The following is a 72089-nucleotide window of genomic DNA, read 5'->3' as shown; positions in this document are numbered from 1 at the left end:
GAGTAACTTCCAAAGTACATTAAAGTATAAAACAATTTTAGAGGAGCAAAATAAAATATGTTGGCTCTACAAGCACATATTCAGAGGCAAATGCTGATTGATTGATTCCATCAACATGTGCAGTGTGGTTTGTCTTGATTTTTATTAGTCAATCCTAAACACCAAAAATAGGCAGTAAAAACACAATGGAAGTGAATTTAATTAAGGTGCTCTCACACTCATTTTCAGCTTGGCTACATTTTGTTGACACCTATCTGCTGGTCATGTAAACAAATAGAAATTTTAGAAAATAGTGATGACAACTCAATTTAATAAAAGTTAAAACTCTCATATCTTTAAAAACCATTACTCAAGGAACCAATGCACTGGAAAAGGTACACTGATTTTGGAATAGGATTTGAGAAAAACATTGCAGTCCTTCATATTCATCAGAAAATATCTTGAATTGCCTGAAAATATAAACTGTTTTCTGCATTCATCAGTTCCACACAATAATACATAAATATATTTATGTATATGTTGTTAAGTATATGTGTTTGAAATTATAAATTTTTTTTCACTGTAAATCTTATACAGTATGTTACATAGTGAGTGTCTTTCAGTTGTAAATATACCCTACATAAAACACGTTTGCTCGAATTAAAAACTGCAGCAGACCTTTTTAAAATATAATAAATTCAACCAGATTAAAGCACTAAAATAAACAATCTCTCCTGCATGATTACGTCAATAAAGGAAATTAAGTTATTAGAAAAGTAGTATGCCTTCTTCTGGCACATCATCTCCAGTCTGTTGGAAACCTACCAGCTATCTATTTTCAAAGAGAAAAAAGACCAGCAATCACACTGGCAGTCTTCCAGAGAAAGGGCTTTGCAGAGGAGTGAAGTAATGACTAACTTTAGCGTGTAGGGGGTGGCAGCGGTGACATGAAGATTTTTGCTGACACTAAGCAGGGATTTACACCGCCTGCCTCTCATTAGACTGAATGAGATCTAAATATGACACTGGGGTTAGAAGTCTAAATCAGTACATCTTCAAACCCTTTAAACCAGCTCTGCCACTTAGCCGAAATATATGGATTGCTGGAGAAATGCACTATAACCGTTAGTCTATGAAACTATGAAAGGGAATGTATGAAAAAAACAGAAGAAATTTTGACTTCATTATGTGAGAGGAATTTAAAACAGGAAAATTATAATCCTTAAAATTCATATATCCACACACACACACACACACACACACACACACACACTTTCTGAATTCATATATAACCAACTATAATTAGCAGCATGTTGGGCATTAGCTGTCGGAAATGTAATTGTCTATGTTTCATTACGTTTTTTTTTAATGATTGTAGTTTATCTTTTCCTAGTCTACAAGTAACATGGTGTAAGACTCTGCAATAAAACGTGTTCTTAAATAAAGCTTCATAAGTACAGGAACTGGAGTCACTGTGCTAAGTTAGAGTCTTTCCTCGTTTGTAATTATAAAATTTATTATCTAAATAAATTGTTTGAAATATATGCTGTAACTTGTATAAATTAGTTGGAAATTATAAATGGGTTGATTCTTTTTGTCATTACTTTATATACCGGATGTGGTACTGATCTAAATGCACATTATTGATAGGGAATTTTCATTTATTTGGAGTTTTTTACTTGAATAAAAAAAGAATAAAAGTTTCTTTAAGCGTTCTAAGACGTGCTTTACATTTTACATTTATGCTTTCACATTGTGGTTTAGTATTTCAAACTCCCTGACTAGCTTTTCATTATTACTTGTATGTATTTCTTAAATGGCATACAGCTGACATTTAGTGTACCTTACATGTCATCATGTTAAATTTCAAAACTGATAAAAACTGCATTCATTTTTCATCTCCTCTCTTGATGAAATAAGCACGTTGTGCAATAAGACAAAAGGTATATGATTTCATATGTTGTTTCCACAGACTTTTGACTCAAACAGTGTGAACTCAGCAAACTGCAGAGACTAACATACCTTCAAAATTGATTATTAAATCACAAATAATGTGAGCCAGAAGGCAACAGAATAAGATTCAAAACTGGAAACTTCAGGCAACTGAAGATAATGTTCAATAAATTACCTTCAGTAAGAACAACATCATTTCAGAAAATAAAAAAGAAAAGCAACAGAAACATTATAATGTCATCTCTGAGACAGATGTAAAACTGCTATATATAATTGCAATACTTTGGTCATAGCTGTGTTTCTACAATATTCTTTGATATGGGGCATGCCTTTGCCAACTTGTATCCTCCCCTTAAGCAGGTGGTAGGTGATGCTCTGCTGTTTTCCAGCCATGCTTGGTATTTTACTAATAACTTTCTGCTAATATTATTATCATGCATTAACTGACTGACTTAAAGCATATTTAACATGCAATCACCTCGTATCATACGCTTCTCTTTTGAAAATATAGTTTTTGCTAAATGGATGTCTGACTGCTGAATTTTGTACCTTACATTTATTTATTTAGGAGGCACTTTTTTCCAAAGCAACTTCCAATGAAATCAATGTAGTGTTATCAGCCCACACACCTTATTCACCAAGGTGACTTATACTGCTAGATACACAACTTACAATGGGTCATTCATCCATACATCAGTGGAGCACTCTCCACTGTCTCTCTGTCACTCACACACTATGGGTGAATGTGGGAGGAAACCAGCACAACCAGAGGAAACCCATGCAGACACAGGGAGAACATGCAAACTCTACCCAGACTGAGCCAGGATCAAACCCATGTCCTCTCACACCATCCAGGTGTTGTGAGACAGCCACACTACTCACTGTGCTACTGTGCCACCTGTGGGACACCTGCATGATATACAGTATACCCATTTACAGAGTGGATGCAGTCATAAAAAAATTCTGAAGAAATGGTTCAAATTTCACATTACATTCTTAGAACACCTGCACATTTAATTGTTTATGCATGAAATTGTTAATATAATTGAGTCTTTTAAGAAAATATATAGCTGTGTGGATAATATGGGATTAAGAATGAGTGCTACTTTATTTGGTTCAAATCTCTCCTTTAACAGAGACCTGTTTTCCCTTTCACTTACTCTAACAATAGTTTGAAATAAAATGAACTTTGCAAGTTGTCATAAAACATCAGGCCAGCCTTATTGGAAACTGACAGGTGCTGGCTGTCTGCTATAAATGTCCATTATGAAGATGTCCCTGTATATGGTTGATTGGACTGAGAACTGGTGACTAGTCAGGCAACTGCTATAAATTACATACACTGTCATGTTCTTGGAATTATACCTGGGCAGTCGTATCCTTTCATGTCTTTGTTAAAACGGACGTTTATCCTGCAGAGAAAAAAAAACTAGCAGAGGGAAACACATTTGATATGGCTGGCAACAATACTTTTATTCAACAGAGTGGAACTCTTTTTTATTTCCATGTTCTATGTTTTATTTCTGTGTTATTTCTTTTGATATTATACCCCACGTGTGAGAAGTTCTTTTCTGAAATGAATCATACGGCACAGCTGTTACACTCATCTGTTTGTCAGCTGACCGTAGCCGTGTCAGATTCTGCCAGCCTCCATCATCCTCTGTCTTCAACAACTTTCTGCCTCTCTGATATTATAATCTTTCTCTGTGTTGGTTCATTTCTGAATGGCATAGGACACAGCATCAGGTGGTAGTAAATGAAATTTAAATAAACCTTAACACTCAATGAAGTTTTTTTTTTATTTTTCAAAGATATGATATGATGTTCTTATAATTATGCTTTTTTAATGATTGTACGAATAATTCTATGTTTTAAAACAGTGAGCTGTAAATTTATACCGCAAATATTAATGTATGCTTGTCACAGCATCCTCCGGGAACGGGAGCGCCGGACCCAGGTGCGGAGCACAAGAAGGTTTCATAAAGGGCAATCCAGAAGACGTGTCGAGTGAACAGGCAAATGCTCACCGATGTGCGAACGAAATCCGAAGGGTGAATCCGAGAATCGTAATCCAGAACACAGGCGAAAGGCCATGGTAATCCAGGAAGTTGTGGATGAGGAGCAGGTACTAGGAATCAGGGAGGTCAGGAGAGCTAACACAAGCAGCGCGAGCGAGTAATGAGGCTGAACAAGGTTCCGCATTTGTGTGCGTTCCGCGCTTCACTTTTATACACTCGTCCCCTGATTAGTTGCAGGTGTCCGTCATTGCGCTGAGGTGGAGGGCGTGACAATGCTACAATACAATGCTTATAATACCTTCCTTATTTCAGTGTCGTTGTATAGTAAATGTAATATTTTACAACTCAGAGAAGTGTTCATGAACTACAAATAATCAGAAGAATAACAATTTCGTGAATTATTTGTCCGAAGAGGGTATTGCCCTAGGGGGGTTTTCTCCTACATTCAGTCTCTCCATCAGTCTCAAGCTGATTCTGACTACAGGACTTTTTAAGGTTGTGAACCATTTTCTACAAAACTGGAACAATGCAGTGTTAAAACCATTTCCAGAGTCCCAAAAATAGTATGCTATGTCCAAAATCACTTCAGTTGTTTTTTTCCTATTCTTCCTCTGAATAACTCAAGTGCAGAATCCATAGAAACCTGAGAATCTGTTTTACATAGAAGAACCTGGAAACAAAATGCTGGCACTGACAGAGCTGTCTATTTTAGCGAAAGTATAAGTGTACGTGACAAAATGGCAGATTGCTGTGAGGATGGAATCTTCAGTCTGGCAAGCAATTTTATTGCTACTGCCAGGTTTAGTTTTTCTTGAAATTACTTTGTGATGTGATATGGAACTAAATTTGAGTTTTGCCACCAATCACAGCACTGTGAACTTTGTTTCAGCATATTTATTGTTCTAATTAGGCTTCTGATGTTTGTTTATCACTTCAGGTTAATGTTTATGCTGGTTTTTACATTTATTCATACTTATTCTCAAAAATATTAGTTTCCCTTTTGTTCATAGTGCGTTTAGACAACCATGCGGCAGAAATCGAACCATTGAAATCTCACTAATTAAAAATATACATCCTAGGCTGTATTCGTAACATTTATATTTCACTATGGAAATATTTGTATTCACTTAGGAACACACTGATGATGCAATATTGCCAAAAAACCCTTTCTTTGATTTAGAAGTACTGGGGACATGTTTTAACATACAGTACTGAAAAGCTTTTAGTATGACTTGAGACATCTTTGTGGAATTCTGAGGAACAAACAATTCTTAAAATTCACACCTCAGTTGTAATTGTTCATACAGGGATGATGCACAGCTCGTATGATTGCTACCTCTGGCCTTTAAATTAATTTTTTTTTCTTTTTCTGTTTGTCCATTTACTGACAGTGTGGTAGAAGTAAATTATATTCATTATTTGCATTAGTCTGGATAAATAGTAAATCGTATGGATAACATTCTCCCCAACAAAACTAACATAAATAACAAAATAATAACAGATTTGAATGTGTAACTGTTTAATTGCATTCTTTTTGTTTAGTTCTCACATTACTGTTATCTCTCTCTTTCTTCCATGCACACACACACACACACACACACACACACAAAGTGCTATTCAATATCTTCTTCCACATCATGTAAAATTACTAACTTTACAGCACAGCTGAGTGAAGTATCTTTTCACAGGTGAATGGTTTAGACTGCTTCTTCGTCATTATAATTTGTGGTGCAAGTAATCCATACTTTTCGATCAGAATTTCAGGGTGCTTTCAGAACAGATGGATAGCAATTAAGGACTCAGTGTCCCATATCTTAATGTACCAGACAGGCAGTCTACCTTTGTCAATTTTCTTTGATGAAAATCTTGGTGTTATATAAGCTTAACTTGGAGGGCTCCTTTTATCTTGTAGAATTTAAATTTTTTCTCAGGTCTTAGTCAACATAGCCTCCAGAGATTTAATAAGAAGAGTGATTAGAAAAAAGCAGATGGAAGTGTTCAATTTTGACATAACAGCATGTCTTTTTCTTTTGAAACCCTGGGTGTCATGGGAAAAGAAAGCAAGTGGATATCGCTGCTGCCTCATGGTTCCTTAGCAATTCAGATGTAAGTCTTTATATCCAGGTTAGTCTGTGTGGAATTTATATGTTCTCCTTGTATTTGTGAGTTTCCTCAGTGTGCTCTGGTTTCCCCCCACAGTCCAAAGACATGCAGTTCAGGTGAACTAGTGGTGCTAAATAGCCCATAGTGTCCAAATATGTATGTAACTATCCTGTGAGAACTGGTGTCCCATTCCGTGTGAACCCCCTCACTTTATGTGAATCCCAGAGAGGCACCAGATTGCCACAACCCTAACAAGGACAAGCAGGTAATGAAAGTGAGTAAGTAGTCAGCAAGTTGTGCTCATTAAGTGTAGGAACAGTACTTGTTGCATTGGTATTACATGTTTTTGTTCAGAGCTGTTATTCACATTCTATGGAAAAGAATGCTGAAGGATGGATGGATAGGAAAGCAGCAAAATGCAGCAAAAATGTTTACATAACATCAGCTCTAAATTTTTACAAACATTAAAAGAATGTACTGTGGCATCATAATATTTTGAAAAACAGTATTGACATGAACCTACACTTTGATATAATTCCTATAAGTCATATAATTCTCTGCATCTCTGCTGGTATGACACGTGCAAGAATTCAGCTCCTACTCATTCTTGCCTTCTGCAACTGGAATAGGAATCTGGTCCTCCAGCAGTACAATGGAATTTCACATCCCTCAGCTGTCCTATGTCAGTACCAGCAGCTTTCCGTGCACCTTGGAGGTTTGACACGACAGACAGTGTTACTTGTGCAGCAATAAACTCAGCTGGTCTTGGTTATCACACCAAGCCAACTCAAGTAGAGACATGGATGGAAAGTTAAATACTTAAAAAATAAAGAGACATTTGGCATGAAATTAACAACTAACGTAGTGGTGAAAGGACAAAAAACATTGACATGACGCTTAACATCTGACACTGCAGCCTAAGAATAGTGAGAGTCAATTTAAGGACTTAGAAGACCAAGCAACACGAGTTCCAACAAAGTGCAATAAAGTAGGTAGCTGGAGATGCTAAAAAGTCCATGACAACAATTAAACTTGAATATTGGCATTCTAAACTCATATGAAACATGTATAGCTGAAAGTAACAGGTGCTGATAAAGAAGAATGGAAAATGCATGGCAGAGCCAGAGCATTTTCACAACATATTCTGTGCTCATATTCTCAGTCCTTATTACCAATTCTGTTTGAAGTCTGTGAACCACAGCGATGACCATCTTAAAAATGTATAACCAGTCAGTAGAATGCCACAATGGTTTCACTCTACTTCCTTTTCAAATATGAGTACCTCTACCTGTGTTTGAACCCAAAGGTAGTCATTATGTGTAGTGATCTGTGGTCTATAAAAGTTATTTTGATAAAAGCACAATAACGTCACAATATGCGACCAGCAGCCAGAGATTAACATGCTTAAAAATAAACTGAAGTCCTTAGGAAAAAAAAAAGTATAACAAAGAAAGTATAACAAGGTACTGCACTCAAAGCAAAGTCAGCGAGAAATTGATTTTGTACAGCCAATGCACATATGCACTCCATGATCTACAAACCTTTGGGCCCTTCCTATATTCCTTTTGAGAATCAATCCATCTCATTTTCTTATATTCTGTGAGTTCATAGTTATGCAAATTTACCAGGGAGAAGAAACTAAGCGTGGCATGCAGTGCTGCTGGTGCTGGCCAGGGTCTTCTTTTCAAAGAGAATGTTAGAAAGTTTCTACTTTGGTTTGCTGCCCATACCTCTGTGACTTAATGCAATACATTGTTAGAATAACAATGCTGAAAACCATCCTTCATTCCATTTTCGTTTTCTAAGAGAAGTACCTTCTCTGACCGTGATTTTATTAGTATAACTGACACAAGAAGTAAAGACACCACATTATGCATATTTTTAAATCCTTAAGCATTTGTCTGTTAAAGAGGGTGAAAATCCTTACTATTCATTTAATGTAGTAACTAGATGTATCTAAACTACTGAATATTGCAAAACACTGTGATCCTGGGAGGTATTAATTGGTTTAGGAATAAATAAATAAATAGAATAAACAGTTCTATTTATTTACGGATTTACAACTTCTGACCAATGTATAAAGATAGGTGATGTATATAAATGATATGTTGAATTCACTGTAGATTCTCCATAAACATGTTCCTCCCAGGTTTTCTCAGGTGCACATAAGTTTTATCCAAGTATGCTGGTCTCATATTCCTCAGAACTAAAGCGCCAAATCACCTTAGTTCCTTACTGTGTGTCAACAAGGGTATGCATCAGTGCCCAGGTTCGCACTGTTGAACACATCTAGGATGTTTTCTGCATTATGCCATACATGACTGGAGTCTACACCATAGCAACCATTATTCCATCCAGTTCCTGAAAATGAGTTTCACTTGTAAACATCATTCTGTGCTTGATTGCATGGATGTAGCAGCCTCTGAAACTCATGAGACACCCGTGAAACTGGCTGAATTTTGTTTGCAGGTCATTTGATTTCCTTGCTAAGTAGAATTGATAATTGCAACCTGCAGTAATACTTGGTTCACACGGGAAAGAAAGAGGAAACTTCATAGCCACCGTCAGCTGGAAGTTTTCTCAGGCTGGCACTGGGTGCCAGGCTTCTCCTAGTTTCATTACATAGGCCAAGAATGTCCTGAATACAGGGTAACTGGATGGAATGAAAATCTTGCTGTGAGTTGTGATCTGAAAAAACACAGCTCCATGGTTCAAGACTAGAGAGTGTGGCCAAATTGTAAGAAGTTTATAAATGGTTATAAACTCTTATAAGCCACATATTCTAAGCCACATAAGACACAAGAGCCTATGATTACAGCCAGTCGAGCCAGAAAGTCTTAATGTGAATGAAGTCCTTAATCGGCAGCAGCCTGGCTTCCCTTCCAAGAGTGCAACCTTTCCTTTTCCCCATAGACCCTGGAATTAGCACTGGATCATTGGGAGCCTAATAGGATAATAAGTTATTTGGAAAGACTGATATAAGCAACTTATAAACAAATGAGCAATGAAATACCAGTTTAGTGCTTTCTGATTTTTACTTCGTGGTAAGAAACAAAACCAGTATGTGTAGTTTTTTTTTTTTCTTGAACGTTAACAGTGAAAAGTACAATGGAAAAATATTAAATTGTATTAAGCCTCTAGTAATACTATACATTACTTTCTTACAGCATGGCCATAACAAGAACAGATTTGTATAATCCATGTTAAATACAGATGTGTATTTAAGGAATAAAATGTTTATGCGACACATGACGCAGAAGGCAGCCAGTATGTGCTCATGCTCCTTTTATTTAATTGTGTCACAGACAATGTAATAGGTCATGGGGGAATGAGGGGAGCAAAGAGGGGGACAGGGAACAGGTACAGTGAAAGGCATGTGGGGTCTGTGCGTGGTCATAGGGGTTCGTTGTGCGCAGTGTGTGCGTTGTGCATCCTTCAGCTCTGTCTCTGGTTCAGTTTCCAGCTCTGTCTCAGTCCTTTGCTGTTGGGCACAGGGATTAAAATAGTGGTGGTTATTAGCCCCAGGTGTGGCGAGTCCTTCCCTCTCTCCTTCCCCCTCTCCGGGTGTGCCACAGTTTATTATTTATAATGTTTACATTATTTTCCAGCCATAAATCCCTTTTTTTACTTTCAAGATGTTATTTTTCTTCCCCTCTATCTTGGCAGGTCACTAAACCAAACCTGTTACACTAACAAACAATGCGTTGGCTATCACTGGCATTTAAACAGGACTCACAATGTGCTTCAGGGCAAAAACAATACATTACTGCTCAAGGGGTTTGCCAAGGAGAGATTACAAGGTCATATTGGTTTTGAGATTGTAAGACAAATATAAATTTTCTATTTTTAAAAGCTTTTAGAAGTATCTGAGTGGTTTATGACAGAGGCTATTGACTCCTTTAAATTTGATCTCTAATTTGAGATACTGTTGGGATGCTATAATGGGAATTAATATATTTGTTATATAATTAATAACAAGTGATTACAAGCATATTAAACACACATGAGCTGCTTGGTGTGGGGTGCGAGTTCTGTTCAGGGTTTGTGGACTTTACATGTTTCTTCCATTTTTTAATTTTTTAATTTTATTTTTTTGCCTCTCTGATGTGCACAAAATAAAGTCCTTGGCACACCATTTCCATTTGTCCCTTGCTTTGCAAATCAGAAAAGTGGTTGCTATGAGTTGGGGTCGACTCAATGGCAACATCTATCTGTTCACACACACACACACACACACACACACACACACACGCACACGCACACGCACGCACATGCACATGCGCATGCACACACAGTCTGCACCGCTTATCCCATACGGGGTTGCAGGGAGCCAGAGCCTAACCCGGCAACACAGGGCGTAAGGGCGGAGAAGGAGGGGACACACCCAGGATGGGATGCCAGTCCGTTGCAAGGCACCCCAAGCGGGACTCAAACCCCAGACCCACCGGAGAGCAGGAACAGTCCAGCCCACTGTGCCACCACACCCCTTCTGTGCATATATATTTAATATTTTGATGCAACACAAAAAGAAGATTCAGTTTAAGATTCTGCTACAAACTTGTTCTGTACAATGGTCTACTTATACAGAATGCATACAGTCCAGTCCTCAGTCAAAGCTGTTACAGTGCACAAACACACACCATCTGAAACCGCTGGTCCAATACAGGGTCGCAGGAACCTAACCTGGCAACACAGGGCAAAAGGCTGGAGGGGGAGGGTACACACCCAGGATGGGACACCAGTCCATTGCAAGACATCCCAAGGAGGACTTGAACCCCAGGCACACCAGAGAGCAGGACCCAGTCCAACCCACTGCACCACCACATGGCTGTTACAGGGTTCTGTCTCAGTTATTAGTGACTCACAGCCCCAGTCAAAGACTCATCAACTAAGATTCTGCAGTCTTGAATTTCTGCATTGTGTGACATTGTCCATTTTGCAAGTGTTTGTATGCTTGCTTTTTATGATTCATTTATTTTGCTCCATTAGGGTATGTTTGTCTATGCTTTTTGTTTTGTCATATTAAGCTCCAAAGATCCAGACTAACACAATCCAAATACCTCCATGAAAAAAATAAACAAGAGAACCTTTACCCTGCCTGGAATAGGGTCACCGGGACCTACCCCTGGAGCCAGGCCTGGGGGTAGTGTTCCTAGGCGAGCATCTGGTGGCCGGGCAGCTCACGTAGTCCAGCCAGGCTCAGCCCGAAAAGGCATCGTGGGGGGGCCATGTGGGCCCACCACCTGCAAGGTCCAGCATGGGGGTCCGGTGCCATGTATACCTGGCGGCGGGAGGGGACGGGGTGGCGCATGGTGTCACGGCCCCTCGTGACGAAAACTGGCTCTTGGTACGTGGAATGTCATCTCACTTGGGGGAGGGAGCCGGAACTGGTGCGGGAGGTTGAGAAATACCAACTAGATATAGTTGGGCTCACCTCCACTCAGTGTTGGCTCTGGAACCAAACTCCTCGATAAGAGGTGGTCCCTCTCCTACTCAGGAGTTGCACGAGGTGAGAGGCGCCGGGCGGGTGTGGGAATACTCACAAGTCCCCCGGCTGGCTGCCATACAGTTGGAGTTTGCCCCGGTGGACGAGAGGGTTGCCTCAATGCGACTTAGGGTTGCAGAGAGGAAAACTTTGACTGTTGTGTGTGTGCTTATGCACCAAACAGCAGTTCAGAGTATTTGGCCTTCTTGGGGAAGGTGGGAGGGGTTCTGGACAGGGCCCCACCTACAGACTCCATAGTCCTGCTGGGGGACTTCAACGTTCACGTCGGCATTGACCGGAAAATCTGGGGGGGTGATTAGGAAGAACGGCCTGCCTGATCTGAACCCGAATGGGGAAATGTTATTGGACTTCTGTGCTAGTCATGGTTTGTCCATAACAAACACCATGTTCGAACACAAGGATGCTCATAAGTGTACTTGGTACCAGAGCTCCTTGGGCCAAAGGCCAATGATCGACTTTGCAGTCCTTTCTTCTGACTTGAGGCCACATGTTCTGGACACTCGGGTGAAGAGAGGTGCTGAGTTGTCAACTGATCACCATCTGGTGGTGAGTTGGATCAGATGGCGGGGAAAACTGATAGACAGACCCGGTAGGCCCAGACGTTTAATGAGGGTGTGCTGGGAACAACTGTCGGAGGACCTTGTCTGGAATGATTTTAACTCACACCTCCGGGAGAGCTTTTCCCATGTCCCGGAGGAGGTAGGGGACATGGAGTCTGAATGGACCCTGTTCAAAACCTCCATTGTGGAAGCAGCCAGGCACAGCTGTGGCCAAAAGCTTTTTGGTGCCAGCCAGGGCAGCAACCTGAGAACCCGCTGGCGGACACCGGTGGTGAGGGAAGCCATCAAGCTGAAGAAGGAGGCCTTTAGGGCCTGGTTGGCTCTGGGGACTCCTGACTCAGCAGACAGGTACTGGCAGGCGAGAAAGGCAGCAGCGGCTGCGGTTGCAGAAGCAAAATCCCGGGCATGGGAGAAGTTTGGATAGGCTATGGAAAACGACTATCGGTCGGCTTCAAAGAGGTTCTGGGGAACCATCCGGCAGCTCAGAAGGGGTCGGAGGAGTTTCGCTCAGGCTGTGTTTAGCAGGAGTGGAGAAACTCTGACCTCTGATGAGGACATTGTCGGGATGTGGAAGGAGCACTTTGAAGATCTCTTAAACCCTTACAGGAGTCAGGGCCAGATTCTTTCGGGCTGTCAGAGTCCATCTCCCTGGTGGAAGTCACTGAGGTAGTTGGTAAGCTCCACAGTGGCAAAGCACCGGGGGTGGATGAGATCTGCCTGGAAATGCTTAAGGCCCTGGATGTTGCAGGGCTGTCATGGTTGACACGCCTCTGCAATGTTGCATGGACCTCGGGGACAATGCCCTTGGGTTGGCAAACTGGGGTGGTGGTCCCTATGTTTAAGAAAGGGGACCGGAGAGTGTGTGCTAACTATCGGGGCATCACACTTCTCAGCCTCCCTGGGAAAGTCTATGCCGGGGTGCTGGAGAGGAGGCTCTGGCCAATAGTTGAACCTTGGATTGAAGAGGAACAATGTGGATTCCGCCCTGGCTGTGGAACAGTGAACCAACTTTTTACCCTCTCACAGATCATTGAAGGGGCATGGGAATTTGCTAATCCAGTCTACAGGTGTTTTGTGGACTTGGAAAAGGCCTATGACCGTGTTCCCTGGGAAATTCTGTGGGAGGTGCTTCGGGAGTATGGGGTACCGGGGCCACTACTGCGGGCCATTTGGTCCTTGTACATATGGAGCGAAAGTTGTGTCCGCATACTCGGCATTAAATCAGGCCTGTTTAGTGTGGGTGTTGGACTCCGCCAAGGTTGTGCCTTGTCTCCACTCATGTTTGCGGTTTTCATCGACAGGATATCAAGGCGCAGTCGAGGTCAGGGACAGGGGTGGCTGGGCCTCTCTGCTATCCCTGCTGCTGCCATGACCCTTTTAGGACAAGCGGGACAGAAGATGGATGGATGGATATTAAGCTCTGTGCCTCTTGGCCTGGTCATCTGTGAAAATACTGGAACGCTATACTCCACACCATTGACCATTTAGTATAACTTTCGAGATTTTGCTTTCATAAATGTTCACACATATAGATTGAAGCATGTAAAAGACTGATCCAAAAAAAACAACAAACTTCAGAGAAGTGATTAGTTCAGAAAGAATTAAATTGCCACAACCTATCAAATTTTGATGAGAACACATGCTGAATAGTTATGGTATATCGACTAATGGTGTTTTAAAATATCAGAATTCTATCCTCAAGTGCAGTGTAAGTTGGCAGAAGCATGGAGCTGTGACTTTCTTTTCAATCTTATGTAAAATTAGCCACAATAATGAGTTGTTGTATTTTGGTGACTATTATAGACTTCATTTGAACTAAGGAGAGGCAGAGAAAAAGTGCCTCATCCTGGAAATTTTTTTCATTATTTTTACTCGTTTTCAGTTTCACATTGATATAAAGGGTTCATTTTTAAATCTTATTAACTCACTCACGCACTCATTATCAATAACCACTAAGCCTATTGCGGGGTTGGGATAATCAAGAACTTATTCAAGAAGGACAGGGCACTAGGTGGGCTGGTATATCTTAGATCAAATACAGCTCCATTGCAGGGTAGCTACACACAGACATAGACAGGCACACACACACGTACACAGTAATGGCAACACTGCAAAGCAAAATTTTGAACTGTAGTTTTTAGCCTGGGGTTGCGGTGGTGCAGTGGATTGGACCGGGTCCTGCTCTCCGGTGGGTCTGGGGTTTGAGTTCTGCTTGGGATGCCTTGCAACAAACAGGTGCCCTGTCCTGGGTGTGTTCCCTCCCCCTCCAGCCCTATGCCCTGTGTTGCTGGGTTAGGTTCTGGCTCCTCACACCCCCAAATGGGGCAAGTGGTTCAGACTGTGTGTGTGTGTGTGTGTGTGTGTGTGTGTGTGTTTTTAGCCTACTCAGTGTAGTGGGTTGTCTACTTACAAACGTGATCGGGACCAAGATGTGATTTTTTTAGTTTGCTACTGTCTCTCTCTCTTCCACTGAGAAAGACCAGGCTGAAAAATACCTGGGTATTTATAACCCGAAGCAAAGATGAAAGCACAGTAAACAACCCTAATCAGACATACACCATGGTTACCCAAACTTAAAGCACCTACTATGCATAATTGCTATCTGCAGGCATGTGGGGTGAATCTTTGGCAGATGATTTGAATTGTCAGCTAGCTCTGTTTATGACAAAATACATACTAAGTACTTATCAGAAGTCTGAAATGGTGGAAAATCTGTAAATGTCTGCAAGTTGAGGGTTCACTGTATATGTGTTCACAGTTTGTATAGGTAAGGTTTGTATTAGTCACATTCAGTGTGACTCATCTTCAAAATACAGCCTGAAAGAACAGCTGCACAAATGCATTTTTACCGTCAAAACTAGACTGTTAGTGTTTCAGAAGGGACCTTTGAAAATTCATTTTGGTACTCCCCAGAAGTTCTGTTTCAGTTTTTGGTTTTTGTTTTCGTTATTTGGTCCGAAAACAAATCAGCTAAAATTTGTCACAGTAATGTTCAGCAAACTCCACCTGTTGATGCAGACAGATAAGCTTGAGTACATCTAGCTTAGCAGAAGTTTGTCACTTTTAGCTGTCACTTTATTTTCGGGTGGGTGAGATAATGGGGGGAAATATTTAGAGCTGTAGGCGGAGAGCCGTACTCTTGAACTGAAATACCTTGTTCTTCTCACCTCCTCAACCCAAGAGTAGCATCTAAAGGTCCTCTCACTACAGGCATAAGGGGCTTAAATACATTACACTTATTTATTTAGCAGGCGCTTTTCTCCAAAGCGACTTCCGATGGATACTATGTAGTGTTGTCAGCCCACACACCTCATTCACCAAGGTAACTTACACTGCTAGATACACTACTTACAATGGGTCACTCATCCATACATCACACACACACACTATGGGTGAATCTGAAAAGCATGTGTTTGGACTCGGGGAGGAAACCCACACAGACACGGGGAGAACACACAAACTCCACACAGACTGAGCTGGGAACCCACATCTTCTCACACCACCTAGGTGCCGTGAAACAGCTTGCTACTCGTTGTGCTACTGTGAGTGGAGTAGAGGAGTCATGCCACTGTTAAACAGTCATAACCAGTGGAACTTGGACCCCCAGAGTTTTTTCTTCCGTGCCTTTCAGTTGCAAGTGTTTTTGTTCCTTTCCTCTGTGTCCGGTTGGCTTACTTACAGCTTTAATAATTACATTGTTCTTGTAGTAATTTAATGTATAGCCAGCCTTTTATTTTTATTACACCTCTGATCCTCTGTTCAGCGCTCTGTGTCACCGTGGTAAGCTGAAGATGTTACTTTGGTGACACTGACTTTGTGTTCTAGTCTTCTCAGAAGGACTAGTCTGATGACCTGTTTCCAGTACTGTAAATATCAAACATTGACCCACTGGGAACTGGCTCTGTCTTGGGGAAAATAGTGTTACACTGGCAGTGATTGGTTCTTTTTTCATACGTTAATCGGCTGTTACCTAAAACAACAGTACATGTTCTGTTCAACTGAACTGGAGATAAATCTATAATTCAGGTGCTCAAGAGTTTAAAATCTTAACCAGTATAAATAATACGTTGCACTATTGTATTTAATTCCATGTGATATTTCCCATTTTTACATTCATAGATGGTTTAAACACACGTATCTTACAAAAATTAAATTTTAAGATAAATTAAATAATGGTCAAAATTCACAACAGATCAATCATCCATCCATCCATCCATCCATCCATCCATCCATCACCAACAACTGCTTGTTTTAAGTGGGGTCACGGCAAGCCAGAGCTTAGCCTGGCAACACAGGGAACAAGGCAGAAGGAGGAGGGGACACACCCAGGACAGGATGCCAGTCCATTGCAAGGCACCCCAAACAGGAATCAAACCTCAGACCCTCAACACAGCAGACACCAGCTGAACCCCCACCACACCACACCACACCACACCACACCCCTTATCGATCACCCAGTCAAGTCTAATTAAAAATGCAGGTGTAATAAAGAACAGTTTGATCTGGCTCCAAGAACTGTAGAACAGGTATCTCCTTATTTGTAAGCCACCTTCACTCTTTCTGCTGTGCCTCACGGTTTCCCTTGGCTCTGCTCAGTGCCTCTCCAGCTCTAATGATGTACTCTCCTGTAATCACATTTTCCTATTTCTTAGCTTCTTTATCCAGTGATTCAGGGCTTCATCCATGCTGAACTAGGGGTTGCCTTTGACTGTTTCCAGTCTGGCGTGTCTTCAAAGAAAGATCTGAGCCATCAGTTCCATCCCTTGCAAGCCATAGCTGTAAAAGAAGGTCAGATTTTAATGTCCCTTTAGGTAAAGTAACAAACTCTCAATAAAAGTCCAAAGAAAAATTAAAAAAATTTATTTTCACAGACTTCCTTCTGAACATAACCATTGCCATGTTAACAAATTCTGTGTGAACATATAGTACATAAAAATATAAATGAACCTCATATATGCAGTGCTGCTTGTGAACACTTTATGGACGGCCATTATTCTTGTATAAAATATTAAAATAAACTTATAAATAAAATAAAATGAAATAAAATAAAATAAAGACATTTTAAGGTATAGCAAAGGGCAGCTCACTTGGCCAAGTCTTTCATTTTCACTTCTTCATGAAGCATCAAGTGAGAATTGAACTTTGTTTAAATGGTAACTTTACCAGGGACTTGAACAAATGTAATGGTTAAGAGAAACATGTCTGAACATGGGGGCGCAGTGGTGCAGTGGGTTGGACCACAGTCCTGCTCTCCGGTGGGTCTGGGGTTCGAGTCCCGCTTAGGGTGCCTTGCGACGGACTGGCGTCCCGTCCTGGGTGTGTCCCCTTCCCCCTCCGGCCTTACGCCCTGTGTTGCCGGGTAGGCTCCGGTTCCCCCGTGACCCCGTATGGGACTGGCGGTTCTGAAAATGTGTGTGTGTGTGTGTGTGTGTGTGTGTGTGTGTGTGTGTGTGTGTGTGTGTGTGTGTGTGTGTGTGTCTGAACATCAAAATTTTACCTAAAATTTTTTTGACATTTTTATCAATGATCATAGTCTTAATAAGATTTTAATTTGAGTTACAGTAAAACAGTTCTTAAAAATCTTTACACAATTGAGTATTAATATTTTAAACCTAGATCTATTACAGCAATCAGATTTTTAACTGAAAAATTCACACGCACTTTCCGAACCGCTTGTCCCATATGGGGTCATGGGGAACCGGAGCCTAGCCAGCAACACAGGGCGCAAGGCCGGAGGGGGAGGGGACACACCCAGGACGGAATGCCAGTGCGCCACAAGGCACCCCAAGCGGGACTTGAACCCCAGACCCACCAGAGAGTAGGACCCGGTCCAACCAACTGCACCACCGCGCCCCCCGATTGAAAAATTTGTTATTTATATTTTAAAATATTTTCTTATCTCGAAAAATATGAAAGGTCATAATATAAATATTTTGTTTTACCCTGTTTCACACACAGATGAGACTGCTGTATAACTCTGAACAGCAAAACAATGTCACATTTTATTTATTTATCTGACACTTTTTCCAAAGCAAGTTATAATATTTAGGTGTTTACCTATTCACACAGCTGGGTAATTTTTATTTTAACTGCAGCAATTTCAGCGTGAGTACATTGCTCAAAGGTGCTAGAGCCAAAAGTGGGGATCAAAGCTGTAACCTTTGGGTCCAAAGTCAGAAGCTGTAAGCATTATGCTATCAGCTGTCATGTGATGCAAAAAAGATGGTGTGTTAATATAGTTGATTCAGAGAAGACTAAACAGGTAGCAATTTATCCTGTGTTGAGGATACCAAAAAATATTCACAGTAGTGGTTCAAATTAAAAGAAATTTTCTTGGGAAAAATTTGGCTTGCACAAACATTGGTGGAGGCATGTAACCCTGCAGCCAAATATTGTTACACATATGGACATTAGTACTAGGTTATTAATGCTGTCTGTTACGTATAATATTCACACATTCACAATATTTAGATAAACACATAGACACACATTGTCAGAAACCACTTGTCCCAAGCGGGGTCGCAGCGAGCCGGGGCTTAGGGCTGGGGGGGGCACGCCACAGACAGGATGTCAGTCCGTCAGTCTGCCAGTCCTCCGCAGAACACCCCAAGCTGAACTCGAGCCCCAGACCTACCCAAGTCCGCTGCGCCACCGTGCCACCGTCTCCCCCACCTCCTCACATTAAAACATTGCAAACATAATGGTAATTACTACAAACTGAAAAAGCGGAAGCCATAACATATATTATTTAAACTTTGTATTATAGGGTCAGAGTAGTAAATCAGCTCTTCAATTCTGTATTACCCAGGGTGTACCCTAACTAACCTTGTGCTCTGGGACATGACTGTGTCTTGAACAAAGGGTTAAATATAATGATGTTTATGATGATGATGGTGAGTGAGTGAATGAGTGGTAAATCATAAATTACAATTTACTGTTTCTGCAAGACACAACCCAAATCCTTGGCGCAGGGTGCGAGAACACTGGCCATGCACGGAGGTGAAGATGTAATGAAGCATGGATCCTCTAACTTATTTCAAATAAAAAAACTGACAGCGCACTATTTACAGATTTAAATGAACTAAACCACAATTTATTTATAGTACTGCTTCACACGACTTTAACTCGTTCAACAGTCTTAACAACAATCCTCTTAGTCTTGTCTGCTCTTTCCTTCACCTGAACAGAGAGGCCAGTTACACATAGAAGACCCTATACTCTACCATTCAATTCAACAATAAATTTACAATTATCCTCTCAAATTCATTAGAATAATCAAAATAAATAAATATTTTACAACGCCATCAGTTGACCTTTTCTGTTTCATTCAGATAAGAACCATAGGTTTCTAACCTTGTGCCCAGTAATTTTGGGATAGACTTCAGGCTGTCTGGACCCTAACCAGGACAATTAGTTTGTGAAAGTGAGTGGATGAGTGTTTACATTATTATTAACCATTATACAGCTTATCCTTTTTGCCAAGGTTACTTACAACATAAGACTTGTATAAAAAACACACACACACACACACACACACACGACAGGACACTAGTCCATCACAAGGCACCCCAAGCAGGACTCAAACCTCAGACTCACCAGAGAGCAGGACTGTGGTCCAACCCACTGCACCACTGCATGTCTGCTTGTATAATAAGGTATTTAAAATGATTAACCTATTTTCTTAGTGTCTTAAGTTACTACAGTTATTATTGTAGGTTCAAGGGGGCGCAGTGGCGCAGTGGGTCGGACTGGGTCCTGCTCTCCGGTGAGTCTGGGGTTTGAGTCCCGCTTGGGGTGCCTTGCGATGGACTGGTGTCCTGTCCTGGGTGTGTCCCCAGCCTTACGCCCTATGTTACCGGGTTGGCTTTGGTTCCCCACGACCCTGTATGGGACAAGCGGCTCAGAAAGTGTGTTTGTGTTGTAGGTTCTGGATTCTTTTGTACAAGTTGAGTAAAAAGGGCGATAGTCTTTCATTTAGAACTACTTTTAATTAACCTTTCATAGAAATTTTTCTGTAATTTAAATTTATCTTTCATGGTGAGGTCAAATTATAACCACGTCATCACTTCTTAAAGTGCAGACATCACCTTCATAAACCATGATTTCTCATGACTGTGGAGTGTCTTTTACACATTCATGGTTCAGTATATTTGGACCTTTCCTGCCTTCATAGCAATGAAATTTGCAATAACATTAGTTATTCTCATTAGAGGGGGCGTGGTGGTGCAGTGGGTTGGACCGGGTCCTGCTCTCTAGTGGGGCTGGGGGTCGAGGCATGCAAATTTCATTTGATCATATGTTTCCTTTATCTTGGCAAATACCTGTGTTTGTTGTTTTATATTTTAAGCTCAGAACCAGCTTTCCTAAAGTAGTTAATAACAATTATTACTGCAGACATTCCACTTTATTAATATGTTAAACACATGCTCCTTCACTGAGGTTGAGGAACAAGAATTTACTTTCAAATGCAATAAACAATCTGCATTTGTGATTTTTTAAAAGTCAGTTTTCTATAATAGCTTTTAGTATCTGTACATAACATGTTGGAAATTCCATATGTCCATTTTTGCAAATCCCATCAACATTCGTACTCCAGTACCAGGTGTCTTTATAATATCCACTTTTACATTTAAATGTATGTATGTATGTCCTGGGCCCTCCCCCTCCAGCCCCATGCCCTGAGTTGCTGGGTTGGGCTGCAGTTCCCTGCAACCCCGTATGGGACAAGCGGTTTAGAAAATGTGTGTGTGAAATGTACTCTCATTAGCATGCCTATGTGCAAATATTTATGCAATAGCATTGAAATTTATGATTGATAGACATTATCTGTCATGTGTACAAAAATGGTGGTTCCATCGGCACCTTTCCCCATTTGTAGTACTTCAGAATAGGGAAAATCCTGTGTAAGTTGATTTATGTTTGCCTGTGCAATGACAGAAATTAATTTCAGGATAGCCAGGCTACATTCCAAGTACTAAGCTGTCTGAGAGGATCAGATAAATCCCTGCATTCAGGAAAACCAAATCTCCTTTTCAGGATGCCGTCATTCTCAACTGGAGCATTTTGCATTTTTGATGTGCCAGTTCTCATGGCAACTATATAGCTCCAGATACAAATTATACATTTAGAAAAAAATTAAATATATAAAACTTACTTTAGAAAAGTACTAAACAATTTATGAGCATGCTGCTTTTAAAGTGTTGCATTTAAAAATGTCTGTTCTATTTAAATTTAATTGTTAATCAGTATTTTGAATCCTATATATAAAACAAAAAAAAACTCTTCCACATGTGTCTACATTAGCGAATACATTTTATTTACATTGAACTGTTTAATCCCTAGGGGGTGCGGTGGTGCAGTGGGTTGGACCGCAGTCCTGCTCTCCGGTGGGTCTGGGGTTCAAGTCCCGCTTGGGGTGCCTTGCGATGGACTGGCGTCCTGTCCTGGGTGTGTCCCCTTCCCCCTCTGGCCTTACGCCCTGTGTTGCTGGGTAGGCTCCGGTTCCCTGTGACCCCGTAAGGGACAAGCGGTTCTGAAAGTGTGTGTGTGTGTGTGTGTGTGTGTGTGTGTGTGTGTGTGTGTGTTTAATCCCCAGAGGGTGTGGTGGAGGAGTGGGTTGGACTGGGTCCTACTCTCTGGTGGGTCTGGGGTTCAAGTCCTGCTTGGGGTGCCTTGTGATGGACTGGTGTCCTGTGTGAGGTGTGTCCTTATGCCCTGTGTTGCTGGGTTAGGCTCTGGCTCCCTGTGTGTGTAATCCCTTTAGGGGGACAGGGTGGCGCAGCAGGTTTTGCAGGGGCTGGATGTGTGGTGGCTCCAGTGTTTAAGCCTTGCAGGGGGTACCTTGTGATGGACTGGTGTCCTGCCCAGGGTGTTTCCAGAATAGGCTCCGCCTCACCACAGCCCTGCTCAGGACAAGTGATTGTTGACATTGGTTGATTATTTAATGTCTTACTATCCAACTCTAAAAGTTTGAAAGTATTTTGTTATAGACACCATTTAAAGTAAAGGATTTTTCACACATTGTCTGAACCGCTTGTCCCATACGGGGTCACGGGGAACCGGAGCCTACCCAGAAACACAGGGCATAAGGCCGGAGGGGGAGGGGACACACCCAGGACGGGACGCCAGTCCGTCGTAAGGCACCCGAAGCAGGACTCAAACCCCAGACCCACCATAGAGCAGGACCCGGTCCAACCCACTGCGCCACCGCACCCCCCCGCTAAAGGATTTTTTTTTTCTGTAAAATCAATTCATTATCATGTTTCTATTAGTAAGTGGGGGTGCGGTGGCGCAGTGGGTTGGACCACAGTCCTGCTCTCCGGTGGGTCTGGGGTTCGAGTCCTGCTTGGGGTGCCTTGCGGCGGACTGGCGTCCTGTCCTAGGTGTGTCCCCTCCCCCTCTGGCCTTATGCCCTGAGTTGCCGGGTAGGCTCCGGTTCCCCGCGACCCTGTATGGGATAAGCGGTTCTGAAAATGTGTGTGTGTGTGTGTGTTTCTATTAGTATGAAAACAAATGGGTTTGAGTAATTTGAACTCCTCAAAAAGACAATGAGGCAAGCATCTTATCTTATTTATATAGAAAAAGCCACCAAGAATATAAACTCTTTTCTCAAGGTGGAAATGAATATACCTTTGAAGGATACTGTATTTGCTATTAAAGAGAAGACAACGTTCCACTTATATAGCAGTGAATGTACTTTTCACTTCTTTTATGTCAATACTAGTAAATGTTTTTTCACATACATTTTTAAGTGTTAAAAAAACTGAAAATGCTTTTATATGATGACTGAATGATCAAATCTTTATTTGACAACCATCTTCCATGTTTACAAGTGTATTTTAACAGGCTTTTTGAATAATTTCCTGTACAAAGTTTAATAAATCTTTATTTAAAATTCTTCAATCTAAATTCTTTTTTTTATTTAGTTTTTTCTTTACCATGATAAGAATGAAATTAATATATCTTTATATATCTTTATATTGCACAGCTTTTTATAAGTACAATACTACTTGTAATGTTTTCCTTTCCAAAGGTATAACATAAACTAAATAAAAATTCCAAAGCAAAAAAATACATAAAATCAGTCCATGCTGCTGTTAGTCCATCTATAATTTTTTACAACATATCTACTTTTATCCTAAACATACAGAGAGCCTTTGCTTTCCCTATTTTGTTAACAGGCTGAGAGCTGAAAGGATTTTTTTCTTTTGCGCCAGGTTGCACAAGCTTCCTGAATTTCATCCTTTAAAAAAAAGTCTTGACAAATAATGAGAAACGTCAATGACCCTGCTGCCAATCCCCCCTTTGACTCATCTAAAAGGTTTTGAATCGGGTCCATCAGACAAAGCTTGCTCTGTTTCTCAGGTAGGAAGTTGTTGCTTGTTACACTTTTACTCCAGGAAAAAAGTGAAATTTGCTTTTTAAAAAATACCTTAGACCGAATAGTATGCAAGAGTGCAGTACGTGTATTTTTAAATATGTATTTTCATTCAATACCATTAACTATTTGTTAAAATCAAGGTCGCTGGAGTGGGGAGCTTATCCTTTACGGATAGGGTGCAAGGCTGAGTAGGATACATCCTAGAACTTTATTTTTACTTAAAGATGTTGTCTTGGGGAATGAAAATTAGATTCCCGTCAAAATAGTTGTTTCTGTACATATGAAAGAAAATCTCTTTGACTTCTCCATGATACTTGTCTGGAGTTGCTGTGTCACTGGTTCATATGTGAATAGAGCAACATTTGACTGAAGGCCTGGGCACAACCAGATTGCCTATACAGGCTTTTCTAACATTTTGTAAAGGATCTTGAGACTTTATATGCAAAGAAAGCTCTGAAATACTCTGAATGTCTTATTTTAACTTGTGTTCTGCCATAATATGCTTTTTTACTTAAATATATTGATTAAGGGACAAGCGGTTCAGAAAATGTGTGTGTGTGTGTGTGTGTGTGTGTGTGTGTATGTATATTGATTAAAGAGTGTGAATATGAAGAGAAATGTCCTGTGGATTACGTGATATGGATTTAAAGCACACACTGTCCAAAGCAGGGTCGCAGCGAGCCTAACCCAGCAACACAGGGTGCAAGGCTGGAGGGGGAGGGGACACACCCAGGGTGGGACACCAGTCCATCACAAGGCATCCCAAGCGGGACATGAACCCCAGACCGACCAGCGAGCAGGCCCTGGTGAAACTCACTGCACCACCATGAACCCCTCGGCTTTAAAGCACTGAGTCAGTATTTTATTAACATATCTTGAAGGACAGTGCCTGACACACCAGCACTAACCTGTAATACAAAGTTCAGCAAAATTCAAGGTGGTGCAAACTGACTGACACAAATAAAGTTTAGATTTATTCAATGATTGCTTGCAATTAAAGAGTCGGATTTTGTCTGCAGACATAAATGTGGTGATAGATTGTAACGTGTGGACGTAAAATAAACACGGATATGTTTTACTGTACCGCCCGGACATTGACATAAAATGAAATGAGCCCAACTTGCAGAGTGTAAATACAAGTGCACCAGTGCTGATCAGGAATTAAAATGCATGGGTGATACGATAGACAACAACAAAAAAAAAAGTCACACAGGATGTTACACATCAAGTGAAATAGGGTTGGGTGAACGAAACTGATAAAAAGATGCGTGGCAAAGACAGGATGGTACTTCTAGGATACGTTCTGTTAACACAGTGACTCTGTATATGATGGCTGGTTGCTGAAAATGGAACATGCAAATATGTCAAACTGGAATCCTGAAATAAAATGAGTGAAAAACCTGGACATCTTAAATTTCAAGCGGTTTATTATAAAGTGCAATTTTTCTTCATCTGAAATTTCACAAAAGCAAATGAAAATTTAGAATTGGCAGCAAGTATCATGGTGGACGAATACACATCCACACAGAGTTGAAACCTGGAGGTTGTTCCTCAAGAACATACTGCTTTAGAATTGCAACTAAGTCGCCATGGAAACTGATCCTGGGGTAATTCTTAACAGCACGACCATTTCAGAATTAAGAGGGCACACCACAAGTACCTATATCCAAATACACCAAAAGCTGTTTGATCATGTGTTCTGCGGTAACCTATATCATACCAATATAATATGTTAGTGCAATATTACACACACACATATGACTGTGTGTGTGTGTAGTATGATATATATATATCATCATTCTTGGAACAGATGTAGAAGATGAAGTCCAGAGTGGTCCCAGTGGTACAAGGAGCACTGGGGGTTGTGACGGCCAAACTGGAGAGTGGCTCCAGCAGATTCTAGGAACAACAACTGAAGTCTCTGTCTAGAAGAGTTGTCACCCGGAACACAAGGAGCCGGGACGGCTGAACCCAAGTGCAGCGTTGTTCGGCAGAAGTTGAGGGAAGACGCAAGTTCTCAAAACCAGGGACAGGCGAAGGGTCGGTCGAGCGGCGAACAGGACAGGAACGAGGATCCGTGGACGAGGTGGGAGAACGAAGCAAAGAGTCAAAAAACCGGACATCGTGAACAGAGCAAGAGTGTGCGTAGTAACACGAGGAAGGGCGGTTGTCCCAAACGAGATTCCGCAACGGTACGGGAGCTGAAGTGGGTCTTCATAGGGTGAGCGATTACTCATGAGCTAGTGCGGAGTCAGGCGTTGTCACTTGTACTGTGGGCGTGGACGTGGCAAATGCACTCCGAGGAACAGCTATACTGCACAGAACTCTTAAACTCTAAGGCCTCTGTAGAGGACCCCAAGCTTGAGGAAGTTACACACACCACCCCATGTGGGAGGTGAGAAGGAGATTTTTTTTTCCTCACACCCACACACACGTATGTATGTGAGTGTAAATTATTATTATGCACATGTACATATAGAGAATATAATACGGGATATGATACGTAATATAATCGGCATTTTGCAGCGTTTCTTCCCAGCCCACCCCCACCCCAACGAGCCCCCGCCCCAACTTGGCCCTCTCTTTGATCCCTATATGCGCGCGAAGCGTCAGTAAGCCGCGTGCTGCGTGTCTAGGCCGTGCATACAGCCAGATCAAAGGTTGCCTTGGTTTTGAGCTCTCCTATTAGTAACAATGTCTGCCAACTGGACGAAAAAGCGTCACCTTGCATGGTTTACCCAGGTAAATGTGCTATTTGTATTTCTTCGCTGTAATTTTGCTTTGTGTCCCGGTACAGTGAGGTACGACTCCGTTGCCAAAGGCGGGCTGCGGCGCGGAGCAGCTGACGGTCAGTCAGTGTGTTGCTGTGCCCGGCAGCTAATAACGGGAACAGTTAGAAAGAACAACGGCGCGGTCGGTCAGAATGGATGGGCCGGCGGGGTGTCCGCGTCTCAATAAGTCGGAGAGCAGTGCAAACACTTTTCCCCGGTGTTTTAGTGTAACGTTTCTGTATTTTTCTACAAGCTGCGCTCTATTGCCATGTTACCATGTTTGCGTTTGTCCGGACTCGAATAGTTCGCTGCTGCTGGTTGCGGTTGGAAACAGTGAGTCTCGCCTCGACGCGGGTCTCCGCTACTAACTCGGGGGCTGCAGTTCAGAAGCTGCCACATCACACTCTCACTCTGCTTTTTTCTCTTTCTTTGTCCTCCTCTGACATCTTTTAGCCCGAGTATTTTCATTTTTCCTCAGAACAACCGTGAAACTGCATTTTAACCAGCAAAAATATATATTTTTTTCTGTTCGCCGAACTCGAGCTTAACACCTCCTCGTCAGTCGTTCTTTTTCAGAGTGAAAAAGTTGGAAGTGTAAAAACCCAACAAGAAAAGAAACGGCGAAGCTCAACTTTATTAACATTTAACTTCCAGTAGCTCAGTCTGCAGCTGCATTTGTGCTGTAGTGGAGTGTTTCACTTCTCTTTATTATATATATATATATATATATGTGCAACCATACTGTTCCTACGTGCTTTTAGGACACCTCGAGACGCTTTTATGTACACACACACACAAAATGTACTGCATATTATATATATATTTACAGGAGATTAAAGTGCCACACTTTTTCAGAAGTATCAATGGGGCTTTGTCCTTAGCGTCTTCTCCCAGAAGCAACATGATCTTACAACAGAACAGCAACTGCAGCATGTGACCAGTATGACTTCTGCAAAGGGTGGGGCTCTAACAGTGAAACCCAACAGCTACATTGTCTTGTGACTATCAAAAATGTGATTAATAGTAGACATCTTACAGTCAATCCATGTAAAAGAGCATAATAATAATACATATACACACACACACACACACAGAAATTGCTTGTCCCGAGTGGGGTCATGGCAAGCTGGAGCCTAACCCAGCAAAACAGGGCATAAGGCTGGAGGGGGAGGGGACACACCCAGGACGGGACGCCAGTCCGCCGCAAGGCACCCCAAGCGGGACTCGAACCCCAGACCCGCTGGAGAGCAGGACCCGGTCCAACCCTGGAGCAATTCCAGTTTTTACTTATTCTGCACAAATGTCATGTCCTAAGGTCGCGGGACTCTGCTGTGGGCTGTCTGGTCCAGGATGCAACAAATAATAATAATAATGAATATTTTTATTTTACAGTTAGCAAGAATGGTAGAAAGTTAATTTGAAATACATGGGGAATTATTTTTTACAGTTAAAATGGACATTTGGAGGCCAGATCATATGCTCTTGGGGTTTAAATTATGTTAAAACAGCTCATTCAGCTGAGTTTCAGTTTTGGAGGAAGGGAGTGCAAGATTTGAATATTTAACATGCTCCTTTTACATGCTTCTACAACTTGGGTGATCAGAATTAGTTTTGTGCACCTGCTCGAGTGATGAGCATCTGTGCATGAAGTGGAAAGAAGCAAACTAGATTTACTTATGAATCACATGTCTGCGACTATGTCTCTCTTTTTTGTAATATAATGTACAAATTGTATTTTCTCTCAGATGTACGTCACTTTGGAGAAAAGCATCCGCTAAATGAATAAATGTTAATGTAAATGTAGGCACAATCTCAAAAACTCACATGAATCCAGTTCCGAAATCCCTCCTGAGTTCACATAGTGCTGTCTGATGTTTCAACATTAAAAAAGTTAAATTCTCATTTAAATAAGGGTAACTCAAGAATACTTTACATTACTACACACTGCATGAGAGCCTGCACTTTTTTTTTTGTTCTTGCTGTTCACAGTGCAGATATACAACTGAGACGATGGCAGGATAGAAGAACCGGCCGAGGGTAACCTACTTGTTTTATATACTTTTCTGCAAGACAACGCGTTGCAGTGTGAGAACAGTCTTTTTCCATTGGTAGGAAAGCTGCCCTCCCCTTTTTTGTAAGTACTGCAGTTTAACCATCACTTGCACTGTAGACCAATGGGAGCAGATAAAGTTGGGTCACATGACCGTCCCCGTGATGTTGCAAATAACTGTCAGTGGAAGGAGGTTCATCACAGTCCACAGTTAGTCAGATGTCTTCCCAGTGCGGCGGAGGTACGACGGATCCTTTACCGTGGATCTGACCATCCCATTGTACGGCCAGCTTTGGTACTGAAAGGGGCTTTTTCTGCCGCGTTCCTTTCTGCCTCTCGGCAACACAAAGAAATAGTCACTGCCATTTGCTTCCTGTGTTGCTGGAGTCTATTCTTCAGCATCAGACCTCCTGTAAGGCTGAACACAGGAAGCGGGGGGGAGACCTTCTTAGCAAAGTTTGTGGTGGAAATTATGGAAGCACTGTGAAGAAGATAAATGGATTGGGTCTCAAGAATAGAAGAGCAAGAAGAAAATTCAGGGGTTTGGGAGGCAGAAGTGATGGTGTGCCAGTCGTGTGGGGAGACGTCACCTGCCTCCATGTACCCAGCACACTGCAGCCGCAAGAGGTGTGTTACCTTCTGTTTTAATGCAAGTTGTTGGCTTGCTGGCTCCGTTGCCTTTACCAAAACCTTTGAAAAGGACATTATTTAATTAAGGGCAACAAAGCAGAGCAGTTCATACTCGGTTTTTCTCATGAACATGTTAAGAAGAATAACGTAGAATTGTGAAAAAGGTTACAGAATTCCTTTTTGCACATTTTTTAAGTAGTACACCCAGTCAGATGTACAGTAGTTTGAGGAAAGCTTCCTTGCGCTTTAGCGTAAATGGCACTACAGGTTTGCACTTGACAAGAAGTGTAGAAAGTTAAATATTAATGGTATTTCTCTGATTTTTTTTTCGGTAATGTGTGAAAGGTGCAGAAAGGTTACGTGATTAAGGAAACCAATGTTTAAATCTGCTTTATGGTGATTCTTAGCCAAATTGTTTACTCACGTGTCTCTTCACAATCACTTTACTCATTTACACTCGGTGCCAAAAAGAGAATCGCTTCATGGCTGAACTCATAAGGTCTGAAGAAAGCATGTGTGTGGTTCTTTTTGCCTCTTACGCCTTTGTGGGAACACACACATACAGAGTATTTAATAAGCTCTTGCAACAGGAAAAATACAAAACGTTAAGCTCCGTGAAGTTGGCCCCCCTACAAACAGCACAAAGGAAGAAAACCTTATGATTCGTTAGTGCTGCATTTCTGCTGTTTTGTGCCGTAAAGATTAGAATTTGTGCCGTTGCAGTTTTTTAGATATTAACATTTATTTTTACCGGATGTGATGTCACTCCAGCCTGCCTACAACGCCGCAAAAATTTGAATTCAGGCTCATTCATTAGTGCTACATTTGTGCCGTTCAAACCGCAGTTCTATCTCTATTCCTTTTTGAGATAATGGAGGTTGTTTGCATGACACGTGACATCACCGGCCCCCCTGCAGTGCCGCAGATACTGGAATTTGGGTTCATTCGTTAGTATACATTTGTGTTGATTTGTGCCGTTTAAACCATGATCCTATCTCTTTTAGCTTTTTAAATATAAAGAATAGTATTTCACGTGGGGGGGTGCGGTGGCGCAGTGGGTTGGACCACAGTCCTGCTGTCCAGTGGGTCTGGGGTTCGAGTCCTGCTTGGGGTACCTTGCGACGGACTGGTGTCCCATCCTGGGTGTGTCCCCTCCCCCTCTGGCCTTACGCCCTGTGTTGCCAGGTAGGCTCTGGCTCCCCGTGACCCCCTATGGGATGAGCGGTTCTGAAAATGTGTGTGTGTGTGTGTGTGTGTGTGTGTGTGTGTGTGTGTGTTTCACGTGATGTCACCTGGAACCGTGAAGTTGCCCTCCTCAATGGCACAAATAAAGACAAATGCATTTATGCATGGATTATCTGACATGTTATTTCTGGTGATAATCATAATTCGGATTTCATGACTTCCAGTCCGTATAATACTACTGCCTTTTACCTGTCCCACTTCACTCAGCGGTCCCTGTTGTGGTTGAACACGACGGAAAAACTGCTGCTGTTCAATGAACACTGTTGATTAACCCAGGTTGACATAAGTTAAAAAAACAACACTATGCAGATAACTTCAGGGGTTTTTTTTTAATGAACAGCAGAACTCGAAACATGTACAAATTCCTTCAGGGTTTCCAGCATCCTGTGTACAAAATGCATGTATGATTCTGTATGCTGACATAACATAATAACTAGCAATAACTAAACACACACACAGTGTCTACAGTTGCTTGTCCTGAGCAGGATTGTGATGAGTCTAACCCGGCAGCACAGGGCGCAGGGCTTTGTGGGGGGGGGGGGCACACTCCAGGTGAGACACCGGTCCGCTGCAAGGTACCCCAAGCAGGGCTTGAGCCCCGACCCACCACAGAGCAGACCCCGGGCAAGGCTGCTGCACCACCACACCCCCCCCCCAACAAATACTCATCTGCTGGAAAATTGCTAAAAACATACTATACTACAAACTTAAAGTGTGTTTCTTACGTTTTTTTATATAAGGAAATCATTTCCAAGCTAAAAGCCTGTAGTTTAAATTACAGGCATCACAGTGAAAAATACAACTTTACCCAGTACTGTTGGAAAAGTTGCAAACTTATCGTTTTCGACAAATGTTACGAGAAAAAAATAATTATTTATGAATACTTCTTAAACTACTCTTACATACCCGGAACAGACTGCTTTTGGACGGAGATTGTTTATTAAAATGTTACAACGATCACAATACTTTAAACAAGTGGAAAAAAATCAACGTGGACATTGTGCTGTAATTAAACACAATGAAATAAAACAAGTCTTTACAGGGTCCCAGCGTGCTTTTGGGAGGGGTGTGCACGTGACATCACAGACAGAGTTATTAGATAAACAATATTCCAGCACATTTTCATTTATTTCTTCATATCTTCTGTTAAGTTGACACTGTTTTACAGAATCATACATGTTTTCCATTCCTTTTCGGAAATTTATCATTTTGATAATGAATGTAGGGGGCGCGGTGGCACAGTAGGTTTGGCCGGGTCCAGCTCTCTGGCGGCTCTGGAGTTCGAGTCCTGCTTGGGGTGCCTTTCGACAGATTGGCATCCCGTCCTGGGGTGTCCCCTCCCCCCCATGACCTTGTGCCCTGTGTTGCTGGGTTAAGCTCTGGCTCTTTGTGATCCCCGGTTTGCACAAGCAGTTTCAGACTGTGTGTGTGTAATGAATGTAAATAATAAAACACATTTCAATAGTATAATAACTCTTACAGAGTTATAGTTTAATTAAATATAATTAGTTAATAAAGTTAGTTAAATATAGTTTGGTTCAAGATGCCAACTTCAAATTTTGTGCATGTATTAATGAAGACATGCTCTTTACAGTGGTATAATTCTTTTCATGGTAGACCTTGTCATACCTGAGCAATATGCATTTGAAATGTAGGCATGAAATGATTTTTTTCAATTCAGTTCAATTCAATTCAATTCAATTCAGTTCAATTCAATTTTATTTTTATAGAGCGTTCTTCTCACGCAGTGACACGAGCACTTTAACACAGGCATAAGGCAAGAAAATCAAATACATCAGATAAGAAACAAAGAAGACAGTTGACTACTGACTATCATAATATAGTACTTTTATAGAGCTATAAGTGTGCCTAATGGCCACTGAGGAAAGGAACAAAAACTCCTGACTGAAAATCGAGGGAGAAATAAAAACCTCTGGGGGTGCAAGGGCCGGTGGTTGCCCACCCCTTGTGGGCATTCTAGATTAAGTAACAGTTCTAAGCCAGAAGAAAGAACAGAGTTAGTAATTTGTAACTTAAACAAGACAATTTAACATGCATTTGTGTGGTTTGGTATATTTTTTTCAGTTCTAATTGCTCATAAATCAGGAAATTTTATTTTTTCTGGACAAATACTTAGTCATCCCATACAATAGTACCACAGTATGAGAAATAACACAATCTGAAAGATCTTGTCTGCTTCAGTGTGGAGCTACAGAGGCCTAAAATTGCTCCAAAGCACAAACAATTTTTTCTTTTTTTTCACAGTTTTCAGCAAGCTGTAAATTGGCAAATATGCAACTGTAGATTTTCTTTCACAGTTTGCTGAAATCTGGTGATCTGAGGTGGATTTACCCATAAAACAACTCGAAAAAGAATGCAAAATTATCATACGTTGTTGAAAAGGCTGCATCTGATTGGCTCATAATTTCCACCTCATCAGGGAAGTCTGCCTCAAAATACCTGAAAAAAGTCTAATACTGGGAGGAGTCAGTCCATATACCGAACATGCGTACAACTTTTCTAGAGCAGTTATACAGAAAGTTATACAGAAAGTCTGTAAACCAGGAGTCCTTATAGCAGTATATAGATGTATTCATGCAACGGGATCATAACTGGAGTTTAACAGTAATAAAGCAACTTTGTTGTTGAAGTTGTATGTGTGCTTGCAGGAAATAATTGGTTAGGAGAACTAATTAGTTTATTGAAATGGGAATTTTTCATAAGTTGGGAAACAGCCCTTTCTCAGTAATGTTGATTGCAATGAACCTAGATCAGGTGTGAGTCAGTAGTGTGGCAAACGAAACTATCATATTTATACAATTTGATTCAGTTAATGTTATCTCATTGTTGACATAAAACACAGTTAACACAGAACAATGTGAAATAAACAATTATGCAAACATCAGCTTATTAAAAATAATTTACTGTAATCATGCTGTACTGTGATGTTTTCAAGACAATCTTGATAAAATTATTTTGTTCTTTTTCAGAACCAAAGATTATTTGAAGACCCAACTGGCTATAAGGAATATTACCAAGAAACTTGACTGCAGTTTTCCAAAGAAAGTTGGAAAACCTGTGTCCAGCGGAAAAGACGGCATGATGATTGTTACAGCTTTATCAAGAACTGCACATACTTCCACTCTAGAAAAGTTATGTGGTTTTTTTTAATTGAATGTAACCAATAGCTTTCTAAGTGCTGTACATCTGCATCATGCAGTGGAGAAGACGACACTTCTTCCCATTCAGGGTAACCTGCAATGTAAAGCGGTCACTGTTCTGCATACACGTCATTGGACTTGTGATCTTGGTCATTGTGATCTTTGTCATTTGCCACTTGATGTGGCCCCTGTGCAATACAGGGAAGAGGAAGAGCTCTGGAGAAACTGTGAAGGTTTTTCATTCCCAAAAAGCGGAGGCAAACTGGAGCTCACTTAACACATTAAAGGAGGCCTTCCATCCATCCCATGTTCCCCACAGCTTGATAAACCTGAGTTCTGTTCATGTGGATGTATCCTACCAGGAAGTGACGGGACTGGACAACTCACTGAGTACAAACACTGTTTTGTTCAGTGAAATGAGATTAGGGGGACAGCTTATCACACTGTCATACCCCTACCTTATCAATGAGCCTGATAGATGTAAGGGTAGAAATCCCTTCTTGATATTTATGATAGCAGTGGAGCCAGAAAATATGGATGCGAGAAATGCCATCCGGCAGACCTGGGGAAATGACAGCGTGGCTCCTGGCCTAGACCTTGTTCGCTTGTTTCTGCTGGGCCAGAGGAATGACAGCGATGGCTACCTGCAGCGTTCCATTAGGAGGGAAAGCTGGAAGTACCATGATATCATTCAACATGCGTATCAGGACACCTATAAGAATTTAACAATCAAAACTCTTATGGGAATGAAATGGGTGGCCAACCACTGCCCGCATGCTAGGTATGTCATGAAGACAGACAGTGACATGTTTGTAAACACAGAATACCTTATATACAAATTGCTCAAGCCAGATGTGCCACCAAGACAGAACTATTTCACAGGCTACCTAATGAGAGGCTATGCACCAAACAGAAATAAGGACAGCAAATGGTACATGCCACAATATGTGTACCCGAGTGAGCGGTATCCAGTGTTCTGCTCCGGTACAGGATATGTGTTCTCAGGGGACTTGGCTGAAAAGATCTACAAAGTTGCTTTGAGTATACCTTACCTTCACCTAGAGGATGTGTGTGTGGGGATCTGTTTGGCCAAACTCCACATTGAACCCATGCCGCCACCCAACGAATTCTTGTTCAATCACTGGCGAGTGTCCTACTCCAGCTGCAAATACAGTCACCTTGTTACCTCTCATCAGTTCAAACCAAATGAAATTGTCAAGTATTGGAATGATTTCCAAAAAAACAAGCACAATCCTTGCAACAATGCTGTAAGAGATAGGAACAGAAAATACAATCCCTGAAAACTGCACTGCAAGGCAGCCCAGTGATGACTGACAGGATGGGGAAGAAGCACATTCATCATAATAAAAGGGATAGCAGCAGGTTTTTGTACTACACACAGCCAAATTATTTTTATAATATTGTAAATTGTTTTTGTTGAGACCTTTTCAAGCAGATTTAATAAAATGTTAAAAGTTCAGTGTGCACATAAAAGTGGATCTGATCCATAAGGAGCCAATATGTATATCTGAAATACACACACATTTTCAGAACCGCTTGTCCCTTACAGGGTCACAGAGCCTACCCGGTAACACAGGGCGTAAGGGGAAGGGGGGACACCCAGGATGGGACGCCAGTCTACCGCAAGCAGGACTCAAACCCCAGACCCCCCGGAGAGCAGGACTGCGGTCCAACCCACTGTGCCACCGCACCCCCACACATTTGAAATAAAGAGTCAGTAATTTTTAAAAGTGTTTTTGTCATTTTGAAGCTTAGTTTCAAATGTATTATTAAATGACAGTCTATTAATTATGGGAGAGTTTTCAATGCAATAAGAACGAACGATCATTTTTAAAATATGGCAGGATTGCATTTATTCATTTAGCAGACACTTTTCTCCAAAGCAACTTCCAGTGAATTCTGTAGTGTTATCAGAACACACCTTATTCACCGTGGTGACTTACACTGCTAGATACACTACTTACAATGGGTCACTCATCCATACATCAGTGAAACACTTTCTGTCTGTCACTAACACACCATGGATGATTTTAGGGTCAGCGGTTCACCGGAACAGCATGTCTTTGGGCTCTGGGAGGATATCGGAACACCTGATGGAAACTTTGGGAGAAGCTGCAAACTCCATACAGACTGAGCCTGAGCAGGGATCAAACAGACATCCCTTCACACAGGTGCAGTGAGACAGCAACGCTGCCCGCTGTGCCGCCATGCTCCCTATATCAAAGATTACTCTGTCATGACTTAAAACACCTTTCAACACGAGCTTGTGTAGTAAACACCTTACACAATTGCTCATTTATTCAGATACTGATAAAATATTGCTATGGCAGGTGCTGCATGCTCTGCAGAAGACAGGAGTAAAGTATACGTAGGACAGCTCCCACAGCTGTGATCATGATGAAAAAGGCATGAGGCTGAAATGTATTTGCATTTAAATTTTATCTATGCTGTCGCCACATGCTTTATTTCATTTACTCAGTGTAATTCATGGTAAACACCATCCTCAGGAGCATTAGACGAGGGGTGGAATGCAACCTGGGAGCCTTCTGAATACAAGGTGACAGCTCTAGCTACTATGAGCGCTGCTGTCCCTATAAGGTCAGTATACAATGCCGTTCTGAAGTGAAATCCACAAACTTCAGCCTAACTGACATAAATTTATGTTGAGTAATTTTCCTATCACCCAAAACACTTCCTTCCTTGGAATTAGGATTCTCATTCCATTAGCAAAATGTTGAGTGGTGATGACTCTGATAGCGATTATGGCTGAAGTGGTGTCGTTCTCTGCTACTCGGGATGTTTTTGACTATTGCAGTTGAATCACAGTATCAGTTTTTCAGTGGTGAATGTGATAACACTCACTGTTTTTAAGTGTACTGGTTGAATCAAGGTATTAAGTGTAATGCTTTGGTAAGAACAATGGAAGCACTCAATTCAAATCGGGCAACGGACAGAGATACACTGCATCATATTAAAGAATTAATTAATTAGTTAAATAATTTAAAGTTTAGGCTATATATTTGCACATTTTTCCTTTAAATTATTGATCTTAAGGGCGCATGGCGGCGCCTGCTGTGTGGTGGGTCTGGGGTTCGAGCCCCGCTTGGGGTGCCCTGTGACAGACTGGTATCCCGTTCTGGGTGTGTCCCCTCCCCTTTCGGCCTTGCGCCATGTGTTGCCGGGTTAGGCTCCAGCGAGCTGCTGTTGACAATGGATCGTTATAGATCATTTTTATTAATTATCAGGCTTTATCTTTTTGGATACACAATTTACTCTGACCTGCACTTAACACTATCTCAATAAAAACTTAATAAATAAAAAAAGATCTGGCAGCCCATCCCAGACTCTGTGGACAATGTGGCATGTGGCAAGGATATTTAAAGTTCAGATCTGTTCCTCTTTGACCAAAATAAATAATCAGCATTTCTAACATTTGAAATGAAACTTCAAGCTGAGGCTCTCTGTTTCAATAGGAAACTGTAAGTGTCTTTAAAGATATGAATCAGCTGGGGGGACTGCTGGATAGAACTGTTGCTATGGTAACTAGCCACTGATCTCCAGCGTTGTTGAGAAGGTAAGCATCAGTTGAAAAGGGAGAAGGAGTGAATGCTGCTGGGCAGTGGAAGGGAGTGGTTTGAAAGGAAGCAGCTTCATGTACGTGAGACATCAGATGTATTTTTGTAATGTGAATAATTGCACAGGCAAACAGTTCATCCAGTGAAGTGAGAAAACAACTCCTGAATGACGTGAAACTAAATTTACTTTACTGCTATGCCTAAAAAACCAAGTCGTTCAGAACAAATGATCGATTTCGACAAAGAACAATGTCAGAAATACATTTTTCACTTCAAAAATGCTCTCATTACACATACTCATACTTTATATACTAAATATTGCAGGAAAAACTGCAAGGAATCTGTCAATTTATTATTTTATACGTAAGCAACGTGAGCTGGCTCATCTGAAGAGGACTGTGCTGGATACGAACTAATGAGTACAACCTGGAAGCGTGAACATCGTGGTGCAAGAAGAGGAAGATGCCACTGAAGGGCTCGATAATGACATAGCACAGTAATATTGACAAGAGGAGCGGAAGAACTGCTGCCTTGCCATATTTTCCACATTAATCTCTGGTGTACGTTGTTACATTTACATTTATTCATTTAGCAAACGCTTTTGTCCAAAGCGACGTACATCTCAGCTGAAGTACAATTTATGCATTACATTAAGAGAAAGAGACATGGCTGCAGACATACGACTCTCAAGTAAACCTAGTTTGTTACCTACCACTTGCTGCACCGAGGTTCATCGTTCAAGTAGGTGCATAAAACACAGGATCGAAAAATCCTGATACCCTCCTACCATTTTTTAAAAAAAATCTTATAATATACACAAACAATCACAAACAATGCCGGAGTAGCGACTGAATAAAGGCTTCACATAACTGCATCGTGTGCTCTCCTTGCTAATAGGGCTGACTTTTTGTTTCATACAACTGGTTTTGCCTTCCAAATGTCAATTTCAATATTTCTGACAACAGTGCTCTCTGCAACCATAAATTCCCAGAATTAAAGCATTATTAAAAACACTACAACAGGAAAAGACTTTTCTTAGACCTATACACAGTTTATGCTCTTCTACATTTACATGTATTCATTTGGCAGACGCTTTTCTCCAAAGCGATGTACATCTCGTAGAAAATACAATGAGTGCATTACATCAACAGAAAGAGACATAGATTCAGATGCGTGATTCTAAAGCAGTTGAATTGTCACATTTCACCACATGAACCATATATATCACATGAGTAGAGCTGATATAGGGGACAGCTGGTAGTGCTGTTGCCTTTGGATTCAAAGGTTGCAGGTTTGATCCTCATCTTTGGCTGTAGTACCCTTAAGCAGGGTATTTTTCACATTTTCAGAACCGCTTGTCCCATACGGGGTCGCGGGGAACCGGAGCCTACCCGGTAACACAGGGCATAAGGCCAGAGGGGGAGGGGACACACCCAGGACGGGACGCCAGTCCATCGCAAGGCACCCTAAGCGGGACTCGAACCCCAGACCCACTGGAGAGCAGGACCCGGTCCAACCCACTGCACCACCACGCCTCCCCTACCCTTAAGCAGGGTACTTATCCTAAAATTGCTCCAGTAACATTACCCACCTCTATAAATGGAAAAGTAATTGTAGGTATGTTAACATTATAAGTCATTTTGAAGAAAAGCATCACCTAAATGAGTAGCTGATAAAGGTTTTTCCATTATTCAGCAGTTATAATTTCGAAGCTATTGAGCATAAACAATTACACCTTAACATATACTTAGATCGTAGGAGAAAAGAGTGTGGAAGAGGTGATTCTTCAGACCCTTCTTAAATGTAGAGAGCTACTTTTAATTGCTTTCAGTAGTTTTCAGAGTGGTTTAATATCCCAGGCTAGTATTTTCACAAGTAAATAATTATAAGCTGCTAAAACAGAAAATCTACAAACACTGATGGAAGTTGCAATGAAACCATTTGTCAAGCTCTAAGTAAGTTCTCCTTTTCTCGACTCCATGACCAGGTGCCCGAGGCTGTGGCGCGAGTCGATCGATGTGAGGACCTCTCAGTCTGTAGGACACAGCAGGACTTGCCGGAAGATTTCAGGGAAGGTAAAGAAGTAGAATCGGCACTCGGCACCAGTTTACGGCTCCCGGTGATGGCTCAAGACCGTAGGGGACTTAGATTTCCAGCCACCGTCATAGATATGCCCCTCAGACTAGACATCGTCTTTCTGACTGAAACTTCTAGATAAGCCACCTTGCTGGAGCTTACAGTCTCATGAGAAGATGATGATGAGAATGGAGAGGGAAGAGGACCAGATGGAGCAGTGCTTTTCAAAAGGCTGGAGAGTGAGGTGTGTGTCCGTTGAAGTGTTCATGTAGAGCCTATTGCGTGTTGGGTGTCGCAGGCAGACAGAGGAGGAAAGCTATGAAAATGAACAGCGAGGTGCTGAAAGGGCACCTTAATGGCTGCGGAGCAGCAGAAGAGAGGTGAGCTATGGGTTCAAGGTTGTGCTACATGGATGCAGGCTGGTGTCCAATCAATGCTGAGGGAAAGTGTATGATGAAAGAACCCAAACACCGCATGACTCCAGACTACATCACATCACATGCCAGGGTGCATCTTATCGTGTTCTAAAAATAAAAAAGAAAAAGGATCCATGCAGAGTGTATTAGACTGAAGGTGAAGGGGATTAAACGAGGTGAGAATTAAATAGAGTAAAAGGTAACATGAATTAAACGAGTGACATGGAACCGAAGTAAGTGAAAAAACACTGTTTTGTGTTTTGTGCTGGACAAACTGAACTTTTATTACTCTGCTCCGCCCTCCCAGTTTAGGAAGCAGGATCATTACATTTCACTCCCACACAGCAGGTGGCGCACATTGGTATATATGCGTTTAACATCTAGCTGTGAAAATGCTCTTCCGGGTCATCTTGAAATCTCGCGAGATTAGGTTGTTTCCGTGAACTCTGTATTTTTGACTTTCTTGCTAGATGTTTTAATCAGTCGTACCGGAAACAGCATGAAGAGCTTTAATTACGGTTTATGAAATGTTTGTGAAAGCGACTACATTGTATTTCACACGGCGTTTATTTCAAAGGTCAACAGCTAATGAATTTGTCTCCTAGCATTTCTTTTTAGTGGAAATTATATATTCGTAAGTAACAATTTGTTTCCAAGCCAAGCCCAAGCCAAGGTGCGTGTAAATCTAGCTACTCAGTCAGTGTCAGAGTCTGGTGGTAAGAGACAGCGGAAAATAAGCTGCTGTTTGTTACTGGCAACTGCTTCCAAAGAGATTACTTCAGACTGATCACTTAATCACTTTCCTGATTTGCTCAGACAGTGTGACAGTGGACGTAACCAATACAGAGATTAGTGTAATAAACAGTAGCCGTAATATTCACTGCTTGTTTAATGAAAACAACACATGTGGAGTCTTAGACTGTTCCAGAAAATGGTGTCACACCGAAATGTTATGTCAGTTCTTCTGTTTTTGTTATTTTTTGAGGCGGGATTCACTCTTCCAGCTGTAAGGTGGTAAATATTGTGTAGGTTGTGTGGTGATGATTGCAGCGGTTACAGGTTCTGTTTTCCTGGATCGACGCTAAAACAGTTGGGACTAATGTGAAGACGTTATGTGTCAATTTTTACAGGATGGGAAGTTCTTCCTCTACATCAGGACATTTGTCCAGCTCTGCTTGCACCCAGTTTGTGCAGGTAAGAATGGCAATGAATGTGACACTGAACTTGCTTATATGTTTACAAGCTTTCTTCAGATATGCCTGACACCTCTTAATTGTCTCATTTGCAGGATGTGATATCTAATAATTGTGTCGTAATATTCTCGAAGACCACCTGTCCATATTGTAAAATGGCCAAGAATGTGTTCAATGAAATAGGGGCCAAATACAAAGTGATTGAACTGGATCAGCACCGTGATGGTAGGATGCTTCAGGAAGCATTGGCACAAATGACTGGTGCTAGAACGGTAAGGAAGTTAATTCACTTAAAAATCACTTTTGTACTCTTGGAGTAGTATTATGATATTCATGTCTTTCTACACATGAAGTAATGATTGTGTGGATGTTGGTTTTTTTTTTTTTTTTTTTTCCCCCCCCCTTAAGTCACTGTTTTACTTATTATGACTGCTCTTAGGAATTTTTTATTTTCTTGCAGGTACCAAGAGTGTTTGTTAATGGAAACTGCATTGGAGGAGGCTCAGATACAAAAGAACTTCATAATCAGGGGAAGTTGGTGCCCCTCATTGAGCAGTGTTCCACTTGCCCAGTGAAAGTGGATAATCAGGACTCGGGCAGTGGACATTTTAAATAAAGGCAATTTTAAATAACTGATATCACCCATATAACTGTCTGTGTAATGTTATTTATGGAAAAGTGGTTGTTGGTTATTGACATTTCAAATGTTTTTTTTTTCTGTTTTTGGTCAGGGATGTCTGTCATTTCTTACTTGAATATCAATTAAAGACCATTTTATGAATAAAAGCCAATCTTTTTTACTATTTTTTTTCCCTGCAGAAGATAGGAACAATGCTAAAGATTTGACTAATTCAGTTAGTTTTTTTTAACTCTGCAAAGTTATTGTAAAATGAAACCAACTAGATAAAATAATTATTTGCAAACTTTCAATGATAATAGGAATAGTACATATGGAAAAAAGTTAAAATGGAGTCTTACTGAATTTTCAGTGCTGCATATTGGTATGATGGATTTTTTATATATGTGTGTGTATTGTTTTTTTCTGTATAAGATACATAGAGTATTTTTTACTATTCTATATTCCTGTCACACTATCATCTCTTGGTGTGTTATTAAAAATCTTATATGTCTCAAGAATTAGCTGGTAATGCACTGACAAACAATGATGTATCTTTGTATATTCATTTGCAGTTGCTACTGCCAAAGCTCTTCAAGTTCCCTTGTAACCTGATACAACATCCTGCAGAATACTTCAGGACTGATGATTACTTTTTTGTTTCAATTTAACTTTATTCTCAGTTAAAAGGCTTTATGTTGTAACAAACTTACTTATGGCATTTTCTCAATGTAATTCAGTGTCTCCAGAACATTGTACAGCTAGAAGTACTGTATGCAGCAGTACTGTGTCCTTATATTAATTGCTGTTTTGAATTTTGCTGTAATGTACTTCCTAACTTCCATCATCTTCTCATTTTTTTGAAAAAAAAAAAAAGTGTTTTGCTTTGATATTTATTTTGTAAATTGGTGCTGTAAGGTCAGCAAACTGACAGTTATGTATATGATATTTGCCTTTATTTATTTAGATGACACTTTTCTCCAAAACAATTTAAAGTTTTAAACTACTTACAATTATTTACCCATTTATACAGCTATGCAATTTTACTGGAACAGTTTATTGGGAAAGTATCTTGCTCAAGGGTACTATAGATGAAGGGGGGATTTAACCTGCAACATTTGGGTCTAAAGGCAACAGCTCTAACAACTATGCTACAACCTGATATCTAGCTAAAATGATTATATAATATATGCCTGTTTCTCTGTGCTTCTATCAAAATGTAAGAATCCAAACAATACTTATTCAAAAAGCAAAATGAAAATCTTACACGTTTCATCAATAATGAGCTTAGACACATCTCTCCACAGCTTGTAATAATGGAGCCAGAAAAGCGAAGGGTGGGGCACACTTTCTGGGTGCATGGTACGAAAAGAACATCTAAGCAATCCTTGGAATTTTTTCAGAAAATGCTTTACCTGGTAGAATTTGTGTATAATCTTAAGAGATTTCCTAAACTTTGTTTTTGTTTTGATATTTGAATCAGCAGCCAAACTTTCTCCCATGGGGCATTGTTAACAAAGGTATTCTAATAAGCAGGGACATAATGTGGCAACCTCATTCTAAAAAAAAAAAAGCGAACAGGTCCGTTATTCTGAAGGACTGTGAAGATCAGATCCTTCCACAAGGACTATCAACCAGATTTGCTATAGAGACAACAGCAGGGTAAGAGACCATTTTCAATAGCCTCCCTTCCCAGGCCAAATTCTTTCTCTGTAACAGGAAACCTAAAATAAGACTCAGAGTCACTGTAGCTCGTAAGATCTTCTTTTTGAGTTCATCAGTTGGCTCACCAAAAGGATATTTCTATGAAACTAACTCCTTAAAAAAGTACTCTTACCCACATACAGGACATCAGCATTATTCCAAATATAGTAGTGATGTGGGGAAACACATTGTGCTTGTAAATTAGATCTGTGCCAGCAGAGGTTGTCTATGAAAGGCTGACAGTTTGACTGGTGACTTGCCTATACTGTAATTACTCATCAGAGAAAGAATGAGGCTACGAGTTTGATCAAAAACGACTTTAGGAATGAATTGACATTTACATTAATTTATTTAGCAGATGCTTTTCTCCAAAGCGACTTCCAGTGTGGATACTGTGTAGTGTTACAGCCCACACACCTTATTCACCAAGCCAAGGTGACTTAAACTGTTAGATACACTACTGAATGGGTCACTCATCCATACAGTGGAGCACACTCTTTGTTCCAAACGGAAGCATCGATTTTCAGAAATTGTTTTAACCAGTTAATTTTAAATATCAAATTCAAAGAAAGTCCAACAAACCGAGCCCATCATTCTTACATGAGTTAATAACCAAAGACTTTCAGTCAGTGTGTACACTGTTTTTTCCATAAAAAGAGCCTATTCCATTTCTTTGGACCAAGTTTAAGTTGTAAGTTTTGCTGTCTAATGCGCTAAAGCAGCAACATAAGTGAATCTGGAAATCTGGTTTCGAGAAAAGAACACCGACTCTTAAAGACAGGTCCCTTTACAACCAAAGACTCAATTTGTTTTGTACTTTGCAACAAGCAATCCCAACTCCATATTCCCCAATCAACCGCGAATTTAGGAACCGGAAGCGGAAGTTTAAAAACGCGACGGAACCGGAAATCTTAAAAACGGGGTTTTTTCTGTTTTTTTTTTTTTTTTGGTGGAGGAAGTATCCATGCGACACGGCGGAATACTACAGTGATGTAAATCGGAAGTAGGGCGAAGCGGGATTGTGACGAATGGTAGAGTTTGGTTTTTTAGTGACAAGAGAAGAGTATATATTATAGAATATTTTTTGTTTCACGATAAATTAATTGAAAAACACTAAGATGTCGGGGAGCGCGGGGGAGTGGTGTCTCATGGAAAGCGACCCGGGCGTTTTCACAGAGCTGATAAAAGGTTTTGGTGAGTCTGACCGTTACGTTAGCGTCGTTAGCATAACCTGGCTGCCACACGCACATTCCGATTCCCAGCCCAGGTTGTCCTGCGATCTATTTTTTTCCCCCGCCACGTTGAGCAGTAACTTAGTCCTCCCTTTTCTTCCTAAAACCTTAACGTAATCGATGATGCAATGCTTTGTCATGCCTAGCAGAATGAACGTGCGTGACTCGGATTTAAATTTTAATATGCATATCGGGGGGTGCGGTGGCGCAGTGGGTTGAACCACAGTCCTGCTCTCCGGTGGGTCTGGGGTTCGAGTCCCGCTTGGGGTGCCTTGCGATGGACTGGCGTCCCGTCCTGGGTGTGTCCCCTCCCCCCCGGCCTTACGCCCTGTGTTGCCGGGTAGGCTCCGGTTCCCCGTGACCCTGTATGGGACAAGCGGTTCTGAAAATGTGTGTATTCATATTGGTTAAGAAATGTGGTCGGTGTTGTTGTGGAGTTCTGTCGACTTAATCTTTTTGTCAAATTTTGATGTCTTGGTGGTGGCAAAATAGCAGGTGCGGAGGTATTCTAACTTTAACTAGACCCCTCCTCGTTTGTTTGTGTCATTTCAGGGTGCAAAGGAGTCCAGGTGGAGGAAATATGGAGTATGGACCCGGAGAACTTTGAAAACCTTAAGTATATACACAGTTGTGTTTACTTTTCAGCTGAAAGTTCTTCAAGAATTCAAGTATTTGTTGTTTAAGGGTGGCCCAGTGACAAAGCGAGAGACACTGGTACCTCAGCTCATCATGCATGGGTTGTAGGTTTGGATCTGAGGTTGAATGCAGCTCAGTCTGTGTACACTTTACATTTTTGAATGCATGGGTTATGTCCTTCAAGTGAGTTTAATATTAAATTCTCTAGTGTGTGAGTGAGTGTGTGATTGCCCCCTGATAGCTTGGTACAAGCAGTCCCTCGGTTTCGAACATCTGACTTGCTACAACCCGTAGTTACGAATCCCCCCCCGTAAAACCTAGTATGTTAAAAATTCGAGTTGCACGCAGTGATTTGTAATAACAAGCGGGTGCTACTTTGTGATGCACATCGAAACATTGTGCGTCTACAGTTGTTCATCAGCACGTGGGAGGGGCGCGTGAGCCCGAGGTAGGACAAAGACTTCCTTCTTTTCAGTCGGACCACGTTGCTGTTAACAGTCCTTGTGTGTTGTTATATTTGGCTTTATTTTTTTTGTTTTTACCCTCCTAACCATGACACCAAAGCGTAAATGTGATGCAAGTGATGGTGATGCATCCAAGAAAAGGAAAACGATCATGACTGAAACTAAAGTGATCGGAAAAAGTTGAAATGCAAACAAAGTTGTTTTTCTTTTTAAATGTTTTACACGTGCCCACACACAGTCTCTCTCTCTGGGAGAGCACTCGGCTATATAAGACACTTCTCAACCTCTTCCTAGTTGCGGAATCTCACTCGAGACCACTGTCTCCTCTGCGTTCTCAAACCTACCTTGCTTTGCTCTTCCAAGTCCTGTGCCGCCTCATTCCCCAGTCCCATTCCACATCTTTTATAACAAGCGCCTGCCTTGTCCCTCGACCACAATTTCGGATCCTCGCCTTTGTTCAGTTCGATCATCAACTGACCGCTCGCCCGTCCCCGACCACAAGAACACATCTAGTCCTTTGGTTCTGAATAAACAATCCTGCGCTTGGGTGCAACCTCCTCCGTGTCCTGTGTTCATCATGACAGTAGTAACATTTGATTTTTTTTTATGTCTTTATTATAAATACTGTAGTTACATTTATCAGTACATCATTACATTGTATTTTTACAGTATTTTTGTATTAAAGATGTTTTGGTGTATGCGAAAGTGTTTAATTTTTTGAAGCATAGAAAGGTACACGATACAGTGCGACAAACATTTGACAAACTTCTGTTAGACACGAGCCTTACCTAATTGTTCCGATTTACATAAAAATCCGACTTAGAGTGTGGAACGGAACTCGTTTGTAATCTGGGGACTGCCTGTAATCCGTTTCAGTTTCTGTAATGGATTGATATATCTTTAATTTAGAGTGCATGCAAAGAGAATTAACACTGTTAACACAATATTCATCCATTCTTTCTAGACCGGTTCATGGACTGATTTTTCTGTTTAAGTGGCAGCCTGGTGAAGAGCCTGCTGGTTCAGTTGTTCAGGATTCAAGATTGGATCACATCTTTTTTGCCAAGCAGGTACAAATTATTTAGTCTACTTTTTTTTTTTTTTTTTTTTCTCTACATGGATTAAACAGAAAGCTGAAAGTGAGAAATTGTAGTTTATACGACAAGGGCATATTTAACTGATTTCTGTTTTCCCCTCATGCTCCAGGTTATTAACAACGCTTGTGCAACTCAAGCAATCATCAGTGTGTTATTGAACTGTTTGCATGCTGACCTTCATCTTGGAGAGACATTGACAGAGTTCAGGGAATTCTCGCAAAGCTTTGATGCGGCTGTAAGTTTATGGGGTGCTGCTTTAGTTTTGTCTTGCCATCATAAGAACTGTTGTGAGTTATAATTAGCTTTCACATGTAACCTTTTTTTTGGTCTCTTGTCATAGATGAAAGGTTTGGCCTTAAGCAACTCTGAAGTGATTCGACAAGTTCATAACAGCTTTGCCAGGTAATTATTAAATACTAGTTTTTCATGGACATACCTGCCACTGATCTGAATATTTTTTTCAGATATTCTCTAACGTGTGTTTGCGTGGTGTGTACTGTCTTTGTATGTAAAACCCCAATAAATTTTAAAATAAACTACATTCAAGAAAACACTGAAATTTTACATTTTTGTTTTTTCTGTAGTTTTTTCTTTAATGAAAGAACTTTGTATAGTGTGAGGTGCAGTGTTGTATGAAAATAAGAGGAAATGTCACCCCAGAAGTAGTTTCAGTTTTGGAGTTTTAAAATCTCATTGCCATTATTTGTCCTCTTCCAAAATTTTGCTCTTTCATTGGTCTATTTTGTTTGGTCATGGAAATGATATGTAATGTGAACTTCATGTAATGGGTAATTAAAAATGATTTAACATGTTTGTCAGTGTAAGAGTAATGGAGAAGCAAAATTCTTGTGTGGCCAGCAATGTCTTGTTAGGGAAGTACAGCAAGAAAATTGTTGACTAAGGGTCTTTTTTTCCCCCTCAGACAGCAGATGTTTGAATTTGATTCCAAGTCATCTGCAAAGGATGAGGATGCGTTTCACTTTGTGAGCTATGTTCCAGTCAATGGTAGACTGTATGAGCTGGATGGGCTCCGTGAAGGACCAATTGATCTTGGTATGTTTCTTTACTTTTTAATCCATATTTTAGCTACAACTTCCTATCTGTTACGTCTTAATATGGTTCAATAATTTAGATGTACTTAAGCTTGCAGCCCAATATATAGTAATGCTACAAAAACATTTTACACAAAGAGTTTAGAGAGTTATTTGAAATCCCTGTATCTTGAATCAACATTTAAATTAATTAATTAATGCTTCATTTCCCAAACTGAATTACAGTATTAAGTTACCTACAAATATTTACCCACTTACACAGCTCGGTAATTTTACTGGAGCAATTCAGGGAAGAACCCTGCTCAAGGGTATTACAGTGGTAGGTGGGATTTGAACGTGTGACCTTCAGATCCAATGGTTGTAGCTCTAACCACTGTGCTGTCAGCTGCCAGGGTGTTTTGTTATACAAGAATATGTAAACAACTGAAGTTGTGGGAGTTTTTTTCTTAATGTAAATATTAAATATATTTTTTTAAAAGTAAATTTTAAATGATGATTATAATCCAGTTGTAACAGTTCTACAGTTAACACCCCACAGAAAACATTTTTTCTGCCCATTTTAATTTTTCTAATTTCTTAAAATAATTTTTTTTTTTTTTTTTTTTAATGTGTTTGGTTTTTTAGGGGCCTGTAGCCAAGATGACTGGATAAGTGCCGTTCGCCCAGTGATTGAGAAAAGGATACAGAAGTATGTATTCATTTGTGAACAACATCTCTGTTACTACATTACGGTACTTCATTTAGCTTTTCTCCAAAGTGATTTCCAGTGAACGCTATGTAGTGTTACCAGCCGACACCTTATTCACCCAAGGGGACTTACGCTGCTAGATGCATTACTTAAATGAGTTACTCATCCATAGATCAGTGAAACACACTCTTTCTCTGTCGCTCACACACTATATGTGACTTAGAGGCACCAATGCACCTGAACAGCATGTCTTTGGACTGTGGGAGGAAACCAGAGCACCCGGAGGAAATCCACACAGACATGGGGAGAAAATGCAGACTCCACACAGACTAAGCCGAGATCAAACCCATGCCCTTTCACTTCACCCAGGCACTGTGAGATAGCCCCGTTACGTGCTGTGCCCCAAACTTAAAATGCTCATAATTCATCTGCCTACTAAAACACCCTTCTTACATTTTTTCATCTGAAATAAATGTAAAATTTATTAAAACTATCTAGATGTAATATTTGATGGACAAAGTCTATAGTTTCATTAACCCCTTTACATTTATTCTTTTAGCTCATGCTTTTCTCGAAAGCAACCTACAATGTTAAGGTACTTATAATTAATTTTATTAACACATTAATAATTAATGCATTTATACAGCTGAGTAATTTTACTGAAGCAATTTTAGGCAGGGTACTACAGCTGGAGGTGGGAATTAGAACTGCTGCCTTTGGACCCAAAGGTTGCAGGTTCAACTACTGTTGTACCAGCTGTCACATCTTTTAATTTGATTTAATTTTTCTTTTTAGACACTAGTACTCAGTCATGCTAAAGAAATGCCTTTCTCAGTAACCCAGTACCAAGCTAAAATTAAATTTCTATTTGTTTGATGCTTTTCCCCAAAGCTGCTTTCAGTGAATATTGTGTGGTATTTAGCTGGCACCTTTTCATCCAGTGTAACTTACAGTGCTAGATACACTGCATGCAGTCAATCGCTCATCTGTACAGCAGAGCAACACACTGGCATGAACACACAATTGCAGTTTAGGGACACCACTCCATCTGAAACACGTCTGGAATGAGACAGGCAACCAGAGTACAGAAACCCACACAAACTTGAGGAGAACAACTCCACACAGGCTGATCATGGACCAAACCCATGTTCTCCTCACTGTTCAGGCACTGAGAGACAACAGTGCTGCTTGCTGTACCACCAGAATGTTTCTGGTTAGCAGCTAGTAGATTTAAATTTTTTCTTATCGTGCTTCATTTAGACTGTTGTTAACTGTGTAATTACATTATGCAGCCTGTGTGAAAGTATATCTTTACTACACTAAATCACCCCCCCCGTTAGATAGCCACTGCTTGCAGCTGTGCAAGAACTGCTGGGCAGAGTTCCAGATTGAGTACTAACTGATATTTTGATATTAATACACTTAAATTAATTCCGCTTGCTTACCACAAAAAAGTAGACAGGTAAAACCCATGCCAGTAATAATTAAAAAAAAAAATTAAATGTAAATTCCCAATCTGAAATATCACAAATGCCACTGTTACGTCTCTGCTAAGGATTTTCCAATTAAGGGAGACACATTTTCCTCTGCAAATATATTATTTTTCTTTATAAGTACATTGAAGATATGACTTAGTTATGTCACATTTCAGGTACAGCGAAGGAGAAATCCGCTTTAACTTGATGGCAATAGTGTCTGAGAGGAAGCTGATTTACGAACGCAGAATTGCTGAGCTACAAGCTCAACTTGCAGAAGTAAGTGCTGTCACAGGCAATATGTTTTGCTCTGTTTGGGTATTTGGTTATGATGTATTGAATTTCTTTTTTGTTTCTTTTTTTTGCCTCAGGAAGAGCCTATGGACACAGACCATAGTAACAATCTGCTCACAGCAGTTCAGTCTGAAATCGCCAAGTACCAACTCCTGATTGAAGAAGAAAATCAGAAACTCAAAAGATATAAAGTACAAAATGTTTACAGTTTCACACAATATTATTATGTAATTGATCATTTCAGTGTTTAAAACCATATATTCATACACAAATTATATGTTATGATCCAAGACTGTTTGGGTTGTTTATTTTTAGATTGAAAACATCAGAAGAAAACACAACTACCTTCCTTTTATTATGGAACTGCTGAAGACACTGGCTGAGTATCAGCAGTTAATACCATTAGTGGAAAAGGTGAGAATTCCTCCCCCCCCCCCCCTCCCTCCACTATAAGCAAAATGTCAATTTACAATAATGTAATTGAAAATTTGTTTTCATTTAAATGGTGAATACTCATGTTCAACCTGGAAATGAAAAACGAGATCAGTTTTAAATACAGGTGGTCCCTGACTTATGATGGAGTTACTTTCAAGCGAAACCCATCGTAAATCGAAAATATCGTAAGTCGAAAATGCATTTAATACTCCCAACCTACCGAAGATCATCGCTTCTTATCTTCTTATCTTTCTTAGATCGTGTAGATCGTCAATTGCGAAAGTCCCAGTTCGCTTGCGATGGGCATTACGGGCTTCCTGCCTTCATCACAGTCAAAGTGGCTTTATTGTCATTTCAGCCATATACAGCTGGTACAGTATACACTGAAACAAAACATTCCTCCAGGACCATGGTGCTACATAAAACAACACAAAGCTACTCACACAGGACTACATAAAGTGCATGTGTGCAAGACGTTTGCAGAACAACACAAGACAGTACAGTAATTACTAAACAAGAAACAAACACAGTAAAAAAGAAGATAATATAATAAATACTATAGATAAACTAAATGAGTTTCTCTTTGAGAGTAATTGCCTTCCTCTTCTTCTCACCAGTAGCAGGAGATACAGATGGGCATTTCGTAGACATGATGGATGCACAAACACAACTTAGATACAGGGGGGTATCCAGAAAAATGCTGGAAACACAGAACACTGTAGAGTATTGATTGTATAAACTAGTGACCGCGTGGCAGACTGGGAGATGCGGATCACTTCCACTGCCTAGCATCGTGAGAGAGTATCGCACTGCATATCGCTTGCCCGGGAAAAAAATAAAACTTCGAAGTACGGTTTCTACTGAATATCTATCGTCAGCTCACCATCGTAAAGTCAAAAGATTGTAAGTCGGGGACCACCTGTAGTATAAATGATTGGTTGAAACGATTTCTGAAAACAAATGCTATGATTTGAAGAATTCCACCAGTGGATGGCACTGTTGATCCATTAAAGAGCAGTTGTTCTACACTGTGGCCATGAACACATACATAATGAACAAAAGTGTAGCATTTCAGACTGTATTTTTAATTTACATTTTCACTGTAGTGTTATTAATTTCTAAAAGGCAAAATATAGTAGAAAAAATGTCTTGTTTCAAGTTCAGGTTCAATACGTTTTTGACCACTCTAATTGACATTTTGATTTTGTGAAGGGTTGACTTCAAGTGGCAGAATCCATAACTTTTTAATTTTATGAAATTTTCCAACTTTATTGCATTAAACTATGTATGTGTAAACTAATGATTTTTTTTTTCTTTTAAATAGGCGAAAGAAAAGCAAAGTGCCAAAAAAGTACAGGAAGCCAAGTGACCGTGATTTTTGTGTGAGCAGCCACGGATATGTTACTAAATGGACTATCATGTATTTAAGGTGCAACACAAAGCATGCAAGAAATGCAAGCAAGATATGTTTGAATAAATGGTTGTATTTTCACATGAAATATTTAGATGTTCATATTTGCTGTGATTTATTTAAGCTGAGAGATACTAAGGTTGCTCTGCAGTTATTTCTAACAGCTATTTTTTTAAAGATCCGTTTAAATTAGTGTATCACCAGCAGATTCCCCCATCATTTGCCGTATTTAGTTTTTAGACTTGCAGGTTTTATGGAATCTGTATAGATTAACTTAAAAAAGGTTCAGCAATGTAATGTTGCTAATTAGAAATCATGGTTATTTTTCGTATGTTTTCTATATTATCCAACAGGTGGATATAGTGGTTAGTGTTATTTTAAATTGTGCTTCAAATAACTTGAGAATAAATTTACTTTACAAGTAAAATTACAAATGAACAGTCTACATAAACAATGTGTTAAATAGTAGTCTGCTAAATGTGTACAACTCCAGTAAATGGTTCTATGCTGATTTATTCTACAGAGGTCTGAGATTCATAGTATGTTCAGTAACATTGGTATAGTGTTATATAAAGTAGGTTAATTACCACCCTCATTTCAACTTCTTTAAATAAATAGGTATGTGCAAATTCCCAGATTTATTATGGAAACATCCTCAGAAGTAACTGTGTTGATGGTACTACACATTTTTCTGGTGAAATGAACTATTAAGGTGAATAAAAATGAGGTTACTTAATATTAAGAAGAAGGACAATGAGTAAAGTTTGAGGAAGAGTTACGAAATGGATGAAAACAATGACTTGTATGCCTCAATCATGTCTGATATGGGAGTTCTCTGCTTCCCTTATTTTTATTTTTTGCAAAACCTGCTTTAGAAGTATTTACCATTGCTATTCTCATGCATTTACATCAAAGCAAGGAAAAGTCTTTGAAAATAGGTAAGGTGTAAACAGTGCTATGAAATTTAATCAATTGCAAAGCTGGAGGTAGCATAGTAGTGGATAAAGATATACCTTTATCCAAAAGTTTGCAGTTTCACTTCCCAGTTGTAGCCACAAGCACTTCTGTCTTAAATTGGTGGTACAATTGCAAGATGTGCAAGTCACTTTTGTTAAACTACTGCTGCCGTGATATAACAAAAGCACTTTTATTTCATCCTTAAGTTTGCTGATCTCAGTAGTTATTGAAATGGATGTTTCGCATGAAAAGCTTTGTTTCACCTTCAGTAAAGGGTACCCAGACAACTACGTTATAGAGCATTATTCTAATTAAACTGAAGGTAAATACTTTAATTTGAAGACACAGTAATGGTAAACAATATAACAATGTAGATATATTTTCTGATTTTAAAAAAAGCATTCATACTAAATTGGAACTTTGAAAATAAGTTCATGACTAAATGGAATTTGGTTTGATTTAAAGAAGGGGGTGTTAAGCAACATGAACAAGCTGGTTGTTCCAAAGAACATTTATATATATATAGGCAGCCACATGTGACTAAATTTATCCACCATTTGCTATGTAGTTACTATATATGGATTTCATGAATACAAATGAACAAAGGGCCATGCACTGAGAAGGAACCAGATAAAAAACGTGTTAAGTTCAAAGTGCTATAATATGCCAAAATGATGAAACTCAAAGAAACCTTATTTGTCCATTTGCCCGAAGTTGATAATTTTGCATGGTCCTTAGTGAAGAAGCCACAACAAATTGTGATGGCTTGAGCTGCATTTCTCCATTTACAGTAAATGTAGTATTTACTCTTGCTATTGCCCTTTTGGAATTGCATGTAATGGTCAACACAATGTTACTGTCAGAAACAAAAATATGAAGAGTTGTCACAGAAATAATAAAAACTGTTTTACTATGGTATTGTTTGCCTGCTTAATTTTATCAATTTAAAAAACTTTCGTGTATGAATTATCTCAGCCCAAAACTTGCTCTGATCAAATACTTGATGAAAAGTGCATCCATTATCTGTGTGATGGCTCATTACCAATATTAGGAACTGTAATATGCTGACAGTATATAATGCCTAAAATAACAAGGTTATTGACGGATTGGCTTTATAATGAATGCGTCTGATGTTTTCCGATGAACTTATTTAGGGAAAATTTTCAACAGGATTTCCCAGTTTTATGTCAAATTCTTTGGACTATTGACATAGATCTAAAAGCATAATGGGCTCCAAAGCTGTACATTTAGTCTACAGATTAATTTAAGTCTCAAATATTGTTAAATGCCATATTGTAAGGTTGCTTATAAGCTAACATAGTATGGAGAAAGGAGACTGGAACAGTCTGCAATAAAATATATGGTTGCCCTTACAAGTTCATGAGATACGTTTAACATAGACTTCCTCTTTTATTCTTATGTACTAGACCTCTGCAAAAAATCAGTAGATTTCCTTCTAATTATAGGAAAATAAATTTGATAAATATATTTCCTCCCACTGAGATCTGTGTTGCCACTTTCAGACAAAACTCAAGTACGTAAACTGCATACAGTGGGCCCTGTGTTATAACAATTTAAGTTTCGAGTTTTTTACTATTCCATCATGGAAAAATTTTTTAGTTACTTTTTTGTTTTTCATTGTATTTTCTTGTCTATTTTTAAAAATTTATTGCTAAGTGAATGTCACCTCCTTGTCCAACACAACCCTGTTAAAGACAACTAGTTTATGGAAGTGAGTGAGGTTTTAGTTGTCATGGTTTTTCTTCTTTCAATACATTAATCAACTTTGAACACTTTGGTTTTTATATTTAGCTGATGCCTTTGTCTGAAGCAACATAATATGTTATTTTTATACACTGACTCCTTCACTGTGTAAAAATTTTGTTCAAGTCAGGATGATCCGGAGCCTGTCCTAAATATAGACCCACAGGGCAGAAGGCTAGGAGAGGTAGACCCTGGACTGGATGCCAGCCCATCACAAGGTAACCACACATGCACACATTCACACACTGTGAGCAATACAGAGTGACCAGTTCACTAAAATGCATTTCTTTGGACTGTGGCAGGAAACATACATGAACATGAGAACATCACACACTCCCCACAGAATGAGCTGGATCCAAAACCATTCCTAAACAACACCAATCCAGTGTTTTTCACAAAGCAACAGATTTACTCATTTATACAATGGGGTATTCATACTAGAATAATTCTGGGTAAGTACCTTGTGGTCAAAAGCACTGCGGCAGGATCTCAGATTTTACCTGGGTACCCTTAGATAAATGATGCATTACCCCCTTGTTCTATATCTTTGTTGGATGCTTTCTTATACCTTTTACTTTCTGTGGGTCTTTGACAAATCCAAAGTAAAAAAAAAGTGAAGCACCATAATCAGTGGAAATAAGGATGTCCATATAAGAACACGATTCAGCATTTTATGTAAATATCTGATCCCAGCATCTTTAGTCTGTGTCACAGCTATTTGTGTGTTCGTCCTCTAGGACTTGGTACCAATCTAAGTGAGCTGTTCATTTAGCCTGCTTGGATTTTGACATCAGAAGTGATGTACTTATAGACCAAAAAGTCCAGATAAATGAATATTTGCTTAAAGAGCGCGCACATAACGTGTATATATTTATAAATGGGTGTGTATTGTGAGTGTATTGAATAGCATGGTGGTTAGTTATCTGGCTTACCTTCTAATCCATCACTTTCCACCTTAGTCCATCGAAGGTGTATTCTCCCTGTCACTCAGTGAAGAAGGGATTGGATGTGACACAGCGGGACACATCCCTCTCGGAGTAAAAATAAAAATTATATAACTGAAGGTATCATGTCACAGCAACCCATTCTCAAACCAAACCCCTCATCATTTCATCTCCTTCTCTTTCGGGCAAATTTGCACACTCCCACACATCACTCTACCCCACTCAAGTTGTCCATCCCATTATACTGTTACAATTTAACGTTTCATATGTATCACAGGCCTACATGAAACTTTTAGTAACATTCTGACAGGGTGTGCTAGATTTTAGAGAGAATCACTTCATGTTACTATACACTTTTTCATATTTTAGTATTGGCAGCCAGTTCACGATTATTTTGAGTAATCTGTAACGTCACCGATGAGTATGCCTGGGAACTGGGCTATGGATCACACACACTCCCTGGATGCACCTGTCACCTAATTAGGAGGCATCCAAAGGTCGAGCGGTACTGGGGAGTTAGGCAAGCAGGCTGCAGCCTTCAAGGTGATAGTGAGCAATTACTGAGACAGAATTGTGTGTGACACAAAAACCTTGGCTGGAAGAGAGCCTGCTTTGTGAACCTTCACTTCGGATGAGAGGCTTAGGAACAGACTCACCCTGGATTACAACAAAAACAACAGTTTCCAGTAAGGAATTTCACATTAGTCTTGTTTTGGTGAGAGTCAGTGAACTGTCTGGCAGCTCAGGGAATGGTAAGAGTGCACAGAAATAATAAAAAAGGTTCAAAATGATTTGAACCAATTCCCCCATTCCCTTCTGCCAATATCACAGTTTGTTAAGAAATAATAATTGCTCTTAGTAATATTTTATGAACAATTTAATTAAGAATGTACTGAATAATTGTAATAGACAGCTTGCTACAAGTGCATATTAAAAAAATGTTTTGATTTAGATATAGCATAGCCTAATACACACACACACTTTCAGAACCGCTTGTCCCTTACGGGGTCACGGGGAACCGGAGCCTACCCGGTAACACAGGGCGTAAGACCGGAGGGGGAAGGGGACACACCCAGGACGGGACGCCAGTCCACCGCAAGGCACCCCAAGCGGGACTTGAACCTCAGACCCACCGGAGAGCAGGACTGCGGTCCAACCCACTGCGCCACCGCACCCCCTCCAGCATAGCCTAATATTTGCTTATATTGGTTTGTCTCTAGCCAATCCAGTGACAATGGACAAAATAGGTCAAAGGGATGGTGGAACAGATGATTTCACTGTTTCACATTTCTCTGGTGTTATAGCAAAACCAAATATTAGGCAATTCTTCTGTGGATTGAAGACAATATCCATCCATCCATCCATCCATCCATCCATCCATCCATAACCACTTGTCTGATGGAGGGTCCTGGTAGCTCCAGTCCAACCCTGGAAGCACTTGGCTTGAGGGAAGATACACTCTAGATAGGATGCCTGTCAAATTGCAGGGCAGGGCACATATGTATGTTTGCACATATATGCAAAGTACAGTTAATTTAGAGTCATCAGTTCTCCTGAAACACATTTGCACTGTGGGAAGAAACTGGAGCACCAAAAGGAAACCCAAATGAAAACAAGGGAAGCATAAAAACTTTGAACAGTCTCAGCAGGACTGGAATCCATGTCCATACCAACACACCTGGGCCTGTGAAGCACCAGCAGTGCAGGCTGCATCACTGTGCTACTCAAGACACTCAATACTATATAGTTTAGTTTATATCGGACAAACATAAACACAATGAAAAAACTTACATAAGTGGCAAGAAAAGCAAAGAAATCACAAAAAATGGTGTCAAAACAAAACTGAAGCTGAGATCAGCAAATGGCCATAAGAGGAGGCAACAGGAATACTACTCAACAAAGCTTTGTAGTTGGTGCTAGGACAAGTCCTAAAAGTTCAGATTTTTGCAGAAGTTGTAGATGCTGTCGAACAATAACAGTAGGAAGAATTGAACAAGAGCAGTGAGAAGCACGACATCTCAGTGTACTTAGATACTGAAGAGCTCTCTTGTAATCTCATGTGACAGGTATCATCTACCAGCTCTATGTTGGCTATGACAGGAGGTCTGTAGGAAAAATCCCGAGCAGGTTTCCACCCAAAATGTCACTACAAGGAATAAAATCTGTTCCTCCAAATGCTTCTACCTGTCATTATGATACTGGAGACCTCTTCGACCACATTGGGAATCCAGTCAGCGATATATGGAGTACACAGAAGTATCATCGATTGACAGAGTATGCGAAGACCACAGGGCTGTAGATTCCAAGTCCCAGCAGGAATAGATGAAAAAAAAATCTATTGCCTAGTAAGGCAAGACAGCGGGTAACTGAATTGAATTGTGAAAGGTCCCATATCTCTGGGGGCAAGCTGGCGGGAAGGAACCTGTAACCTCATATCCCTGACTGACAACTACACCTTTTGACAGCTATATTTTATTATACAATGGTGTTGATAAACAATGACAGTTGCAGTGGTCTTTGCTGTTCAGGGACATCTGTTAGATACGGTGATGTGTCTTATACCAGACTTGACAACTCCAAAAGACAAAACTCATCAAAACTGGGAACCCCAAATGGACCTTTGTTCAAAAGTAAAAGGACATGTTCAAATTAGCTTGTAGAAAGTAGATAAATGCCAGTTCTTCCCATATTTAACCCATGGCATGTAAGAACTCCTGTCAGACTTGCTGTGAACTCTGTAAACAGACAGCCTTCCAGACTCCCTATTTATTTTCAGATAGATCAATAATTGATCCCAGCAAGAAAATGCATAAAGCTACAACCAAGTACACAAAACGGTTAGAAGAAAAGGTACTGTCAGTTCAGTACCACTTCGGCCATAAGAGGTCATTACTATGGACTTACTGTAGATTCTAATGGATTTTGGCAGAAATTATCTCAGATTGTGTTCCTTGGAACAGCACAGCTGGATGTGTGTATTATTAAATGTAATCCTTTGTTTAGTCAGGTTAGCCTGCCAAGGGTGAGAGTCATTGTCTAGTGGCAGTAGGCTCTGCTCGGCAGGTAAAGAACAGCATCCTTCACGCCAATGTAATTCTGGTAGGCTAACTGCACAGGGTCCAAAGTAGTCCTGACCAGGTATACAAGGTGTAGCAGGACAAGATTTTCTAGACTTTCATGATTTCTGAGGACAGAAAAACTGACCTATCGTCATTCAAAGCTGACAGTCACTTTTTTTTTTGGCAACTGGTTTGTGAAAGGAACATCAGAGAGGGTAACTTTGGCTCTCAGACAAAATGCTCTCAAGAGGCTTATTGAATTGGGGTCACTGTATGAAACAATGTGTTCTGAAATGCTGTCGAGCTGATATATACAGACAGTAAAAGCTTTGCCACTTCTTTGGCAGTGTATAGATTCTTCAGTGGAATCTGGTGCCAACCCTGAAGAAGTAGTCCACCGTGATGATAGTGTAACTGTCTGAAGGACAGAGGTGTGTCAGTGACTTAGTGGAATGGGTGAAAAAGATGTGGAAGTTCTATCCTTGTTATATCAGCAGACAAATAAGGGGTAGAGGACTTGTTTTTCATAGCAACTATACTATTTCCTCAGTAATCAAAACACTGGCAGTCCATCACCAAACTTTCCCACAAAAAAGGGTAGAGGGTCAAATACTAGGTGTGAGACCTACAGAATGGATATGATATACTTCTTATTGACTAATAGACTAATAAGGTAACCCGTAGACTAAGAAAGCTATATACTATACATTTATCCAACACTTTTCTCCAAAACAGCTTACAACATTTAAGTACTTACAATTATTTACCCACATACACAACTAGGTAGTTTTTACCAGAAAAGGGAAAGTACCTTGCTTGAGGGTACTACAGCTAGAGATGAGATTTAAACCTGTGACTTTTAGGTGGAAAGGAAGTAGCCCTAACCACTATGCTATCCACTTTCCCGATACACTGGCTTCCTGTACAATGATTACCTGTTACAATCTCCTTCATCATTGATCTTATTCAGCAAATGTCATTTTTCTTCCACAATGAGTATTTTATGTTGTACAGTGGCTTAGATGTTTTGGGACAGAGATACACACTTGGTATCTCAAATTCGTAACGCTTTTGTCTGTGTTGTCAATCTGGGTATTTTCTGGCTAAACATAAGGATTAACCTCTCCATCACCCTAGAGGCAAAGGCTGCTAGTGTGCAAGAAGGGATTGAATGGTGGTGTTTGGACTCCTCTCATTTGATAGGGGAATTGGGTCGCAACAGACATTCTTTCAATTACCTTATTAACCCACTCACACTTCTTCCTTAACAAAATCAACTGTATGCTGTATGCTATATATAACGATATACTTCCTATCACAATGAAAATGTCAACAACATATTAAGGTAAACCTGACATCACCCCTGATGTCACATCCAAAGAACCTTTCACGATTTCAATTATTTACCCATTTATACAGCATAAATTCTACTGGAGCAATTCTTGGATCAAGGGTACTAGAGCAGTAGTGGGCATCAAACATTTCTTTGTAACACTACAGAATACGTCTGACGTTAGAGAGTCATGCTGTGCACTCCAAGCACTACAAATCTTTCTCGTAAGATTCTCTAAATCTCTGTTGTTGCATAATAGAAAACAATTCCCTTATCCATGTCCCCTGGCTTGGCTATTGGTCCTTGAGTTTTTATTTGAAGCGAAAATGTTCAAAGTCGTATTTTTTGGTATAGATATACCCGCCATCACTTGAATCAGGATTAAAGTCCTGCAGGGTCCTATAAATGTCAGCCATCAGAAACCCAGGATAAAAGTCTTTCTCCATAAACCCATACACTATACTCTCATGGGCTTCATCAAAGCAAATGTATGTTTTAAATCTTCCCTTTCTTTTGATTCATTCTTGTATTTCATGATGAGTGCTAATATGGACAATGTTTAATGTGTGCAATGGATACTAGTTTGGTCTTTTGCATTACACAACATACAGGTTTTTTTAAATAGTTGAAAAATTTCAGATTTCATAAATCGACTTGTATACTGATTCTGAACCTAAAGTCAGACATATTATATTTATTCATGAATTATAGATGTCCCATCCAGGGTTTACCTCCTCAGCCTTGTGCCCAGTGATTCTGGAATGGGCTCCGGACCACTGTGTCCCTGATCAGGACAAAAGGTTAGTGAAAACGGATGTTATGCAAGGGATTTTATAACAGAGGCCAACTGATGGCATTTTTCAACAAATGCATTAGTTTCTCTGTCCTATGAAACAGTATTACTTCATTCTCCGCCATTTTGTGTGTGTGCTTGTGCATATGTGTTTGTGTGTTGTCTTTAGATGTTTTACTGTCCCTGCCATAATTAGATATATATTTTTAATTTAGCAGACACTTTTCTCCAAAACAACTTACTTTAAATACTCTAGTATTTAGCTGAGACCTTTGCATCCAAGGTGACTTATAATGCTAGATACACTACAGAACACTCCCTATAGTCTATTACTCATCTATACACCAGTGCAACACACTCTCTCTCACTGACACACACACACTGTGGGCCATTCAGAGTCACTAATTCATTTGTAACATTTGTCTTTGGACTGTGGGTGGAAACTAAATGAACACATGGAGAACATGCAAACTCCACGCAGGCTGAGTAGGGATCAAACCCACATCCTTCTGCACTGTCCAGGGGCTGTGAGACAGCAGTGCTACTTGTTGCACCACCGTTACCCAAAAGTACAGAATCAATGTAAGAAAAGAGTCTGGACTGTTTGTAGTGTACACATAGTGTGCCCTAGCAGCAATTCCTTACCCACTTAATTCGAAGAGGTGGAATCGGTATCCATTACAAGCTAATTACATAAATGAGCAAGCAGCCACCTTTGCGGTCAATAGCATCAGCCTCCGGTACCTCCTGGTGAGTGTACAGAAGTCCCTCTGGTTCTTGGCGGAAACCTTTGATACAATGGAGTGTTTAACTTCCAGCTGACATTTGGCTTGCCACAGTGTGCTCCTTCCTCGGTAACTCAAGGGATTTCTGCTACTGTCAGTAGTAGTTATACTACACCTTGTACAGTAGCATGTATGACAAAAGTATTTGCTTTTCATAGTTTTTTTAAACAGAAAAGGCTGAAGTAGTTTGGGTGTTGCTAACAAAGAATTACAAGTATAGTTAACAGAACCAGAACCATCTCCTTGAAATCGGTCACTCCACTGAGACAGCTCTCCTGGCAGTGTTTGAAGCGCTCCAGTAAGCTAGAGCGGTCTCTTCTCAGTCCTCATCCTCCTTGACCTGTCTACAGCATTCGACACTGTCAGCCACCAGATTCTACTCTCCTCTCTTGGTCAGCTTGGAATCAAAGGAACAGCACTGAAATGGTTTGAGTCCTACCTATCAGACACATCCTACAGTATCAAGTGGTCTGGCAGGGCTCCCGTTCTTTTTCTCTGCCTCTCTTAAGTTGTGTCCCACAGGTCTCTGTACTGGGCCCTCTACTCTTCTCAATCTACACCTCTTCCCTCGACTCTGCCATTGTCCCCCATTGATACAACTACCACTATTACGCCGATGATACCCAGATGTCTGGCCTTCCAGCTACTGCCACCAAACCTCTACTGCTGATACAGAGCTGCTGCACAAATTGTGATTGACCTGAAACGTTCCCATGCATCTCCCCTCCTCAACTCTCTGCACTGGCTTCCTATAGCTGCCTGGATCAAATTCAAGACTCTGGTTATGGCCTACAAGAGCATAAATGGAACTGCTCCCACATATCTACAAGACCTGATCATCTGCTAAACCCCAACCAGACTGCTATGTTTCTCCAGCCCTGCCTGCTTGGTGGTCCCAAGTACAAAAGGTCTAAAAGCAAAAGTGCGAAAGTGTTTGGTTCTGACCCCAATGTGGTAAAATGACTTCCCCTTTCACACAGAACTGCGGAATCTCCGTCCACATTTAAAAAGGGTGTTAAAACTCACTTCTCCCATGATTTCTTAAGTTCATGTAAGGTGTAAATGTTCATGGTCTTTAACTTTAAGATCATGACTGTTGAATAACGGATAAACTTTCCCACAACTACTTGTGTTTCATTATAAGGTTATTTTCATAAGACAAATGACAAAGTAGTGTAGTCCATGTCACCATATTTTTTTTAGGGGAAAAAAAAACTTAAAAGTCAGTGAAACAATTATTCCTGGATCAAATTTTTCTATTTTTCAGTTTAGGTTTCATTTACAGTGGTATAACACCAAAACGTCATGTGTAAAATTAACATATGCCTGAGACTAGATTTAAATCTTCACAGGGTACTATGATAAACACTGTGATGCATGGTCTAATCAAATACTTCTGTTACAGTTTACAGTTCTGAGTGCTTATTAGATTTTTGACTAATTTGCTTTGCTTCGTCAGTGTTCGAAATTAGATAATTTATGTTAATGTGCCAAAGCAATGGCTAGCCATAATTTACAGACAGCAATATTAACTTCATCACTTGTCAGTTACTTCATACTTTCTTCATATTCAATTAGCGACATTTCAAACTGGACTTAAGTAACATAATTCAGTGGCTTCCTGTATCTTTGCTAGTATTATATCTATTCAGATGAGAATAAAAAATATATATGGCAAAATCTGACATAAAAATTGTCACGCCCCCCACGGCTGCACAACAGGGAACACCTGCTTCGAATTAGCAAGCACAAGCTTAAAAAGGGGCTGCGGAACACAGCCCGATGCGGAACCTTGTTCAGCCTTGTTGATCACTTGCGCTCCTAGTCTTGCTCCCCGATCCTCGTTCCTCGCCCTGCTCCACGCTCCTCGCCCTGCTCCTCGTCTCCGACTCACTGGTTTGCCTGATCACTCACCTGTTTCTTGGATTATGGTTCTTGGATTTGCCCCTTTGGATTCTGTTTGTACATCGGTGACCCTTTGCCTGTTCCCTGACAATGTCTACTGAACCGCCCCTTGACCAAGCTTCCTGTGCACCGCACCTGGGTCCGGCGCAACCGCGCCGGGGCAATAGCATGACAAAAATAAGTATTTGCAAACTGTCTAGTAGCTCTGTATGATGAAGTACCACAAATTCCTTCATGACAGCATTGCTCACTGAAAGGAAAAGTACATACATCAAATGTGAGTCACAATGGTGAGTTTTCTGGCTGAAATTTAAGCAAATATGAGCTAATAACCACAAATTCACACTTGTGAAATACCTTTTCGCAGAAAAAAAAAAAAAGCCAGGCATGCCTAATCACACACACTTTCTGTGCCGCTTGTCCCATACGGGGTCACGGGAAGCCAGAGCCTACCCTGCAACAGAGGGCATAAGGCCAGAGGGGGAGGGGATACACCCAGGAGGGGCCGCCAGGCCACCGCAAGCGGGACTCGAACCCCAGACCCACCAGAGAGCAGGACCTGGTCCAACCCACTGCACCACTGAGCCACCGTGCCCTCATTATGGTTGAAATCTTTAAGCACAAATTATGAATGAACCTTTACCTATGAGCCTGAACTGGATAATGACTTATCTTGTACAGTTGAATTTCAAAGACTGCTAGGTTTTTGTAATGGCTATTCAATGGAGTTTTACAACAAGTACTGAAACACTGTCTAGTGTAATGCAAGGTTATATTGTCCATCTATTGATAATAAATTCCTGTGTCTTTTATTATATTAAATCATAATGCCTTCCAAATAGTTTAATGTTTAATCTTTTAACAGTGTAATAAATGTAGGCCTTGATTTATTGGCCAATACTTGATCTGCAGAGATCACAATTAGAGATACATTTTTGTTGGTAAGACACAGTGAATAGCAGGCATTTCAGCTTCTGCTTCGATCACTGACTCATATACTGTGATGTGGTTCTGAAGCAAGGTGAAATACACTAAGTCATCCCAGAACACTTCTTTTTCGGACCTCTCAGGCACCCTGGCAACCCACAACTGAGAAAAAGAGAGTACAAGCAGAAATCACATGACTGTGAGTTTTATATTCTAACATAATGAATATAATTTTTTTTCCAGTTTATATGAATTTGTGTCAGAGCCGGTAGTTCATTGTTGCCATCTACTGTCTGAAAGTATGATACCTAATAATAAGAATGGAAGTACTGGGCTATTGCACATCCAGGAGCATTTTCCTGATTTATGTAATCTAAATGGCAATGAATAGTCAATTAACCCAAGCAAGTATGCATGCAGATGTTGTCAAATAAACTCCCCGGCACTTACGTACTGCCATAAAATGACTAATGGACAGATGGTAAATTTCTCAAATGATAAATTGTAGCTATCCGTCAATGTTTGAAGCTCGTATTAGAGCAATGAATGCCCAGTGGAGGATGTTTAATCTCTGCCGAAAGTTCATACATGCACAGTTGAGACGGGATACGATTTGTGGCACTCATCTGAGACCCAGGCGCCTTATCTTCAGGAGTTCGTCTGCTGCGGCTTCTCCCAGTCCAAAGTGCTGGGGAATTATCTCCTCTAGCCATACCTGCAAGGCATCCACTGCCCCCCTCAGCAGCCATTCCTCATCAGCATCCCTGACCACATGGGCCCATCACAACAGATGCTATCAAAGGCAGACCTTGTTTCTCCAGTTCTCAACACTTTCATACTCATGCTGTGATAGAAATGGGGGTGGGGGTAGGATTATGCTGTTCTTCAGGAAGTATTCAAGAACCCAGCGGTTGTTCATGCATAGGCCCCTCTGTATTACAAAAAGACATGTTTTTTCGTAATAGAGTGAGCCGTTGAACAAAAAGGAATGGTCACGTATAGGTGTTGGATAATGAAATGGAAAAAAAAAATGTTTAACATTTTACTGAGATCTAAGAATTTTCTGGATTCATTTTTATAAAATGAATCAAATAAATTTTGATTCATTGGCAATGCTGTATTGATGGATTTATACCTTTATTGTTTTAAGGTTTGTGGTGAAATATATTTGTGCTTTGATTTTCCAACATGTTCTTTATGTTGGTGAAATATGCTACATGCAATATGCTAAATATGTACAGAAAATTGAAATTACATGTATAAGCAGCAAAGATCTAATTCATTTAAAATGTTGTAGAGATCCATTGTGTTAAATTTTATCATTTTAATTTTATATGTAATGTAATGTAATAACCACCTGTTTGTAAGATATGTTACCAAAAAGTCTGCAGATTTTTGTATAAACAAAGTGAATGAACTGACTTGACGCTGGCATGTTAAGGCCCTAAAGTTACAACTTGATGTGAGTCTTCCATCCATCCATCCATCCATCCATCCAGTTTTGCAGTGCAGGGGTGTGGTTTTCCAGAGTCTGTACCAGTAGCCCAGGCCATCAGCCATGCTACACTGTAGACAAGATTTGCGTGATGGAAATAATGCATTGTTTATTTCTGTTATTCATTTCTCACTCTAATGAAACCAAACGCTGAAGCAATATATTTCTAGCATAAGTTATTTACTTAAACTTCAGTAACTCAAATTAAAAAAGCCAAATTAAAACAAGTATATTAAGTTTAGTCGTTACAGCGTAGTCATTGCAAGGCTGGTAACCTGATCTAGAAGGCTTTCTTGAAGCAGGTTTCTGTTTGAAGAGATCACTGTGATAAAGGCCAATACTGAAAGGTAGAAGAAGTAACAACTCAGACTTACAGAGCTGAGGTCTGCAGCAGCAGAAGACCCAAAGGCTGCCCAGCTCCACTCCCAGAGCTCCCACAGACAAGCATAACAAAAAACCAAACCTCCAGGGGCTGATTTGCTCCTTTACAGCAAAATGAACTCCCTGAAACAGATGGTCAGTGGAAGTCACGCTGATGCTCTCCCTCTGCGTTTGCAAGAACACAAAAAGAGAGGAGCAAATAAAAGCAGAGGCAAGGATTTTAACAGATTATTCTTTTTTGTGCCCGAAGAGGTGTGAGGTGTGCTAACTCTCAAGGTACAAAACACAAAAGGCAAAATAATACTTGTTAAATCTGCAAAAAAACGACATACAGCAGAGGAAACCTGTTTCCTGCAATAGTTACATTATTGTAAAACCTTAAAATGTGCATTTTAAGGGTAAGTTTATGAATAAATAAACCAAATTATACTTGATTCCGTATTTTTTCTAGAAATGTTTATTTGCACTTTCCAACCATCTAGGCATGCCAATGTGGTATGAACACCATGCAATCCAAAGGGCATGGCTGTAAAGTGCAGAGCAGAAGATAATTTAGAGAATGCAGAATATACACTCCTGAGAACTTTTAACTTCTAATTAATTTGAAATCACCTTTACTGAAACAGCAAATGCCATTTATTTATTTTAAAGGATGATATTAAAAATATTTTCATGGCTGTTGCAGGTTTAAGACTAACAAATTTATCTTAATCATGATTTGAATTGTGGGATGCATTCAGTGAAAATGTCAATCAAAGGTAAGTAATTATGAATTCACTTTAAATAACAACCAACATAGGAATCAAGGAGTTCCAATCCTTGCTTTAAGGATATATTCATGACATGAAAGTGCACAATTTTTTCTTTAAATTTAATGGAATATTTAAAAAGTGTTTATTTATTTATTTATCTATTTATTTATTTATTTATTTATTAAGGCAAGGGGCACGGTGGTGCAGCAGGTTTGACCAGGTCCTGCTCTTTGGTGGGTCTGGGGTTCGAGTCCTTCTTGGGGTGCCTTGTGACGGGCTGGAGTCCCATCCTAGGTGTGTTTCCTCGCCCTCCAGCCTTATGCCCTGTGTTGCCAGGTTAGGCTCTGGCTTGCCGCAACCCCACTTGGGGCAAACGGCTTCAGCAAATGTGTGTGTGATTTATTTATTGGTAGGCCATATTGCACCCTTTCATAAGGCACTGCTTTACAGAGATCAACCCTTTTGACAAATCTCACGTCTCCTGGTCACTCAGGCAAGTAATAGAATTCAGGTATAGGATGTGCAGCAAAGTAGAATGCTGTGCAGTTTTCTGAGACATATATATGCTCAGAGTCTAAATTAAGATCATCCTACATCTCCTATGTCTCTGCACAGTTTGGCTTTCATCCCTTTGAACCGAAGTGACCCATTCTGGCACCCGATAGTGTAATTTTTAAGATGACGTTATGACATACTAAGAGAGATAAAGCTATCTTCCCGTGACAATGTGAAGGTTATCCAGACAACATAACTCTTACTCTTAGCTCACTGTCAAATAACTCTGGCTTTTAAAACTGTTAGATTGTGACCCCACTTGGGACAAGCAGTTTCAGTCAATGTGTGTGTGTGTGTGTGTGTGTGTGTGCGTGTGTGTCTGTGTGTGAGATGTCTTCTTCTTTTTTCTACCTTCTCATCTTGTTTCACTATCCTAATGAAAAAAAGACTTTCTTCTGAGTTCAGTCATTTCTTCCATTCCTTCAAAAGAGGTTGGCTCGTCCTGCTACTTAGCCACAGCATGGTAGCAATTGTAAGCAGAAGAAGCCACACTTTTGATACTGCACTGTGATCAGCACTCATATGTTCTGGTAACTGTAGCTGCAGCAAATCCATTAGTGAGAGCTCATTTCTATACAATCACAATTATTATAATTTGGTGTTCTCATGTTTAAAGACCTACCTTTCAGCTGGCAGCATGGTATGACCATTTCTGTTTTTATATTCTCAAATAAAAGTCATGTTCTACAATTATTACTACCATTTTTTAATGGTAACTTTGCATAAAAAAGGAATAATGACGTTCTTTTCACTTGAACTTCGCTTTATCTAATCTGCTATTACTCAAAACTTACTTTATGGGCTGCACCTACAATATGTCAGTCTTAAAAAACACTATTAAAACAAACATTTAATGTATCATTAAAATGGTACCATGGCATAGCAGGTTCAACTGCTTATCACTGTGTGGCGGGACTGGGGTTCGATCCCTGCTTGGGGTACCTTGTGATGGACTGGTGTACCGTCCAGGGTGTGTCCCCTCCCCCTTTGGCCTTGTGCCCTGTGTTGCCAGGTAAAGCTCTGGCTCATTGCAGCCCTGCTTGGGACATGTGGTTGTAGATACTGGTTCACATCTCTATATACACCTATGAAATATGTTGTGCTGTGACTCTCAGAAATACTGTGGAATCTTGAAAGAAATTAACTGCCATATGCTTCATATTTTTTTCTTTGAAATGAGGCAAATATGTGACAGATAAAGTTTCTTCAGACTTTGAAAACTGGAAATGCAATTGTAATTTGCAATTACATATGCAATTGTATTTGATCTACTGATACACTCAAAGTCAGTAACATAGTACTAGTTGCCAATGAAATAATATTTTTTGAAAGGCGGTGTAACTTTAAAAAAACACATCCATATTCTTATAGATCCCAATTTTGCAAAAGAAAGGTACCATCTTTGTTTTCAGAAGCAGGACACAATACATGAAATGTACATATTTTTTGTCCAGTTTCATACATGGACAATTGCCATTTCTGAACATTTGATTTTAAGAAAGAAAAGGAACTGCATGGATCACAGAAATCTGCACATATCAAAAAAATGTATATGTCAACGGACCGCACACAAAAACTACCTCTTCTATGAACCCTGTGGTAGGAATGCATCAAAACTAAAGAAGCATGCAGTTTGATAAGGCCTCCTGAATAAGGTAAAAAAGACTAAACTGTAAAAATATATAAATAAAATTATTTTGAATCCTTTCATGAGAATCCGAGTCATTAAAAAATGTAGATCCTCTGAGCTCCATATCCTTAGCCTAAGATTAATTTGCCTTGCACCATTTTAATACATCTGCTACAATCATTAATACTGTATTTTTTACTAATGAGCCTAAATCTTTAGTCTTCCCATCTCATAAGCCTCTTCTAATAGAAGCATTTGATTTCCAAGACTTATGAGAGGTAAACCTAAGCTCTCTATAAATATTCGATTAACAAGTCAAGAATAATACTTTTTAAGGCTTACCATATTAAAATGCCATAGATGAACTAATTAAGGCTCTCAGTTTGTTTGTGTATTCTTTTATGATCAATAATTCATCTCAGGATATTATTACTGTATATACTAATTGGAAATACATGATGAGGCTATACGAAAATAAGCACTTATCTAAAGTTTGAAATTCATTAAAGCATGATAAATGCTTTCCTGTGTGATAAAGCTGTTTCATAATCTGAGCATACACAAGATGTCATTGGATATGGTTAAAATGTTTCGGTGCAGACTTAGAAGGCTTAGACTCCAGAGGTCAAGTTTGGTATAGTTCTTTATTGTCATGTAATACCTCTGTACGTACAGTTTCCCTGAGGCTATGCATAGGCCTCTGGTGTAATGCAGGGCAGCGGTCTCCCTCACAGGACAGGAGAGGTGCCGTACCATGTTTTATTGTAATCCCCTGGATAAAAAGGGGTTGCATAATACCGAAAATTAAGAAAATATTTGACCCTGTTGGTGGCATACATTCTATGTGTCAGTCCCCAGTGAGTACCTTGTAGCTGGAAGGAGAGAAATCTCAGCCTTTGTTGTCGAATGAAGGCAGGGAGTTGACTTATGGCTTAACAACTTGCTCTGTGGTATACAAGGAGGCCAGGGCAACTCCGTCTGGCCTTTTCACACTGGGCTTGATTTGTGCATCCTCTGCTGGCTGTGTGCAGTCAGGAATGAAAATGAGAACAGGTGCAGTTAAACACCACAGCGACAGGGATTTGCATCTGTAATGACCAATGCGGCAGGGACTCGAGCATGAGCTCACATTAATCTATAAGAACATAATTGGTGCAGAAGTCCTCTTTTGGGCTTTTGTGCCTTCATCCCTTCCTCACTTTCTACTTTCTTAATTTCCATAGCTCTGCCATACCATGTGAGCGGAGCTAAATCATGTCCAATGTTCTTACTTTCTTTTAATACGTGTTCAAGCTATTTCTCTCTTTTGAAGTAGGTCATGATGCTGTTGTGTAGGGCAAGAGAAGGGTAATTGCCAATCAAAAGTCATATTTAAAATAAATGTCACGCCAAGTCGCATAAAGCATCCATCTATCTGCGCATCACACTTATTTTTTTTTCCGTCAAGGTAAAAGACGTACAGTATATTCTACTCGTGATCTCTGAGATCAGCAGGTTAGCAAGGTGACTTCGGGGTGAGAAAACTGAATGCAAGAGAACAAGACAAAAGGGCAGTTTCATCAACAGCTTCTACTGAAAGCAGGGGCCACTGAACAGGGAATATGCACAAGCTTTTAGGTTGTTCTTTGCGGGTCAGACAATTTCACCTGGTTCCATGACTGCAGTTTCTATCATTTAAAAACCGTGGTATCATGTGAATCTGCAGATTGCATAGTAAACTGTTCTGTGAAGGACACTAAAACCTTGATGACACTTTTGTACAGAGTGGATCAGGTTTTCACAAGTACTATGTAAACAGTCGTATTGGCTACATGGCCATCTTATGAAGATGAAATAGCATAATTAGTGTAAGGTTCTGTGATTCTCTGATCTGCATCCCCTCTAAACTGGAAATACAGCAGTCTGTCACATGATTCAATCTACATTTACACTTCTTCGACTTTTTGACATTTGTTCGATAATTATTCCATTAGATGGATATGCACAAACACGTCAATATCTTCAAAAAAGGTAAAACCACAAAATCATGTATTTGTATGCTTAGCATACTATTGATTAAACTGAAAAGCAGGAAAGTGAATATGCAAATTTGAGTCAATTTAGTTTTCGAAATGTACAAAGGCAGCAGACATTTCTAAAGTAGGTAATTTTCCATTTTTATATGATTTTCATGTACGTGATAAAAACACGTTTGGGGTAGTCCATGTTTGCACATATTATCATCACTTGACTTAATTAAAAGTTCTTTTCTCTGATGCTTGCAAACCTGGGCAACACAGGGCATAAGGCTGGAGGGGAAGGGGACGCACCCAGGATGAGATGCCAGTCTGCCGCAAGGCACCCCAAGCAGGATTCGAATCCCAGACCCGCCACACAGCGGGCACAGGCAAAACCCCTAAAACCCATTTGTTTTATTTAATAATAAATAAATAATAAGAAATAATAATAAAATACTCTACATTATTATATGCTGATTTGTAACCTCTATAAAATCTTACATTTCTACTGGAAGGTCTAGTTAAAACACACAGCTGAATGTTTGGGCCTATAATCCACTTGTGAGATTTTAGTCTGATGCAGTAGAACATTGATTAAACGAGAATTTTGTTAGATTTTGTTATCTATTGCGATCTTTAAATAGGGTTTGGCCAATTTTTAATTAAACTGTTGCTGTTGATGTAATACTGTTGATATTTGGGTCATCACGTATTGATAACCTGAAGTTAAATTAAACCTTGGTGTTTGAAACAATTTTAAAAGCATTCATCAAGGTCATACAGGTACTGAATCTTGATACAACACTATGATTATCATATAGTCATGTGATGCAGTGTAAACTATTGCTTGGCAGGGAGGGAAAACAAAAATATACCAGCACAAGAAAATCTAATATATTATGCATTATATATACATTACTTAATTTTTTCCAGCATCTGACCCATTTAACCCTGTTTTGTGTCAAAAGGAAGAAAGTTAAAATGACTGTTTTATATAAATGACTCAGATAATGTATAAATAGTTCAAATGTCCATGGCACGAAAAACATACAGCAGTTATTTCATCTGTCA

At 40.1% G+C, this 72089-nt stretch overlaps 3 protein-coding genes across 9 annotated transcripts; all 3 read left to right on the top strand.

Annotated features, from left to right (window-relative positions):
* Positions 1–23452: 23452 nt before the first annotated feature.
* b3galt2 (UDP-Gal:betaGlcNAc beta 1,3-galactosyltransferase, polypeptide 2) lies at positions 23453–34940 on the top strand. Of its 5 annotated transcripts, none has more exons than XM_018753906.2 (3): positions 26102–26241; positions 28260–28404; positions 33186–34940. In XM_018753906.2, exon 3 carries the CDS (start codon positions 33410–33412, stop codon positions 34655–34657), a length of 1248 nt encoding a protein of 415 aa, XP_018609422.1. In that variant the 5' UTR covers positions 26102–26241; positions 28260–28404; positions 33186–33409; the 3' UTR covers positions 34658–34940. The 5 variants fall into 5 exon arrangements, with proteins under 5 accessions (XP_018609427.1, XP_018609422.1, XP_018609421.1 ...); XM_018753909.2 differs by lacking the exon at positions 26102–26241 and adding an exon at positions 26273–26603; XM_018753911.2 differs by lacking the exons at positions 26102–26241; positions 28260–28404 and adding an exon at positions 23453–23483.
* A 4943-nt stretch (positions 34941–39883) lies between these two features.
* glrx2 (glutaredoxin 2) lies at positions 39884–41389 on the top strand. Of its 3 annotated transcripts, none has more exons than XM_018754034.1 (4): positions 39884–40021; positions 40575–40638; positions 40733–40909; positions 41098–41389. In XM_018754034.1, exons 1-4 carry the CDS (start codon positions 39972–39974, stop codon positions 41251–41253), a joined length of 447 nt encoding a protein of 148 aa, XP_018609550.1. In that variant the 5' UTR covers positions 39884–39971; the 3' UTR covers positions 41254–41389. The 3 variants fall into 3 exon arrangements, with proteins under 3 accessions (XP_018609550.1, XP_018609552.1, XP_018609551.1); XM_018754036.1 differs by having other exon boundaries at positions 39943–40078; XM_018754035.1 differs by having other exon boundaries at positions 39943–40117.
* A 2525-nt stretch (positions 41390–43914) lies between these two features.
* uchl5 (ubiquitin carboxyl-terminal hydrolase L5) lies at positions 43915–53602 on the top strand. The gene is made up of 11 exons (XM_018753809.2): positions 43915–44151; positions 44742–44805; positions 46254–46359; positions 46496–46621; positions 46727–46788; positions 47309–47439; positions 48063–48126; positions 49778–49880; positions 49973–50086; positions 50211–50309; positions 51655–53602. The coding sequence occupies exons 1-11, from the start codon at positions 44076–44078 to the stop codon at positions 51697–51699; spliced, it is 990 nt and encodes a 329-aa protein (XP_018609325.1). The 5' UTR covers positions 43915–44075; the 3' UTR covers positions 51700–53602.
* The last annotated feature ends 18487 nt before the right edge of the window (positions 53603–72089 follow it).

The sequence above is a fragment of the Scleropages formosus genome, chromosome 9 (genome assembly GCF_900964775.1).
Source record: "Scleropages formosus chromosome 9, fSclFor1.1, whole genome shotgun sequence".
Classification (NCBI taxonomy): Eukaryota; Metazoa; Chordata; class Actinopteri; order Osteoglossiformes; family Osteoglossidae; genus Scleropages; species Scleropages formosus.
Note: the sequence above shows the minus strand (reverse complement) of the source record. Positions and strands in the feature narration are given on the sequence as shown.

What these genes read in the sequence shown, in the direction of transcription:
- b3galt2 (XM_018753911.2), top strand. Translation starts at nt 33,410, where the DNA reads ATGCAGTGGAGAAGACGACACTTCTTCCCATTCAGGGTAACCTGCAAT.
- uchl5 (XM_018753809.2), top strand. Translation starts at nt 44,076, where the DNA reads ATGTCGGGGAGCGCGGGGGAGTGGTGTCTCATGGAAAGCGACCCGGGC. An exon ending in GTTCATAACAGCTTTGCCAG is followed by an intron (nt 46,789 to 47,308) that starts GTAATTATTAAA and finishes TTTCCCCCTCAG; the next exon opens with ACAGCAGATGTTTGAATTTG. An exon ending in TGAAGGACCAATTGATCTTG is followed by an intron (nt 47,440 to 48,062) that starts GTATGTTTCTTT and finishes TTGGTTTTTTAG; the next exon opens with GGGCCTGTAGCCAAGATGAC.
- glrx2 (XM_018754034.1), top strand. Translation starts at nt 39,972, where the DNA reads ATGTTTGTGAAAGCGACTACATTGTATTTCACACGGCGTTTATTTCAA. An exon ending in ACACGGCGTTTATTTCAAAG is followed by an intron (nt 40,022 to 40,574) that starts GTCAACAGCTAA and finishes CAATTTTTACAG; the next exon opens with GATGGGAAGTTCTTCCTCTA. An exon ending in CTTGCACCCAGTTTGTGCAG is followed by an intron (nt 40,639 to 40,732) that starts GTAAGAATGGCA and finishes TCTCATTTGCAG; the next exon opens with GATGTGATATCTAATAATTG.